General features: G+C 41.6%; 3 protein-coding genes across 11 annotated transcripts in view; all 3 read left to right on the top strand.

Moving 5' to 3' along the window:
- LOC111247217 (uncharacterized) overlaps window positions 1–2,335 on the top strand; it is a 5,589-nt gene extending 3,254 nt beyond the window's left edge. Inside the window, exons 3-4 of the mRNA XM_022797880.2 lie at window positions 412–505; window positions 1,713–2,335. Coding sequence (XP_022653615.1) covers window positions 412–505; window positions 1,713–1,825 — 207 coding nt within the window. The 3' untranslated portion in view covers window positions 1,826–2,335. The remainder of the gene's footprint in view (window positions 1–411; window positions 506–1,712) is intronic.
- Window positions 2,336–24,369: 22,034 nt separating this feature from the next.
- Window positions 24,370–32,160, top strand: up (Troponin T, skeletal muscle). Of its 5 annotated transcripts, none has more exons than XM_086983434.1 (8): window positions 24,370–24,455; window positions 26,715–26,768; window positions 29,621–29,684; window positions 29,983–30,181; window positions 30,510–30,922; window positions 31,110–31,202; window positions 31,344–31,697; window positions 31,837–32,160. In XM_086983434.1, exons 2-8 carry the CDS (start codon window positions 26,752–26,754, stop codon window positions 31,888–31,890), a joined length of 1,194 nt encoding a protein of 397 aa, XP_086839560.1. In that variant the 5' UTR covers window positions 24,370–24,455; window positions 26,715–26,751; the 3' UTR covers window positions 31,891–32,160. The 5 variants fall into 5 exon arrangements, with proteins under 5 accessions (XP_086839560.1, XP_086839562.1, XP_086839561.1 ...); XM_022798641.2 differs by having other exon boundaries at window positions 24,422–24,529; XM_086983437.1 differs by lacking the exon at window positions 24,370–24,455 and adding an exon at window positions 25,966–25,984.
- Window positions 32,161–62,266: 30,106 nt separating this feature from the next.
- Window positions 62,267–72,089, top strand: part of LOC111247569 (uncharacterized) — a 65,004-nt gene continuing 55,181 nt past the window's right edge. For 3 of the 5 annotated variants that reach the window (XM_086983405.1, XM_086983402.1, XM_086983403.1), the window contains exon 1: window positions 62,267–62,982. Coding sequence is in view for 2 of the 5 variants with exons in the window: in XM_086983406.1 (XP_086839532.1) it covers window positions 65,991–66,165 (175 nt within the window). In the remaining 3 variants the exon portion in view is untranslated. Of the gene's footprint in view, window positions 62,983–64,094; window positions 66,166–72,089 lie in introns of those variants that run through there. The other 2 variants (XM_086983406.1, XM_086983401.1) reach the window with 2 other exon arrangements.

The following is a 72,089-nucleotide window of genomic DNA, read 5'->3' as shown; positions in this document are numbered from 1 at the left end:
CGGCTTGGAGTCGCAACACAGGTATAAAATGCTCAGAGAAGCAATAAAAGTTCGGAATAATCGATGGTTTGTCTCGCCAACACTGGTAATGCCTAGAATCACCAGGATGCACAAGCTCGAATGAGTTTGTTCCGATTCAGATTTGTACTTGCTTATAACATGCTAATACTCTCATTAGCCCTGCATTATATCTTTCAACCAATTTGGTTCAATAGGCAATTCTAAAAGAAATGCATTTGTGAGTATCATTTGTTGTTATTTTATGAGACGTTTTTCACTGGTTGAGATTTTTAACCAGATGAAATAGCTCCATACCTTTTCGGCTGCCATTAGTTACGTCGAGCTCGTCGGTTCCTGAGTGGCCTTTGTCGTTTATCTTATCTAAATTTATTTGTGTATAATTCCTATAAGGTGTGTAACGTGGATGAATTCTATGATGCTATGACAATTGCCTGTTCGTTCCCACCCATCCAAGCGCACAAAAGGGCCGATTATGATGACTCTGGTGAGTATTTTCACAGCTGCTGTTGTACTTAGTTGTGCTGATACTTCTGCTAAATCACCATCAAAGTCCTTTCTCTATAAACTTGCAGGGTATGAAAGATGTAATGGCATCTTGTAAAGGTACTATACTCTTTTTTCTTCATCATGGATGCAATTGCAGAATTAAATTGATACCGCTCTTCTGGAAAAGAATGGTATATTCATAAAGTGTATCAGTTCTAAAATCTGAAAATCTTGTTAACCGGATAATATAACGGTTAATTATCAGGCGCATCTCACTCTGCAGATTTTCCAAAAACATAAAAAAAATGAAGCTGTAATATAATTAATGCAACTAAACTTACTTACATAAATTATACCATAACTGTCAAAAAATGACTATTCGGTTAAAGAAAAATGCTTGCGAAGCCTACAGATGCCATTTTCACACTGTTATTTGCTTCCGTGTATAGTGTAAATTAATTCTTTTTGATAATGTGTACCATATAAAACCCAGTAGGGACGCAAGAGTGTTCATGTCCTAACATTGCCCCTGCGGTCTCATAAATTACTGTCCTATCAGTTTATATATTTAAATAGTGACTCTAGAGCTATCTTTGCCTTATAACGTATCAAAAGAAGTTTCTTATGTTCAAAGTAAGGGATTTTAAAATATCTGCACGGATTCGTTGTTATTTCGGTTAGGAGATCTTTCGACCTCAGGCAGTGGGCGTGGAAGCGAAGTGTTGAATTTAATTTTTCAAACCAACTTTTAACATCACCCTCGGCATTTTTTTGCCCATTCTCTGATTTCTTGCTTCTTCTCAACTAATAAGAGCGTAAAAACAATAGCAACAAACGTTAAAATAGAAGAAAAGCGAGGTCTTCGTTGCTGCCGCCGCCAAAGCTTACACCATCAACATAAATAACCGCATACATTTTTTTATGCATTATTAGTACTATTAGTTGAGGATGTTTTGCCTGCCACCTGGAGGCCAGCCAGCTCCGCACTCGACTTTGTCGTCCCATTTAGAATAGATAAAAGGCATATTCGACTGAAAGGGTTTGTTTTTGACTTGATAGATGATGATATTGTGTACTGTATCATACTATAATCAAAGAGCAAATAAACATATTCGACCATGACTAATCATCAATTTCCCGATATTGATAGTGCTTGTTATTTGCAATACCGTAACTATGCCATTTTTGTATTGATCGCTTTCTAGTGGAGAGGAACAACATGGATCTGGAGTCGTTTTCCGAGCAATGTTGCCAAAAACAGTGCTCCATCGGCGTTTTTATGCACCTCTGCAATAAACACGACCTCCGTCGAAAATAACTGAATTCCGACGTTCAAACAACGAACTACACCCATAAAATCATCGAATTTCGGAATGCTCCGTACTTCCGAAGAGTAGTCTTTAAAATTAGATAGCTTGCATGTTAGGGTTATTTTTTATATGCCTAGTCATGATAGATAAATTTTCGCACGGGAGCTATATAAAACAATTTTTCATGAAAAGTCACCCCAACGTTCATGGCTGTGAGATCGTAGTGCTATGAGCATTTTTATCACCAAAATGACTAATTTGGTTGTGATCTTGATCAATTGTAATTCTGTTTGTTAGAGGTTACAGTATGGCTTAAGTTGGATTCCTCTGTCGTCGTATGGGATCACCGATTTCGTTTTTCCACGGAGCAGCATCTATAACATAGCATTATTTATCTAAGCGATTGTTTACAAAAGATGCCGGAATTGTCCATGTTCGTCTTGATAATTACGGAAGGCCTCCATAGGTACGGTCATTAATGATTTCAATAAAGCAATTTATCTTACACTTGTTCAGAATGACTGCGCCTTGTTATTTAGGTTCATTTTACTGACTGAATTAATTTCATCGTTGACGATATGATTCCCATTTTAGCTAGGATTAGGACGTGTGTAAAGTGCGTTTATACAGCCGTCGCCGTAATCAATTGGAAGAGAAGTAGGTGATTTTAGGTTAGCGAAGGAAAAGTATAGCAACTATCAATATTTAGTTATTATAATATGGGCGATTATAATTTCCAAGGATAACCGCAGCAAATAATTTGCACTAGGTCGTATTTAATGTTTTTTTTCTCAAAGTGGTACTTCGCAGTCCTTTGTCATGTTCTGAGTTAGAAAGCACAGCGGTCAAAATAAGCATTCCAAAAACATGGCGTTTGTTAAAATTGATAGAGCGAAGCCAATATGCTGATGTAATAAATAAGTAACGCTGCTCATGAACAAGCATTCACGCCCTGCGTATTGACCTGTACACATAACGCACATGTTCACGTGTTGACTACATGCATAGAGAGTCAATTGAGAACCGAGAAAAGCTGCTGTAACACCTATTGTAGAAGTCACTATGCTTGCGACCATTTTCTTTTCAAATTTTCTATGAATATAGTTTTGCTTTATCAGATGCAAACGGTTCGTCGTGAGGTCATCATTTTTAGCACGACAATGAATGACCAGAAAATGCTTACGTGTTCATAGATGTTCGTCGCCAGCAGACCACACAAACTTTTGGGTCGTCAGCGAGTGGCAGAGTATTCAATAATGCGAACGGGTCAAAGAAGCGGAAAAGAAAAACGAAAAAAGAGGGAAATGCATAAATGCTGTTAATGCAAAGGGTGAAAACGAGAATAATGGATAGCTACCCCTAAGCTTTGCTCGGGTCGAAAGGATGAGAGAAGCGCCTGCAAGATCAGGAAGCAGCCATATAAGACCGCAAACAGTAATAGTAGTAGAAAGATTGGGTATGGAACGCAATAAACGGGGAAAATCCTCGGTTTAAAACCCGTCGACCGTCCTAAGAAGCTATAGCCTGCATTGAAAGAAGCCGACCGAGCCATTGTGGCTCTCCTGAGATCTAAGAAGCATATCGCCAAAAAAGAGACAAAGTGCAATGGCGAACAGAAGGAGAAGACAGAAACGGAGCGATAAAAACGCCCTGCGGCCCCTTAGATCATACTATTCTCCTTTCAGACTTTGGGACTCTGGCGAAGCCACTCTGAATCGTCCATGTGACGTGACGTATGAATGTTACCTTTCCTCTAGACAGAATCTAAGTAGGCGACGCAGCCGAACGTCAAAGTGTTACTTTGATGTTGCTAGGTCTACGCGCACTGAGAACGGCGGTCGCAATAATTTGCACTGCGGCCGTAAAGATAGCTTGAGTTGTTTTATTCCTCAAACCATAGACATATTGCTAAGGGAAAAAGAACGTCTGCCTGCTTTGGTTATGCGGATCCTTCAAATTAACCTACTCTCCTTCATCACTACTTGGTTACTTTCTTAAAAAGCCTCTTTCTTTTTTTTTTCGAGCCTTTCCTCCCAAGCTCCAGAAGGTCTATGGCTGCTACTGGAGGCCCACACATACGCTTTCCTAAGTTTGTCTCTGGTTGGTTGCCTACTCTAAAGACCACAATCTCGCGGCATTATCTGGGGCCAGACATCCTGGTTCATAGACATTCTTCATATACGCACACACTGACATGCGTCGATTCTGACGCCTACATCACGTTCGTTAGCGGATATTTTTCCACAGTGTCCTACAGTTTCATTCGTTCCCTGGCATTTCCTTCGTGCAACGTCCTCCCAAATTTTTGCTTTTTTCTCTCGTGTAAGTCTATGTGTGCTTCCTTTTTATTCCTATTTATTAATCACACTTTCCACCTCATTAAGCTATGTCCTCTACGGATAGTGCGGCGGATCTTTACAGTCGATGCAAATAAAGGTTTTAGCTCACTCCACGTACGTTCGCGTATACGAAGCTAAAATAAATGTCTGTCTCAAACTGTAGAAATATGTACATAAGTAACAACTACCATAAGATAAGCTTTACCAGTCCCTTTGAAGTTGCACCTGCTAAAAACAGTGTTGAAAACCTTGTTAATTTACATCGCATGCGCATGCATGGTTATTGCAAATATGATTTTTCCATAATAATTCCACTTCATAACTGCACATGCTTATCAACCTCATCAGTGTTAATATACCTCATCGTTTTTACTGTACGTTGGTATGACGTTCGAAGTTAAACTAGATCGCTGCGTCCTCTTCTAAAAAGGCCACTAGTGAGCATGAATATGGCACCGATATATCTTCGCTTTGCTGATGGCGCTTACGTAGCCCCTTGCCTGTGTGTTGGCACGGGGTAAAAGGAGGCCGTCAGACAGAAGCCCCATCTGTTCGTCTAGCATCCGCCTTACTGGTAGGTAGTGTGTCTCGTGACAAAAATGCTCTTCCCTCTTTTCAACCGTAGAAACAGCCACCGCCGTTTCGACCATTCCGATATTCAGCTTATTCAGCTTTGCTCGCATTTTCGTCTGCGGTGCGGCCGTTGAACGGTAAAGTTCCTCAATCTCCTTTTTTTTGGAAGGGTTACTCCGAGCAAAGTGAGCGACTAAAAAAAACCAGAGACGCCAAAGAGGGAGAGGAACTCCTTTTCTTAGTAGTCGGACACTCGCAGATCTTATTCGCAGGAATCCAACGATTGCCATTTTTCATCCACAGGAGACTTCATGCCTTTTCTCTCCTGTCCGTTTCGTTCTCCACCATCCGTAACGTAGATCGGCGACGACGCCTGCTACATCTGCTTAACGCGACGTAACCCTTTCAGTTTCAGCATTCGCCAGCTGCAATAGCAGCGCATGTTCCTTCGCGTGCTAAATAACTCTTTGCCAAATACCTACATATTTTCATCTCTAAACCTGTCAAGCGTTACTAAGAAACTTTTTCCCGACATTGTGCGGCCGATGTGTTCAATACAGTCATCTTGAATAGACCTCCTTATGGTAGCTTTTGATATATGATGACTATAGAATAAATAGCGCATTTTAGTTGCCATTAAAGGTTGCGCCTTGAAACAGGACGTAATTGTGCCGCCGCAATGAAGAGGAGTCCTCTAATTCCTGTTGATATCAAACTAAGAGTGGCTTAAGTTGCTTTTATGAATTTTCCATAAGTATTGGTTCTCCTTCTGTCATTATCAGCTATCGTATTATGTATCATTAAGTAACGTCAGTATCAAATAATTTTGCCTCACGAAAGGGATCCACAAAAAGTTAATAATAACGTTTCACCTTTTGAAATACATCGAGTTCTTTTTATTGACATAAAATAATGCAATAGATAAAAATATAGTATAATTTGTTTATTTACTCCGTTTATTATCATTAAACTAGATATTTCAATTGAAGCTAACATTTAAGGCGGCCAGTGTAACGAGTTCCGTAACGTTCGCCGTGTTAAATATGTGTGTGTGGTCCAAGTGTTTTGAAGTGACCTTGTTAAATGCACAAAGCTGAAACTAGTCCAAGGTTATGTATTGCGACTATCACATACGTTACCGTTCATATATTTTACATGATATCGTTGCGTACACTTATAAAATATTGACATGTAATTCTCATTGAGGTCGTAGTGTCCCTGCGTTTTATAAATGTAGCAGTCGAAGTCGTGCGCTGGGAACCTTCGTATGACATAAAAATCTACTTTCTTCATATAGACCGAGTTACACAGCGTAGTAGGTGTCGTTGGCGGGCCTTATTATTATTTGACAGAACTTAACCTATTCAGTTTGAAAATTGCGCGCGCTATCACATATGAAATCCTAATTTTTTAGAAAAACCAAACGCGATCGCTTAGTAAATCTGTTGACTGATACACCAACGTTTGTCGAGATATCCGAAAAGCGTTCAGCCTTCCGGAAACCGAAGCAAATGGGACATTCAGACAGACAGAAAAGCACATGTGACGATAGCAGATCCTTTGTTCTTCTCGATCCCAGCTAAGAACCGATGGTAAATGGAATCAAACAGGAAAAAATAATCGTCCTATATATGTTCTTATGATTAGTGAGGTCTCGCTCACTGCTACTAAATATAATGATGTTCTTTTAATCACAGAGCCTCGTCTCAGTATATCGGAAAACGTGAACATTTATACATTAACTGCTCACTCATTTAATTCACGTTCCCTTGTCTAACCATCTGTTTACCGCCTACATGGCTCACGCAGCAGAGTGAGTTATCTCACATCTTTGGGACCCGATTGTGAGATAGCCAGGGGAGCACTAAAACAGTGTTTTTCGTTTACATGTAGTTAGCTTTTAGAAGTAGCGTTGGGAATAAACAGCTTTTCTCGCAATTTCTTAAAGTGCGGTCTGTTCGGTCAGTCACGCATCACCTCATCGACGAGGTTAAGGACAGAGTTTCGACAACAGAAGCGTAATGTATTCGAGGTTCGCTCCGAAGAGGCAGTGCGCGCGACCTAGCCTTGCGCCGAGTGATCTGCGAAACCGTTCAACGGAAAAGGTGAACGCTTTGCCTGACGTTTCCCTCAAACGCATCACCTGTCTGTACAGGCTGAGACAACTTGTAAATCTACCAGCCGCTCTCTGTCGGAGGAAAATTTCTCTTGTAGCTGCTGTTTTTCCTGTTGCTATTTGCCATTATTGATCACGGATGAAATGGTGAAATGGATTTGGAAAGTCGAAGGCAGTCTCGAAGCAGGCGAAGCTGAAGCGTTTATGAGGAGCTAGTACACAAACACATACATAACCGAGATCCCATAGATATGGTTCTTAGATGTGTACGGACGATCCATCGTGTTCAACGTAGACAGAACGTGGAATCGTTTTTCCTGCAACGTAGCACCCCATTTGTCAAGTGCTACCTGTAGGTTGGTCTAGAATATTACAGGCAACGTAGTATACTTCAAGCTGCGACAGCAGAAAGTGCACTATTTTAGCGGGAAGGACACATCCATAGTATTTTTTACACCATCTGGCCTTTGGTTCTTGATATGTCGGAACTCGTTCGAGCTTGCTTTTTGTCATGCAGCCTCTGTCAAGACGTAGCGTTCCTCTTCGACTTCTAGCCCCATCTGGTTTTAGTACTATGCCGGTTTGTTTGTGGAAATGGCTTATGTGTTCGCTTGTATGATTCTAAGTGCGCCTTACACGAAGTAATGCTCAAGAGCCCTGTGGCGGTCTTCAGTTGGTATTCGCCGGCCTTCTTCGGTGTGTGACGTTTGTGCTTGATGTCAGTGGTCTTAAGTATGCAATCTCTTTTTCTCTTTCTCAGAGTTGTCTCTTTTCGACTTCACTATATCGCTCTTCTCTTTTTCTCTCCCGGTCTCTTCCACTAGCTGCGAAAGGTCCAAAGGCGCGCACCTTATCGGCTCCAGAGCTCCTTCGTTGTGCAGGTAATAACGAAACTGTTGCTTCGCTCTTCTGCCAACGATAGTAGCGCCTCCATCGTTTCTACTGCCTTTGTTTGATCCGCTTCAGTCGTTATTGGCTAAAGGAGAGAAGCCCCTGTTCTCTTTCTTACTCGCTGCTTCTCATTCTTTTTCACTGAACCTACTGCTTTTTCCGTCGCTTTTCTTTTTTTCCTGTCCTCTACCCATTTGACGGCATCGTTCCTGCATTTCACTTCTGTTTCCTCCTCGCCGCCTGTTGGTCCTCTTGGCCGACCCCAACAGCGGCCCATCGGAAAGGTAATGGCATCTCTTCGCGCAGCTACCGTGTTCGTTCTGCGGCCTACCTACCTACACATCAACCCCGCTGGCCTGTCCCCCACTCATTCTCTTTCTCTACCGTCCCTTTCTTCCCTTATATTTTTCTTTCGTCCTCGGACTACTACTCACTCTGGCCAACCACGAAGCTAGTACGCGTTCTTTTTTGCCGGTTTCTTTTGTGGGCCTGCTGCTGGCGTCTGACTGTCCAGCTTTAGTCGAGACTTGCCGACCTAAGCCGACTCTACCGCCGCTAAGTGTTAGGCCAACTTTCTACTCCACGGCGATTTGCTGCCGTCACTGTTCCATATCTACTCGGTGTGCGGCGTCGTTAGTGCACGGTGGTGGTGGTGTTAGTTCTGCTTTACCCATCGTCCTTCGGTCGCTACCTCCGGCTTACTTGCCACTGGCAGACCTTCACTACCGCCGACGGCCGCAGCTACTACCACCGTCGCCGCTGCCGTCAATTGGTTGCCTCTTTTCGTTCGAACGAACGAACGAACAGGCAAGGACGAACGTATGCAAAGAATCGAAAGCGATTTGTTGGTCGGGCGGCTGTTTGCTCGACTGTTCGTCTCCACTGAACGCAAGCAGCCTAGAGAGAAGTGCTGTAAGAAGGCCGCAGACGCCTAAAGGCTATGGGGGTAACAGGACGCACGGATAAGAATCGCAGAGCTTTTTAATGGCGCCTCCTGTTAAATCGGCTGGAATGTATCCTCAGTTTAAGTTTGAACGTTCTGTCTTTTCCCCGTTTTGTTCGCTGACGGTCTCGTTCAAGCTTTGATTCTCTATCATCGTCCCGCTCGCACGGCAAAACCTCCCCTTCCGTATCGCATAGTATGGCCGCCATTACATCGTTCTACCCCTCCGTTTTAAATGTTAGAGTACAAGATCCACCGAAAAAGCATAACCCAAATTTTCACTGCAGAGACAACTATCAAAAACTCTGCATAGGCGCAGATCTGATATTTCCCCTTATCGACCCCTTACAAAACTATTAATAAATACACATCTGCAGTGGATAACACTGCTACAAATATATTCGATCTTGCGACAGACTTTCTCATAAGCATCTCAGATCACTCAATAATTGAAACGGTTCTCTAATTCGTAATGTATGAAGAAGTCATTGGCAGCTCTTAGCAAATCGAAGTGAAAAAGATAATTTTGCTGGGTGTAATTTTTTCTCACAATAATCAATGGCCTATCTGTACTTGTCTGCATAAGTGAGAAACTTCAAGGAGCTTGGAAGCGAGAAGGAACTGCATATACTAACAGGTATCATATTATATTTATACACTCCGTTTTACTCGTAAAGATAGCCTACAGTGTAAAGAATATGATTCTGAGTTTGAAATACGTTTGAAAGAATTTTCGCACTTCATACTATATTAACTTGTATGTAACTGCGACAGCTTATATTGTATTTAGATTTTCTTCAATAATGTTTTTTGTACTGGAAAAAAATTAAAAATCGTAAGCTTATTTTCACATGACGTTGAGCATAGAATTGCTAGAAATGACGCAGCGAAATTATCTTTATTTTTCAATATGATTCATTTGTATGTCAATCCTGAGAGCAATGATATGGAGCGTTACGGTAACCTGGCTGTTTTGTTTTTCTTTTTTCTTAATATTTTCCCTATTACTACTAAGTTTGACCTTGTCGCCCTTTTGGCTGGGTATTTAGTAACAAATGCCTTTTATTGGAAGTAAATTTTTTCTTGATCTCGGGATAATATGTTACAGGTTGGTTGATATGTGCATACGCCACATGATTAGATGAGTTAGATTTGAGGTTCTTTTCCTTGATTCAGTTTGTCTAGTCTGCGCCCATATTAAGCCGTTCTGGTTAAGTCAGTGAAACTTCGTGTGCTCGGTAATGTTTTTACACTGCTTGGGAAAGCGTCACTTTTTTTTTATCTAGCAAATTTTCTACATAGCTATGACGGCTATCCAGCAGAGTGAGCGATTCAGCGCTGTATTGACACTTACGACCTTGGAAAGCTGCACCGCTGTTAGGCTGGAAGCATCTTTTTCTGCTTTTCTACTGAAGGTTACAAGCGACTGCCGTTACTACTCCGACTGGTACCGCGGCTTTAGATGTATGTACGGAGTCACACGTAGACGTTGCACTAGCGTAAAAATTGCGCAGGAAGGATCAAAGCGCAACACAGGATACAAAAGAGCCCTATCCGCGTTCTCTTGGACACATAGAACTACATATAGGAGCGACAGAGAAGGGAAGACCGGCAGTGAGCCGAGGCAACGAGGAACCGACTATGAGTGCGTTCTGTAAGCCTGTGCACAAAAATTGGTCAGCTTTTTACTTTTCTTCTTCTTCGTTCTCATCGGTGTTGGCCTGGCATCGGTGTAAGCCTAAGTTTAGCCAAGTTTAGCCAAGGCCGAGAGGGAAAAAAGAACGGGGCCGCTGCTGGAGGCATCAACAGCCGAAAGGAGGCAATAAAGGATCCTGGGGAAAAGGCTAGAGGAAGGTCAGGTCTACGAAGGTCTGAGATGTCGATTGCCGACAAAGACACTGAGGGAGTTCTTACGACCAGCACTAGCAGAAGAAGAAGCTCGAAAAGAACACTAGGAACATGGATAGAAACGCCTAAAAGCTAAAAACTGCTTTCTTCGTCTTTGTGCCGTTCTCGAAATCCAGACAGGTCGGTTGACCGTTTGATTGGACGGGACGAGTAAGGCGACAGACCCAACACTGCTTGGTCCGACAAGCCTGAAACATAGGTGAAAGTTGCTGAGGTGGCTGTAGAAAATAAAGAGCGTTTGGAAGGAAACAGAACAAGAGAGGACCAAACGTGTCAGTACCATCTTCGACGAATGGCTCGGCGAAGGAAACGCAGAAAATGTTGGATGGAAACGAAGCGACTTGAAGTGCTTAACGCTGGAAATCGCGTAAGTATGAGACTGTCCTGTATGGTGGTGTTTAGCAGTAACGGAGGCGAAATCACTTTGCATTTACTATCAGTGAACGAGAGAAGAGCCACAAGCGTAGACGACCTGATCGCGCCACCGAAGTATCATGAAATCTTACCACTGTCGTTACTACCGGGAAAACCAGACTTGTGCTCTTACTTCAGCCGCCGAGTGGCATGCTATACAAAGATTTCAACAATCTTTTGTCTTTGGCCGCTTTGCTAGGATACTTGTTGCTACAGAAACCAGTTAAGAATAAGCAACTATTTCGGTGACATATCTAAAAACTGGTAATGCCGTTCGCTTTGCCATCAATGGTTTCTCCATCGTCGTCTTGCTTTTTTAGTCATCCGAAAATTACAATCAGTCGTATCTGGAACGGATGCGGAGACGCATATATGTATATACAAGTGTTCCATATGTAGTTTTAGTAGCAGTCTGCACTTTTTAGCAGACGTTTAAAAAACTTGCTGCTTTTTATTTAGTGCGACAAAACTATTTAGCTGTTTAACTAATTGAAATGCATATTTGTGTTATTCAATTATTCTTATATGTATTTATTAAATCAATCTAGCATACAAAGACGCAATACAGCTAACTGATTGTACAACTGGTCTTTCAACTTACGGCAAGCACGAACGATAACCTGATCTAGACGTCATCTGCCTTGTTCACCTGGCTTAAATGTACACTATGTCCAGCTGAGTTGGCAGTAGTTACTTCTGCCAGCTGAACTAACTTAAATTACAATAGGTGATGTAAAAACGTGTAATTGAAAGGAACGCAGCAGAGTCCGTCGTCTGCGCAGCGGAATGATATATCAATACGATTATGTCCAAGTATAATTGATCTCTATATATTAGGCCTTTAGCACCCGTCTTGATTTTATTTAGCCCTAGTAGAAAAAGTTATATTGATTTTTGACAGAGGCAGCTAATTGGACAGTACTGCCGACTATAAGCCTTGAGATGATCGGGTGGCTAAAATCGCATAGGCAGAGAACGTTAGTTTTTATGTCGACAACGATACGGCACTTCCTCCTCCAATGCAAACAGTGATACAACACAGATTTTGTATCCATTCCACGGCATCGCTATGAGCTACGACCAGGGTACTTTGATTGACGCTGTGTGAGGAAATTTTCACGGTAGGACAAATACATTTGTTCCTATCACTATAGAATTCACCTTAGCATACTTTGTGGCAGTTGCCAAACGACGCTGACAGGCCTGTTAGTTAAATTCGTTTAGGAAAAGTCGGCGTCCAACCACATGCTAAGCTCCTTACTCGTTCCAGCTTTGATGAAAAAAAAAAACATATAAATAAAATCTCTATACAATCGGTGGTGTGGAACTATCTAGATTTACTAACAATAAGACGTACTTTGTCTTTGTTACGAAATTATACAACCTGTTGGTTCAGCCTATATAAATGCATATTCGATACTCGTCAACGAGCTAGTAAAATGGCACAAAAAAAATATATGATTATTGACGAGCGCGGATAAAGCATCTACCATGGGTCAAAACAGAATAAAAATCAATGTTTATAATTGTCGACTGTCCGTGAACTACCTGACCTTATTCATAACCAAGTAAAGGCTAGGTTTGTCGGCGTAATTTATTCAATCATCTATTCAGCTTATATATATGCGTGTATAGGTACATAATTTTCCATTGGTAAATTACCAAGTCGAGTTCTATGCCCAATGCGTATCTCGATTAAAATCTGCCTTAATTGTCTTCTACTACTGATATTGATGAAGCGTGAGCTACGCTGTTTATACCCCTCCTATTGAGGGGCTCCTAGAGAAAAACAGATAATTTTTACGAGTAATTTTTGCAGTGTTCTTAGACAACAACGTCCGACGAAATCTTTTTAGCAGGAAATGATGCTTCACGGAATTGTAATACTTTGTCTTGTCTAGTATTCGTACCATATGTCCATAGACGTACTATTAAACTATAACAGAAATCACTCCGAGTACCTGCGAAAAATGTTATACTCACTATTCGATGTATAGCTACACATTCTCTGTGAGTTTTTTTTTCAAACTATACTCCTAAATTTTTTTAAAATATATTTAATATTTGTTTTGGTGATTCTCTCGATCTTCATTTTGGTGCTTCACCGTATGATTTCGACCTTAACTGGTCCTAATCTAGTTTTACCTGTTTAAATTACTCTGTAGAGCACATCGTTCGTGTGTTCACTTTTAGCTTATAAATTGAGCGGTCTGACTACAATCGCTGCTCAATCCTGGACAGTTTAGTAAAATTATTAGCACTTCGATCAGCTTTATCTATTCGTTCGCATTTTGTTAGACATCACTGTTGACTTGCGCGAAACTACTAGCCTCAGCCATTTGTCAAATAAAGCTTATTTCGGAGTGGGACCAATTCGTTAACACTGATCCGATTGTCTGTCGGGTAGACGTGTGCACAGAGTTGCATAAAATAGTATTGGCTGAAATAAAGCGAAAGCGCTACACGACGGAAGTCTTCTGCTCGGAAAAGGTTGCCGGACAGCAGTAGGAGCTTGATGCATCTTAAAGCGACGGGTTGGTTTAAGGTTAAAGGTCAAGTTATAATGAAACGTATAATCGACTTAGCTTTCATAATCGGTTATAAAATGGTTATTTTATCGTTGACAACTTTTATAAATCTATTGCTGCAAAGACCCGTTCGAGTATATACTGGATCGGCTGCTGTTCTCGTAGTAAAAGCATTATACATTAAGCAAGATTTTCTGAGGTACTTTATGTGTGTCACACCGTATTCAGCGATATATACCACATTTTGTGACAATCCAATATATACCACTAGGCTTATTAACACGGTTCAGTGGCCAGCACTCTCTCTCCTACGACTATCTATCAGAAGGACCATATAATATTAGTCTCATAAACAATAATATTATAATTCTGTGTATAGTTGTTCCCATAGTCTTTCTTATTTATGCGGCGAAAACGTGTACGTATTTTGATTGAAATGAGGACTTACGATCCGAATTTGCTCTGTTTACTCAAAGCCACGGCTTTCTCTGCTTTAACATAGGTGTCCCTGCTTGTTTTGGTTGGCCTGAGCCTATGAAGATCTTATTGTACCTTTAAAGATGAACGCGCATCATTTGTCTCACGTATGGTTCGAGTTTGCTTACTTCGAAAGCGCGAACATATACATCAAGTACATACTACGTTTTATCTACGCCAGTGATACCGGCTTACAGATACTGTAGAGGTTCAAGCATTTCGATAATTTCCGTTTGTTTTCGCTTAATGCATTTTTACCTTTTTTTTTCTTGCGCATTTTACTGGCTGAAGTCTCGCGTTTAAGCTCATTGTTAATTACGGATTGTTGAAAATGACCTCGATACCGCTGTGATCATCAGCGACGAATGATTTATCAGTGTAGCTCAAGGCAGGAATTTGCTTTATTTTCATCTTAAATTATATCAAAGAGAAGCTTCTTTTGATATAAACAAAGTAATAAATTACGAATCATCTACTATGAAACAGTTTTTGCAAGATTTCTATGTTTGTGTACGTCCAAGTGAAATTATTTTCCATGCGACCTCCTTTGATCCGCCATCACATCATCTAGCTTAGTGGAGCATGTTTCTTGATAAGTAAGAGACGTTTCGCTGAAACCGGCAAAAATACTTGCAGATTCGGCTACGGTTGCGGGCAAACCAACAATGGCCATCGCTGCGGCTGCATTCGGTGGGCATGCCAGAACACACCAATAGTCAATTATGCATACTGATAAACGTTCAGATATGCGCGCTTCAGTCAAACAACGCCTGATTGCCTACTGATTTTCGACAGGTTATTAGGTACATAGCTTTACTGTAACTTCTAATTCACCTCAGAGATAGTGTTAGAGGGGTTCTGTTATTTTGTAGCTCAAAAACCCCAGGTCTGAGGAGGGCGGTTCGAATATGCCTCTAATAAACATTGTACATACATCGGTTCAAATCGGAATATATGCTACGCTGGTAACTGGAACGAAATCAACTTTTAGAAACAACTAGGGTAGAATCAGTTCTAACATGGGTCTAGAATTTCAAGATTGCCCAATTAAGGTTTTCTTAGGCCAATGCGCGGCTTGATAAACTTGTTTCCTACTTACTTATAACATACTTTGCCATTGAGCAGTCATATTTATAAAGATTTATTCTTATAAACATCGATATTTTTAGCCTTACTGCACCCTTTAATAAAAGTGAAACCGCTATACCCTCTCTTATGCTAAGGGTAAAAAAACTATTGAGAAATAACTTAAACTAGCTATTTACAATAATGCCAAATGCATATAGGTGGCCAGTTACTACTGCACTTGAAATTTTTGTATAAATATTATAAAACGTCAAATAATGATTTCTACAATTGAGCAAGCCACCGAGTGCGAGTGGTTGATTTAACATAGTCAGCCTTGTCAAGACGTACAATTAACCTAGGCCATTTTCGAGCACAGGTTAGTATTAAGTGTATTCGCCAAGAATTAACTTCAGAGTTAGGTAGACTCGTGATAACGGAAATACGTCGCCTTGGTCAATTGTAATTTATGTCAAGTGTTAGTTTTTTTCTTGTCAAATTATAATATGGCGTCCGCGGGGTTAAAAATGAGATCATCGGTTGTTTACGGCAGCCGTTTGAACCACTGCGCTGCTATTTATTATCATCAATCTGCATTACTTCCAACAAGGTTAAGTATTCCTTTTCAGATAAAGGGTATATCGGCCTTTGACAACCGAGATTTCCTCAAAGCATCAGGGTACCTAAGTTACTTAAAACTCGTGAATTCGGTCCAGCTTTCTGACTATACAATATATATCTCGTATTTGTTAGGATTACGGAGTAGGCGGTACCGCTAGGGACTTCGAATCAGAAGATCTTTGGTCGTTATATGGTTGGACGCATAGAAAGTGATACAGTTTTGTATTTGTAAATTTGTTAACAAAGTAAATTGATAATCTTCCTCCAGCTTGGTCAGTACCGCGAACTGCCGAATATACGTGTATTTTCTTCTCTTAAGCCGATAATAAACTTTACTTTTTTTCAGGAAGAAGTTGTAGGACATTGCAGCCATAGTTACATACGAACTTGAAATATACGCCTCTCACCGGTCAGAACAAGGAGGCATTGGAAGGTTCACAAACTTGGGTACCCATGGTTAAAAAGAAAGTCTAATCCAAGAAAAACAATGGCAAAACTGAAAAGCAATACGTCTAAGGGGTTACATCATATTTGTCCAAAATGTTGCGGGTGCCTTTGTGGCAAGATGTGAAAAATACACGAACTACCGTCTGACCAACAGACCAAAAATAAGCTCGTAGTACTAAACGTTACAAATGGAGTCCCTATTTTTAGCAGCTCTTATGGTATATTCTATGAATAGTAGAAATAACATTATTATCTGTGCTATTTTCACATGACTACTTTCGCGTCTGGCGAAACTCGTGCCTTTAGCGTTTAGTAGAATTTTTGGGTTGTAAACCTTAAGTGAGACGTTTCCCATTTTTACGGTTTAGTCTTCTTCATTATTATTAGAGACATTACTATCAATGTCTTTTTTTTTGTGAAATTAAAGAGAACTCGTGAAGTTGAGCGATTGCAACTTTCTCACAAGCGAAGCAAAAATGTTTTATCGAAAAGCTCAACGTTACATATTGGGACAATATTTTAGTAGGTGCTTTAACACACCCAGAAAACGGTATCGTCATTTATGCTGATAATACAGTTGACACATTTATGTCTTTTTTACTTTACAGTCATTAATATAATTCTATAACTACTCGATGTAGATGCTGCTGAAGAATATTGTTCGTTTTATGCTGTTAACTGTCTTCCTAGGGTGTGAAGTTAAGGGTGTGAAATTGTCAAGTGTATATAAAATAGGAATGATGAGTTCGTTATATCATCAAATATCTAGTCCAAGCACCACAGGTGGTTAAAATAATCATTTAAAAAACCGGAACCTCATGGCATAATCGTAGACGAATGTAACTTTTTGAGTTTATTAAAAATGTGTCGCTGTAGATCTACTGCATGTAGATCTGGATAGATTTTCAAAATCACCTATTATATGGCAATAAATGCTATGTTCCAACCTTATTCACGTGCAGCTCAACTTGCCGCCATGACGATTAGTCACAATCAGGAACTAGACCGTAGTACTATAAATACCCGAATATACTGCTTCGCATTTTTGTCAGTACTTAAAATGCATGGCCGCTATATCTTTAGAAGCCCTTAGATACAATAATGTCTGAGACTGGAACTACTACGCAAATCCCTAATTCGTTTTTCTCAAGCTTGGACTCTAACCCAAGTAATCAAGGCTACAGTTTGTTAGATAAAGCTTATAACAGAATTTATGACTTCTGGCAACTTATTTACGATCTTATTTCATCTGCTATAACTATACGATGATCGGTATGATACCAGTTGAATATCCAACTATTTACCGATTCCACATTATGGATCCGTAATAAGAAGCGTAAGCGGCAATGAGTTGAGTTCGATAGGACGTTAGTATGGAGGTTAGACGGGTTCGAAAATGATTCTCTTACTTCAAAGTGCGAAATAATAATAAGTGGTCTCTTCATACTTAGCTATCGCCGCATCGCTGGTGGTAATTGAGTAGGTTCTTCCCCTTCACGACAAGGATGACAGTAGGTGTGCAGTGGTTTCTTCAAGGGAACGTGGAATCGAGCTTTTTCTTTTCTTAAGCCATTGTCGGTCCCTAATCATAGATATACGGTATTTTCGGTCAATTTACCTACGTGTGTTCGCCTTGCATAGTCCACCACATAGTGTCAAGCTCATTTACGTGTATATATATTATTTATATTTATATGCCTCACTTGAAAGATTAATAAATAAATATTTTTTTCATATCGCTTCGGCCGTGTTTATCAGACAAGGGTTTCCTCATTATGCAACCAAAGTTCCCTCTATCCCGCAACGGACGAGTTACGCACCCTCATTCATTGCGATACTGAGAGTTCCCGTGTCCATCTTGCGCCTCAGTCGGCCCTGAAAGAGAGCATATTTTGATCATAAATGGTACAGCGCTTCTTCTCTAAGTAGACCGCAGAACTATCAGCTGCGGCTAGCGGTAGCTTGCTATTTCATGTGTCTTGATCGGCTTATTGAAGAGTAACATCCTTGTTTTAGCGAAGACGACGCTAGGGTATTGGACCATCAGGCAGGGGACCTTGGCTAGACACAGAGATTATACTTTTGCACCCCATCCTGCAGCCATGGAACGCTCTCTTTCGGTGTATCCTGGGCCTTCCATCCTAATCAGGCCTCAGACTCCTTCAGTGTATAATTTGAAGCACAGCTACGCTCCGCGCAAGATAATGATAAAGTATCTGAAAAAGGCAAACTTATCCGTTCTCTTGACATATACCAGGAAGACACTTGACTTGATTCTCAGGCTCAGGTCCGTAGCGCCAGCTTTGCCTCCTGATCGCTTTTTGCGGCGGTAAAAGCATCGTGATGAACCGACTTTTAGAAAGCCCCTCGAGAAGCTTTGTCTTCAAAACCTATCAAACGGCGACTCCTTTGACCTCCAAGTCGAATGATACGCAGTCTTCTAGTTCGATGCACCATCTGGTCTTTCGTCGGTTTTTGTTTTGCTTCGAAAGGCTCAACTTTTCCAGCCATCCTTTTGGCCTGGTCTCATTGAATGCTGACCTTAGCAATCTAGTCGCTCCTTCACGTGTTCAGATATCGCCTTTGTCAATGAACTTTTATCGCAGAAATTCGCTACCGTTTTAGTGCTGATGTTTAGTTGAAGCGACTGCGTTGATTTTGTTTTCGGCTATCGGTGGCGAGCGCTTTGCGGTCTTTAGCCTCAGCCTTAAGCATACAAGCACAGACCAGTTTGATTTTAAAGAAATATAATATATTCAAATTTAGTTTATATCAATACTCAGTTTCGGTTTGTTGTTTTAGTACAGTAGAAATATAAAAATTCTGAGTTATAATAATCTTGACGACAGCACTTTATGTAGGTGCCGGTTTTATATAAGAAGTTTATCCTTTAAGTTCTATATTTTAAAACTATAACGACAATTGTTATTATATTTTTCGCTTTAGCGTCAAGTTGCTGCCAATACTTTGTTTGTGTTTCCAAAGTATATCCTCTTAGCGCTGAGAAGTATACTTCGTTTGAAAATCAACTATCGGCTAAATTGGGTTGACATTTTTTTAAGAAAACGAACCGTTCCGGAAATAGCTAGATAAACATTTCTGTAGTAGATTAACCGAAACATCATTATTATATAATAGGTCCATTTCCCGAGTTAATTTCAAGAAGCATTTAGTAGTCTAATGAATGGTACAGAGAATTACTTGACGCACTCTAGGTTGTGACCGCAGACATGGATATACTCTACGTGCGGATATACTTTTCTTTCTTCTTGTATTAGTATTTTTCAGATAAAAGGTGCACAAGTCTGTGTATCTAGAGAAATAAAATCTAATTTGGTAAAATGGAAATAAATCCTAATTTTTATTCCTTCCTGGTGCGACGGAGCCTAAGCTCACCTAAAGTTTGTGTATGCGCTCATATTTGTCAATATATTATAGCTTTTTTTGGTCTAAAGGCTATACATACATAAAGGCGCCTGAATACGGTATGCATAACACCACCTACAATTCTGGTACACTTCTAAGGTACTCATTTCAATGCGAAGTAACCATCGCATCCTCAGTACAGTGGACCAGTATACCCGTTTCATGTAAATGGCGCCGACAACGAGGGCAACTAAAAGATGACATTTGCCTTGTCGCAGGCCTGTCAGTGGGCATTTTCAAAGTCGGTGCCTACTTACAACCTGCCTATTCATCCACACACCTCAACAGCGCTTAGCGCAGTAACGACTGACCCACTGAATGAAGGCACAATCGAGCTTTTTCCCTTCTGCATATATTTCCTTCATAGTTCCGCCTCTATCAGGGAGTTGCAAAGCATAAGAAGTGAGAGCACAGACCGTGCTTTAGTTTCGAACACGATCACTGAAGGAGAATGTCTAAAGAGGCTGTTTCAGGATTGGGCCTGATTGCCTGGTGTCGCTTGCCGGCGTTCGAAGCGGCTCAAAATGAAGGGCGCGTACTGGGTGTGGTCAGACTAACGGAGCTGTGGAAACCGATGGGCTTTCTATTCAGCTGTCTACAGCACATTCAAAAGATGCGTCGGTCCTAAGCTTCGTTTAGCTCTTTGCTTACCCGAACGCTGTGAGCGCTAGTGTCTCATAGCTGAGTTTTCTCTGCTTGTCTATGATTATTCTCATTAGCTACCAGCAAATCAGAGGGAACCTAATGCGGTGTTTCAATGATGTTGAGCAGCTTTTCGATCTATCTTACTATTCGTCGCCTGGTCACAGCCCTGCGCAATGCTCTCAATTTAAGTACATAAACATAATGTGAACATGGTTCGCGACTAGCTTGCTAGAACGAGTCGCGCAACAGCCGACAAAGCGAGAGCGGCTAGACCTCAAGAGGTGCCTACACCAACGAACGTTGTAGCAGTCTAAGTGAAGGGCCTAATTGAGCTTCAAAGGACAACAAACGAAAAAATCCTTAAGCGATATTGATGGACAGGGCTCTTTGGCGCTTTTGTAGAAAGTATATGTAGACATTTGTAACTACCTCCAAGTTCCTTGAACAGCATACACTGCTTGTTTTGTGTGAATAAAGTGAGGAAATTATATTAATGCAATATGTGTATGTGTTGCGTCACGGTAGTTTCGAGACTGTGTGAAATTATCAAACTTCCGAAGTCTCAAATTCAATCCTGTCATAAGCATCTATGCAACATGTATCCATAAGGGAAGGTTTTCTTAATATATGCATACATATATGAGTATACTATAATGCTTCCAACGAAAGCTTCGAATGTAATCGTCTGAAAGATAGCTAGAGCTTGTAGAACCATATGTACGAATTGACCCCACATGGAGCGCCACTTGTCGTTTTGAGGGCTGTCAACATTTTGCTGAAATAGTACCGTGTACATATATTTTAGAGGAAATTTATTGTTTATTGTTTCTGTGTTAATTTCATTAAAGACACCTATTCTTTTATGGCTTGCGTGCACCAAATACTATACGCATGTCCGAGGTACCTCATATACGCTGTTTGTTTTTTAATTTGTTTCATTGCTTGGAAATACGTATCATATTTATCAGAAGCTTCACCTTGTATGGTAACGTGCTATTTAATTGTAAGTCAAAATCCCACCTGATTACTTAGCGTCTTCAATGGCATTTCTATCTTATTCTCACTTGGGTCAGAGATAAGTTATTTATTCTACCATCTGAATCACACATCATCAAGTCATATTGCTCATCTTACTTTATTTATTTAATCACACGAGTTACGTATCCGTAATTGCAGAACTTGCTCTAAAAATTAACCCTGTTGTCTATTACGAACTGTATTTTCACAACCTGTGTACATTCGATCATAGATCGGCCATTTCGTTTAGAAAGAACGTCTCCCAATTCAAACGTTCATTTCCAGCGTTGCACAAAGTTTTCCAAGAGCAATTCGTTCTGTAGTTTGTAAATGTATTTTTCTCGTTCCGTGTTTAGGCATCGAACCGCGAAAAAAGACGTTTGATACATCAGTTCTATTGAAATCGGTGAATGTGTTTCTTCTGATACGACTAGTAGAGAAACTACATTGGGTCGAGCGATTTGTCGCATTGGGCCTTCTCTTCTCAGCTGACCCATCGAGTACACTTCAACTGTGATCAGCAGCGAATAGAATCGGCCAAGGCTATCCAAGTACCGTTTGTCACAGAATGTTTCTACCGCTATCAAAAACTTAGTCGATTTAATCTGCAGCCACCGTAGCAGCGTCTGAGATAATAGTGTGTTTCTAAACTGGGTAGGGTTCTATTATTCGTTAGACTTAATGTAGGGCTAGTTTGTTGGCACTGGTCAAGGATGGTATTTGTCTTCGTACACAGGAATAATGAACTATTATAAAATTCGACTCGTTCGGTTTAATTAGCTTCAAGGTTTTTCCTCAAGATACTCAAATGGACGGACACTCAGTCTCGCTGACCTTTCTTACCTAAGTATTTTGTATTTGAATACAGCATTTATACGGTATCTAACTCATCGCGAACGAATTGCTCGTAATCCGTTTGTGATGAGTGAGAAAGTTTATGGGTAGTCACAGCTCCTTACCATCTGGCATTAACGAAATATGCGGCGGAAGCCAATTCTGTAGATAATAATCCTAAAAAACAAACGAATAAGCAATAGCTTTTCAGTCAATATAGTAGTAATCACTCAGTCAACTGGTCAAGCTACACTAGCTCTTTAATCATTTCCTTGCTTCGCTGTCTTCTAACGACTTCGTAAAAATCCCCCCGCGTATTCTATAAAAATAGACTATCAGAAGGGCCGTGAAGCTATCTTGCTGAGGTTCATGTTTTAGTATAGCGCGGAAACGCTGTTATAACAATTGCTTTCACTGAAGCCGTGCTCGCGCGAGTCACCCATCTAAGCCACTCTATGTGTTTGTTTTTCGGGTCTACGCGCCCTTGAACATGAGTCCAATACTTGATGTGGTATAAAGCTATTATGCCTTGAGACGCAGAAGCAGCTCCCGTCGATTATTTGAAGCTGTTGATCTGCTACGGAAACACTTACAGCGTGGACGTGTACTTGAAACATTGAAACACCGTCTACAACGTACGCTCGTACGTTAATGAACAGTAGCAGCCTCAATGTCTAGGTACCGAAAGCGAAAAAAAAAAGGTTCTTTTTTGCCAGTGGCAGCTTTAAATGTCAATAGTTTGGTAAGCAGATTAGGTCTATTTATTTAAGAATGTTTGATCGTATCCGCATAGCGTTGCCTGTTTCGTGGAAATTACAAACAGGCACACTTTCATTGAATGTTTTTTAGATGTACTTCACCTTGTTAACTTTGTTTAGTATATATTTTCATACTATGGATTTAATAAAAATGATCAAAAAACTGTAATGCAACGAAACATAATGGTGTCCTTTTTCAAATACTTTTCCTTCTTTAAAAATGCACCCTGCCCCGGTTACCCATAATGGGCAAACAACTCATTAGCTGATATAATGGGCCGCGATTACTTGACTATAGTCAAGGTTGTTGAGACTATGAGATCTGAACGATAGTTAGGTGTTTGGATGTTACATAGCCCAAGCAAAAAGCGCTAGAAAACACGGGATTTCATTGTCTCTCAACATCTTGTCATGCAACGCGCAACTCACAGGCACGATGACAAATCCTATGCAGAATTGTTATAGGTGACAAGAAATTATTCCTGTATCAATATAAGGTAGAGTACGGAACGGAAAGTTTGTTAAGTAAGTACGGAAAGTTAAGCTATGAATTAAGTTAAATCTTCATTGTGATTTATGTTCAGTGCAGCTAGAAAAGTCTAACGTGCTGGAAAATTCTTGAAAAAACCAAGATGGTCAACAAACTTCTTACATGGCCCGATTGCATTAAGTAAACAAAAAGGAGCCCAAACCATTTTTATGAAAATGCATGGCGTAGTAAACGTCGTCACTCTTCGTCAGCTTCGGGAAAAGTTTTTTTGCTATGATCCTATCCTCAAGTGGAATTTGTGCTGTTATTCGAAAATGAAAAGTATCTTGAACACTGACCGAACGAGTTGTTCAACTTCTGACCTAAAGATGTGTGCCGAAACAGAAGCAATAAATTGGATCGGGAAAGGTCGTAAAAAGTCGCAGCGAACAAATAATGAAGAAATTTGTTGCTAGAAATATAGTGAAGGGCTGCGCTTTCCTTACTGAAAAGACTAGTATTATTTTCTGTGCGGCCTACTGTAGCAGGGCAAACATTGTGATACATGCGTAAAGTATTCATATGTATATATCACAATTTGTAAAACGATGGTGACAGCCAACATCACCAAGCAACATAATCTTAGATCTATGCGCCCGGTCCGATACAACTTACGAGGGTCTCTTCGTCAATGGCATAAAGACAACAAGCAGAAGCCGCCATTATTTTCGTTGTCACCTACTTTTGAAACATACCCAAATCCCCTGCCGTGGCCTGAGCTGCCCCGCCGAGGCAAAATTTCTTTTTTCCTCTACTTTTCGGCTCTTTGATTAGGCAGCCAGCTAGAGCCATTGCATTACCAAGAGTCCCCATTTCATAAAGGCACGTTTCTCAGCAACCTGCTGCGGGCTCACAGCATTCAACTGGTAGGGTCCTCAGCGTCGGCGGCGGTAGCGGCAGCATCCCTGTCGTTTTTGTCACCGTGGACACCGTTCGCTGGTCTACCCTTCCTTCCTTACTCTTTGTCGTCACCAGCGCTTGCCAAAGTAGCTTTTCGCCGTCTTTTCCGACTCTCGCGTCTGAGTAGTACCACTCACTCTTTCACCCTATAAATGGTACACGCCAAAAGCTAACTGCAGCTCGAGGCATTAGCTGCTTGTTCTATCGGTACGTTGACAATACTACAGGTCACATAGCCTGTGCGAAAGAAATACTGGCTACTCAAGAACTGGTGCATTTGCGTACGTTTTTGCCAGCACTTATTGCTATATAGCGTAGTCGTATTATGAAAGATTTGCAGCTTTATCAATTTACGTGTGTTCTACAGTAGTAGTCGATAGATTCAATAGACCCGCGTGCCTTTTCGACAAAAAGCTATAGGTGCTAGGATTCATCTACAGGATTCGATCCGTCGTTGAAGCTGGATTCGTTTCAAGCGCAGAGTCGTCTATTATGAAGTGAAAGAAAGCAGAAACGAGTCTTCCTAGCGCGCACATAATTAATCCGCTAATAATTAATTGCTTGGCGCCTACCTTTAGATTAAACGTGGAGTGGATCAAGTTCTACAATAGAGAAAAAATAGTGATTTGTGCTATTTTAGTGTGAATGTGTTTCTCATTACGTATCATCAGTTTCGTACTCGTTGAGCTTTGTCGACCGCACTTTAATTGTTATTCTAATTCGCAAGACGTGCTACAATGCGTGACGGACTAGGGGGAGAACCAGCAGTGTTTTCCTGTTCATTATTCTACTTCCTATTTCGTATAGCTCCCCTAGCTCATCCTGCTCACTGAAATTCTACAGAAGTGTTTTGCTTTCATGCACAATTTGCATTTGATATTTAGGCACTGTTTCCTTCTTTCATTGCGTCGTATCCTATATGTTCTCGTAGTATCCCCCGTTATTTTTGATGTCGTCGGCTACTGCTCTTCACCCTCGTTTTTTCAAAAACTATCTTCTTTTTGTTATTACCTTACATATGATATTTATATGTATGTTTAGTATACACAGATATATGTGGATATTTTCTCTGTGTTCTCTGACGATCTTTTTCAAAAAATTTTTTTGCGTCTCCTCATGCCCTCCCTTTGATTTATCAGTTTTCTCGTGTGCTTCCTTTTCCGAAATTCCTAGGCAACTGCCCCTTTCTCCTGATAGATTCTTTCTCTACTCGCTCTTTAAACGGAACCAACATGACCACTAAACCCACAGTTGTGATCTTCTTCACGCCATACCTTTTTTGCCGTCTCTCCGCCGTCTACTAGAGTCAGATGAAAGCGCAGGAAGGCGATATCGGCGTCAAACGTCGCTGTTTCTCTGCTCTTCCCGAATGCTCTCTTGTCCTTGTCAGCGTTCCCCGTCCAGACCTCGCCTGGTAGCCCCTTCACGACCTCTTCATCTCGTTTTTCGCCCTTTGTTGTAGTTCGAGATGAGCTCACATGCGAGAGAGTTTTTAGCCCTCTGGCTAACGTAGCATTTACGTATGGTATTCGTAGTAGTAGTAACAGTAGCAGCAGCAGCACTAGTAGAAAGGGCAGAGTTAGCAGGCGCTGAACAGCTGCGTTCTCAAGAAAGCTAGAGGAAAAAGGAGACCAAAAAGGCGGCTGCAGCGGCAGCGGCTGGAGAATCAGTTGTGAAGTGCAAGAAGTTTTTGTGAGTCGTGAAAAAGGTCGTGCGGAACCTGTGAGGGCAGAAAGGTATTTTTCTGTGAAATGACCACTCATGTCGACGCTTATGCCCTGCCTCCATTTTCACACCTAGCTCAACTTCTGCCGTCGTTATTATTATTGTTGCTGCTACTACCGACGCTGATGCCGCTACCGCTGCGGAAGCTTCTGTTTTTAGGCAATCAGCTACCGAGGGCACATCATCACCTTCAACGCGTTCACGCGGATACACACACAGCGCTTACCCGTTTTCGACCTGCTGGATTCCTTATCCTAACGACTTCCCCCATGAACCCCGCCCTTTACGCTTTTAGCTTTTTTTTTCGTCTTCCTTCGTGCACCCCTATATTCTTTTTGTTCCCTCTCTATATATGTGTCGAGACCGGCCGTCTGACCGTCCCTTCCCTAGAAGCTTAGATTTTCCGCCGGTTATTGCGGCTATCGCCGATTAATTGCCAAACCCGGCTTTTCCCTTTCTTTCTCTCTCTCCATCTCTCTCCTAAGTTATCCACGTTAATTACTATTTCATTCGCTGAAAAATCATGTCATCATACTTAGAGTGTAGATACCTATTGGAGCATTGCACTGGTTGGACAACAGCAAAGGCTACTGGCCTGCCGTTAAACCCCTTTGCCTCTTCGGGCTTCCCTCCTATATGCCTCCGCCTACAATCTCCGTCCCGCCCTGTGATTTAAAGAGTTTGCTACTATTGTTGTACTGCCTCGTCATTCTAAAGTTGTCCTGCTGCTTTCGTTGGCAGTGCCGGTTGTCGTGGGTGTTACAACGAAACGCTCGCTATGTCGGATTACGACAGGTACGACGATCACTGCTTCATTTCTTCTTCTTCCTCTTTCATTAAATTCTTCGTTTCTTCTGTTTTGGTTTTGGCTTTTTAGTTTTCTTTCAACCCCCCGTTCCGTCCTATCGGAACTTGCCCGCTTTGTGACCTTTTGCGTTGTTGCCCTTTCGATTCGATTGTGACCTTTCTGCCTGGTCTGGTATCAACTCGGGGTGCGAATACCATCTCGGAAGTAGTGAGCACATATGTAGGGGCAAAGCAAAGGGATCTCTTGAAAAGGATAAAGGCTATTGGTTTCAATTGTACAGTGATGTGTCTTAAGTTAATTGTACAGTCTGATTTTAGAAACCGGTTTCGTAACTTTTCCTAATGATTGTATCAAAGGGCCTAGTAACTCTTTAATATCCGGAAACATTTCGAATATCCTGAAATGGCGGCGGTGCCATTCTGTCGATCTGAACGCACGTACTTCCGAGAAGGTGACCGACCTAATGTCGCTGCTAGAGGCACACAGCGCCATCTAATAGCGACCAAAAGCGACGTAAACTCTAAGCGAATGACAACATTGGTGGCAGCCTAAAATGTTTGCTGTTTAAACACTTCACGAAGGCCAGTTTTGCCTTCGGTAACGACCCGCTTGATTTAACCTTTTTTCAACAACCTTGGAGAACATATATGTTATCGCAATGTAACATTTTATACGGAAGGCACAACGAAGAACTACTGTCTTATTCGATCATTCTCCGTCGGGGGGATTGCAAAGCTATAATAGATCGGCATTATGCTTGTCGAACAAGATGTACGTAGCAGTCTGATTTTGGCAATCCATGTTTCGATTAGGGCTTGTCCGTAGCGTCTCACACGAAACAGTGTAGCCCGCTTGATTCCTTGCATCTGCCGAAGCCCACATTTATACTGCATTAAATCTCCATGTTCATGAGCCTCTTGTCAACTGTTTGAAGATAAAAATAAGGTTTGATAGTGACAATAACTTCCGTGCGCTCACCCCGGTCGCTCAAGGCATGTTGTGCTGTCGGATAAACATTCGCCAAGTTTGCATGCGGAGGTCAATCCAACTAATATACTACTTGTAATTATTCTTCAGTTAGTCAGGTTAACCTATTAGCGCTAGTTTATAAAGACATTAACAGCCCGTCGATGTTTGTATGCACGTGTTGCATATTGTTTAGAAGTAGGATAATTTTATTTTCCTAAACGAGAGCTGATTTTTCCGAGTTTAGGGAAAGTTATATCTGAACAGAGAAACAGTTGTATATTACACTCATGTTCACTTTTGACTAGAACTAACAAACTAACGAACACGCAATTAAGGGCGTTGTGCGTGCCGTTCACCTTCGAGTAGAACACCATCAACAAATATCACCACATTTTTCTGGCAGTAAGCCTAATTTTTAAGATACTAGGCTGTGCCACTGAGCAGAATGTTATAGAATGGATTGTGCGTGAATGATTGCTCTACCAAAATAGTCCGCTCTCTCTAGTCAGCAAAAGGGTCAAAGAAGGGCGTCCCGGACATTTTCGCAGTGTAAATGTATCTGAGCATCTGAGAAACTTTGTGCACAGGTCGAAAACGACCGTTTTTACAAACTGAGAGCTAAGAATCAACATATACTAGCTCTATTAACAAACGCCAACGAAACGACAACGACAGGCCCCGAAAGTTGATCATCGTCAAGCCTTACTTATAGCACGTTTCCAAGGCCTAAGAACATACATAGAGATACCCAGCGATACTTGTTCATAGTGGTCTTTCTTCTTTGCAACAGTTTTCACCCGGTGATATGTATATATATATATATATGTCACCGGAGGACAACGTACGTTTCGTTTAGCGTTAATAGGTACAGAAGACAGTAACGAAACTGGACGAAGATTGCAAGCATTGCGTCCTTCTCTCCCATTGCGCGCCAGGACTAGGGATACCTGGTTGTGGTCTGAAAGCTAGTTCCTTGATCACTTTTGCTAGTTGAAAGGAGAACCCCACAGTCCCTTTTCACATTCAGTACGGCTTACAAGTAAAAACTTGTAAACGGCACTTACGAACAACTATGCAAGTTCCGAGCTTACCTGCACAGCCGCCGACAGGGACCAAATAACACTGGGAGTTTATTAGTTCTTATTGTATAGACTACTTCTGTTCCTTATTCCTTTGGGGTTTCGTGCAATTTCATACATATACAACTGATGCAAACGATTAAAGAGTCCTGCCTCATGTATTTGGAACTGATGGAAGTTCCCTTGATGTCAGTCATGGTGCTCCTATAATTTAAGGTTTATCCTATCCAAAATATTAACAATAATTTGAATTCAGTAGATTAGCATGATCACGCCTTAGTGTTATACTGTCCTCGGAAAATATCTACGGCCGCGACTTCAAATTGAATTGGAGCTCTCATGATACGTTTCTATTTCACATAGTAGATCGAATGAAACAATGACACGTGGCGCAAACATCTAAAGATTAGGCTAAACTTGCAGCATTGACCACATTTTGCATTACTATCGCCAAGCAACAGCAAGAGCGAATTTGAAATGCAAATAAATGCGAGCTTGTCTAATGATAAAATCCTTTACTTAGTTCATGAACAGAATAATACGCCCATGAGATGAGGATGAACGGTGTGGCATGGCGCATGGCCGAATATGTGCAACAGACCATTTGATCTTTTTATCTATTATTATCTACGTAATTATTGGAAGGTCGCAGCGACCAGTGTTAAGGCTCTAGTATACAGTTAGGCTGTTGTGCATTTTTAGATACATTTTTGAAAAATATAAATAATTTTAATAGAAATCAATATGATGATCCATTCAGTAATTTTGATATCTGTTTGCTTATGCTGTAGTGCTCGTCGTGCGTCGTGCCGTCCAGAATCTAAAACCATGTCGGAAGCCGAAATGATCATGGAGGTTAGTATCGCTTCTCACTACGTTTTTTGGAATGTTCTAGGCAGTCTACTCGATCGAAATGTCACCTTACTTTTATGGGTAGCGTCTAGACTGGAACAGTGCAACACTGGAAACAAAAAGAGAAACACTTCATAGAATGCGCCATCGTCACGAGATATATAAATTGCATTATTTATTCGGATCAAATGAGCGCCGGCAGTGTTTACGGGTTAGATTACTGCATGTGCATTTATTATGGCAGCTCGGCATAGCTCTTTTATTAACCAGCGGCTTTGAAACGCCTTTCGGGCAACCACAGGAGAAGCTGAGAAAAAAGAAGGAAGAGGAGGAGGAGATGTGGCGCGAGTACATCGAACAGCGTAAGGCCCAACGTGCGAAGGAGGATGAGGAATTGCGCAGGCTAAAAGAACGCCAAGCCAAACGTCGGGCGGCACGTGAGCAACAGGAGGCCGCCATGATGGAGTATAAGAGGCGCAGCGAGGAGCAACGTGCCCGAGGTACAAGATCCATGGATATGTGTCTCGCCCAAATCTTTAGCATAATCAATTGTTCGATTTCTCGCGAAGCACGGATTACTCAATGCATAGAGGAACAGACATATATATATATATATATTAGTTGTATAGTAATTTTCTATGCCACGCACGCATCATTATAAGATATTTGAATAGATCACTTCTAGCTAAGAATAGTTCCATTTTTGCTCTTAAAAATGCTTAAAAACCATGTAGAAACGTATAAACGTCTTGACCGATATAGAAATGCTAATGTCCGGCATCCAGCTTTGGCAAACAACTGTCTCAATAAGTTGTTATTATATTACAGAGGTTGAGGAAAAAAAGATCAAGGAGGCTGAGGCTAAGCGCAAACGTTTGGAAGAGGCTGAGAAAAAAAGGCAAGCTATGCAAGCTGCCAAAGAGAAGAAGGAGATGGAGCCTGTCAGGCCTAACTTTAGCATCAACAAGAAGGAGGCGATTGATATGGGCAACGCCCTAGGCACTTCCAACTTGGACAAATTCGCTAACATCATGCACGCGCGCGGTGAAATGGGCAAGACCAAGGAACAGCTTGAAGAAGACAAAACCACTATCCTAGCGATGCGCGTACCGCCTCTCCAGATTGAGGGTCTGTCCGCCGATGAACTCAAGAAGCGCGCCAAGGAACTTTGGGAGCGTATCGTCTCGCTGGAGTCCGATAAGTATGATCTGGAAGACCGTCAAAAACGTCAGGATTACGATGTAAGTTTCATCTCGTCACAAAAAATAAACATATGACACAAATTGTATTTGTGCTGTTTCAATCAACGTTCATACATTACTATTTCTTCTGATCAGTAAGTTATTGCTTCGAACTGAGTTCAAATGTCTGTTGTGAAGTTAATATTTTCGTGTCGTTGTTTTTGTCTTTGCCTATTGCTAATAACAGCTGAAGGAGTTGGCCGAGCGTCAGAGGCAGATCAACAGGAATAAGGCATTGAAGAAAGGTCTTGACCCTGAGGCTTTATCTGGAAAATATCCTGTAGGTATTCGTAAAGTGCACTGCCTAAGCTATGCATTCAATCAAAGCTCGTGTATCTTAGTAAAAGTGAAAAACATACGACCGGTATAATACATTTGTTCCCAAGCTGACTGCGCTTCTCTGGTATTATCTCATTTATAGCCCAAGATTCAAGTTGCGTCGAAGTACGAACGCAGGACAGACCGTAGAACATATGAGGATAAAAAGGAATTGTTCTCGGGAGGCTTCGAAGCGGCCTATGATGCCGACCTCGAAAAGATCTGGGAGGAGAAGATGATGGCATTTAAGGAGCGCGAAGGCCCTAAGGAACTGCCCAAATGGGACCCTGAGAATCCGAAAAACAAACAAGTGTACGATCGTACCCGTGCTGACTACGATGACGACGACGAGGACGATATTCCCGTGCCGGTGTTCAAGCCGCCTGAGGATTTTATGATGACACCAGCACCGCCCGCCCGCGAGCCTGAGCCCGAGCCCGAAGCTGAGGAGGAAGAGGTAGGCCTACGACTGTCATTTACGCGTTCATGCCCTGCTATAATTATAACAATCATCATATTATTAAATAAGAAGGGTAGGCGCGCCAGTGATACGGACAGATAACAAACACCGTTTCTAATTAGTATATTCGTTTCAGGCTGAGGAGGAAGAAGCGGAAGAAGAAGAAGAAGAAGAAGAAGAAGAAGAGTAAATTTAAAACACTTCTAAGATTTGATAGTGGTCTACCGCCCCCCACTCGTAGTCTTCCTGAGCACATCTAGACCAAAGGCAAAAAGGTGCCGCTGTTCTACACGAATATTAAACTACCAGCGATGGCGGGAGTTGTGCAGCTAACGAATAGACCTCTGTAGTCTCCTAACCTAGCAAAAGTGATAAAAATACAGCAAGCTAATAAAGGCGCTAAGTGAATAAAAAACAACCTAATTGACAAACGACTTGTCGCTGGCGCTACCGCTTGTCACATACGTATGTGCTTCTTCCTAAAATGTAGGACTCGTTTTTTAAACATGTGTTTCTTTTGTAAACATAGGAAATAGCGTTAATAGGTAATTATTACAGATCTTTCGCTTTAGGCAAAAAACGGGAAGTAATTGTGCGTTCATTTGAATATTATAGTCGAAAAATGACGAATAAGGGTGATACAATAAGGGTGATTTATATTCTAGCTTTATAGGCCTACGAGACTATACGACTGAATTATATTCAGTCGTATGAGAAAACAGTGCACAAGTGTCAACTTATTACCATATTTGCCGCGTTCAGCTTTTTGTTTTCCTAAATGCTGTGCTCAAGATCGACGGTACATCAATTTGAGTAAATTATCTCTAGACTCACCTGGGCAATTTAGCCTACCGTGTATTTACTTAACGTTGATACTATTACATTACGTGTACTGAAAAAAGGCCGTACGACAGGAAGAAAACTTTGTAGAAATATACTTAGCAGGTAGTTATCGGATAGCTGAGATGCTAAACTAGCTTGAACGGAATTACTAGGTATAATCAAAACGCAAAAGAACTTGAGCATTTATATGTGCGTTCCTTTAACCTATGGTATGCTCTAACGAGATTTACAGTGGCATTTAGCTTACTATGAAATTGAGTACCGACAACTAATGTTGTGATATCACAATGCTTCCGTTCACTGCAGCCTAGCTCCTTCATCATAATAGAAAAGCTTGATTATTTTCCTGATTTTTGGTAAAGCTTCAAATGATATGAAGAACTTCTATCTCAAATAATAACGCAGCTTGTATACGAACGTATATATATATATATATACGCTCGTATATATATAATATATACGAACGTATATATATAATATATACGAGCGTATATATATATATATACCTATATATATATAATTAGCACGCGAATGTCTTAGAAATAAATAAATGTTGGACGAGAGACTGCTGCACAGGCGATTATTACAGACGAGTGGTTCAAAAATGGAATGAGAACCTTTTTGCCTTAAGACTAATCTTAGGGTGTGCGATTCCACGGCAAGCATAAAATGACAGTTTACATACAACCTAGTACGACGTAGTACTGTATTCCTATTGCACAAATGCATAGCAGAGTATTCTGGTGGTAATATTAACAACTTCATCACTGCATATCTGTTGCAGTTGCGACACCAGCAGTAGCAAATTTCAGAGAAGCGCGTCGGGACGCTGTTTCAGTTGCTGGCCGTTAGCGCATAATTCCGTCGCCCCTTCTATCTTTTCTCTATTCGTCAATCGGGCTCAACCGTGCAGTACGTTTTCCCTCATTGCCTATTTATGTTTTTTCGTCTGTCCTAACCCATCGCTGTCTCATCGAAATCTATTACGTTGTTTACTACTGTAAGTATCCAGACGTTGAAAGCAGTCTTTTCTCAGCTATGCTCACTACGTTCCTGGCCTCCAAGTACAAGCGAAAATACGGAGGTGGTGGCTGAAAATGACGATGGTCGGGATTGGCTTGGGGTGCTGCTTACTAGTCCTGCGTCACCGTCTCTAATAGTTACTCTCTTGCTGTCGCACGCTTTTGACCGTCGGGCTACTAAAATGTTGTTTTGGTTGCAGGGCACATTTGGCCAGTTGCTCGCGCGTTTGTCGGTCCTTCCTTGCGCTCGATGTTTCATAGCATCGTCTTTACCGTACACGATGGTATCGTAACGGTAGAGTGTGCCTTTTGCTTAAATCCCTTCGTGTCTGTGAACTATGTTCAGGCTGCGTCTGCTGCTATGCTCGTTTCGTAATACAACCATCTCCATCACCATCTTACTTCTGTGTGCTTCCCTTTACGTTTTATCGTGCTTTCCTTTGAACCTACCGACTATGCCATGCTGTACGGTATACTGTCCTATCGCCCTAAATCCTCTGATCCTATTTCTCTCAGCGTTGACCACAAAACTCTCGTGGTATCCTGGTTGCTTCTCCCGCCCTCTGTCCATCTCAGGCTTTCTCTGTCTTTGCGTTCACTTCGCCACATTCTAGCTGGCCACAGTCATTTTGTTTCGACTAGCCTCGATACTTGCACACCCACGTACACAAGCTGTATCTATTTCTCTCCCTATCTCTCGAGCTTTCTCTGTGTCTCTGGCACTGGGCGTTTCTTCTTCGCTTAGCTACTAGCTCCAGACTCGTGGCGTCCCTTCGCCTTTCACACAACTCGTTCGCCCGCTCACCCACACGTTCGATCTTGCATGTCTCTTTAAAATAACAACGAATGTCCAAAGAACGAGCCCGTAAGCGGCTACACGGCGGCGAACCTCTCAAAGCAGAGCAGCGGGTAATGGTATTGCTAATTAAAAAGGCCATGTTAATGACTTTCCTCGTCGTTGGCAGCAATGACTGCAGGCTGAATTAGGCTCGTAGCAGGCGAAGAGGGAGACGGGTTTTTCAACGCTGGCTCACTGCTTTCCTGACTGAACGTTCACCGGGCCGCTGACCGCCTGAACCCTATGGCTCCGAGCTGTAGAGTCAACGGCACGCTAACGTACGTGTGGCAATCTCAGAGCCCTGCCTCTTTCTCTCTCCCTCTGCTTCGCTGCCTTCGCTACAAAGAAATTCTTGACGAACACCCGCTGGCGTCGGTCTTCGCTTCGTTTCCGCTATGGTAGAATCATGTCAGGCTATGGCCATTCGTTTCACCTCATGACGCCCATCCTATAACGTATCCGGCTGTTGGTGCTGCTTCCCGAAATGCCCTTTTGTCTTCCACTAGCGGCAGCACTGGCGTAGAGGACCACGACAGCAGCGATGCTGGTCGAGGCATCGAGGTCGACCAGCTTGGCGGCAGGTAGCAGCCATCGTTGAGTCGTCTAGCGGCCGTTGTGTACGCGCATTTACAGCGTTGATGCCTCCTTACTCCATACCTAGTTATTCCATCCCATCGTACCGTTAGCTAGCTCATTTCGTTGCTCGTGTTCGTTGTAGAGAAAGAAAAGACAGTTGTCTTCGTCGTTCCCATCCTCGTTCACGTGGCTGGATAGGCGCCTTCGCCAGCCGAGGTTGTCTATATTGTTCTGCTTGGCAGATGCTTCGGTAGCGGTTTTTCCCAAAACCTTAGCTTGGCCAGGCCTTTGCTAGTCTGTTAACAGGCGCACTCGGCCAGGAACGCAGGCGACAACGAGGATGCCCCACAGCGAAATATTTAGGCGACTGCCCCTGGTACCGCCTCCGAGAACGGAAAAAGCCAGTCACAAGCCGACCTTCACGGCCTAACGTTTTAGGACCGAAATAGAGCAGGCAGCGGCAGCAGCAGTAATGTTAGGAATTCCTGTTTTAGGAAAACAACAGAAACGACAACGTGAACAACAGCAGCAGCGGCAGTAGCCTTCGTGCGAAAATATGGACAACGACGCGAGTCGGAAATTGCTTCTATGTCTGTCAACATATCCACCTGCATCGAGAGTAACACCAGCACTGCCAGATGCGTGTACGGCTTCATACGGCTGTACAACGCCGACTAAAGCCCAACCTTCAACCGACTCCTAAACGGTGCCTTTGTTATTGCTGTTCTATACTATTTATGCGTTGGCGTGTCGCTGGCGGTAGCTCGTATACGTGAAGATACGAATCCCTGTAGCTATTGAGGTGCAGCTACATAAACGACGGCAATGATGTAAACGGCGCGCTGAAATGAAAAAGAAAGATATTTTTATTTCCGTCGCCGGAAAAGTCCGATGGTGAATAAAAGAATGCCAGGGCCACTACGATCCGTCGTGCCGGATCACGCTGTTAGTGTTCGTTGAATTAAGTGCTAGTTGAGAACCTGTTAAGCTACTGTATATGATCTATGACGTTACACATTGTGATTGTGCCGTTGCTTTTCGATTGTGTATGGGTTTATGTTCGCATGCTCGCGAGTGGAAAAACAATACTTCTGGAATAATATTACGTAGGTGTTAACGCAGACTTAGATCAAGCCGTTCAAATACATGTGTAAATTTCGTGTATTCCTTTTTTAAAAGCTGATATTTTTCAACGCCAATACCTTCACTGTGGGTGTAGTAATAATGTCTGTCGAACGACGAAAGCCAAGTTAAAATATATTGTGGGTAGGAAATGTGATGATATTGAAGCTTAGCTACGCGATAAGCTGAATTTAAAAACTCATCAAAAACATCATTAAAAAATTTCAAAAACCACAGAGTTTTCACTAGAAAATAAACACATGTCTTCATGGCTATCCCCGTTCGAGCTCGGTGCCCTCACCTATGCTCGGGTGGACCGTCCATCTATATCTGACGTTTCTTTATCTCACAACAAATATATACGATAAAGTCAAGGTATACGATAAGAACGTATTCATATTGGACAAAACCGCGAGTATCTAGCTCAAGTTAGATTTACGACACTACAACTAGCCCGTCGGTTCTGTTTCTCTGCGAAGTCTGCGCCTGCTTTTGCAATATAAGGCTTTTCTGTGAAGTCGTATATTCTGAACGGTTGAAGGGTGCGCGCCGTGGAGACGGCTTGTCGCCAAAACTGTGTTTAAAATGCACCTGCCAACCAAATAGGCGTAACTAATTCTTGTTAAGTCAATATGCGGTGAATCGAAAATGGCCGTGGCTTACATGGCGCCATTTTATTGTGACCAGCATATCATCAGTCTATCAAGTCGTCCGTCTCAGATACGAAACATTTAGAACTTGTTTAAAGCGTGGTTCTCTGTGCCGTATCATTATATAGAGCTGTCAGAGATGGCAAAAAGCTTTTAACAAACTACACGTGTAACGAGTGAACCATGTTTACATTTTTACTGAAACGTGATACAGGTTATCGTAGAACGTAATGTTACTTCTTAAATTAACATTTATCTCCTCAGACTCATTAGTAAAGGGCAAAAAAATATACATTTTGATATTATATTTCATTTAAATATAGGCTGTGACAGGGCATACGTATTGGCTAGACTTCATTTATCAATACGACGTGCTTCCAGTGATAAACGAGGCTTGCGTCTGGAACGGGCTAGTCTGTTTGACCAAGTTAAGCAAACTTAGCGACTGGCGAAAATACGAAAAGTAAACATGGATGTGTTCATCAAGTATGTGTGTTTCTACGTAAGGCGAAGGCGGGAATATACTTTTGGGGGAGGACCGACGAACACGAGGCCAAACAGGAAAAGCCTGATCCGAGTTATGTACTAGAATGTGGGCCATCGGCTAGTAACAAATAGTTTTGCCATTTTAATGTTTCCTCTGCGACCGATGATACACTTCGTCCGCCTGCCTACAACACCATAACAGAGTTTCAAAAAAAAGAACTGAGCAATTCTAAGGCATTTAAGAGAATTTCGATTTACGGCTGCAGCTAGATTTCACTCATTTCACCCAAAATATTGCACCTTTTGATGCATCGAGTGATTTTTGATAACGTATTGATAAGTAATGGTGGAGTATCTTTTTTGGGACGCCTCGCGGGAAAGCGTCCGAATTTGTTTAGTTTCTTATTAAGAGAAAATATAGATATGCCATGGGGGTATTTTATTGTACTTTTGATGCAGATATCAAGTGCGCCAGCTAAATCGAGAAGATTTGCAGCTTTTTCAATTTGCTAATAAACAATGGAGAAGTAACACTTTTGCCTGTCAGTCGGGCATTTTGAGCTCAAATCCATAGGAAGCCAAATATCTCTAGATATCTATCTAGATAGAGTTATCTAAATATGAAGGCAAACCTCCTTTGTAACCAGAAATCGACGATCTACGTTGTTGCCAGTCGCAGTGGTACTTCGAAACAGGTTTATGTCGCAAAGTGGAATATTTATAAAAAAAATAAGTCAGCAACTTCAGTCAGAAATCACAAACACGCTTATTTAATGATACTGATCTTCCCGTTTGGAATTGTGAGATTCTTTTTATGAAAAGACTCGAGTTACACAGCCGACGAAGACCTCAGACTTATTACTTTTCTATTATAAATATCAGAACTGCTCAGTGAAGAAGCTTTAACACAGAGGCTTTTTGCATCCTCCTTTTTTTATTTACTATTGAACACGAAGCACTAGGTCGTCCCCTACCGCCCACTGCCCCTTTACCGTTGATGAAAAGGTCAATTGAAGAAACGTTCACTGGCCTTTTATTTCAAGGATGTCTTCGTTGTTATTCGAACACGCATTATCTATCCGCGGCAAAATAGGCGTCTTCCGTTAAGACCGAAAGCATATTTCAAACAGTTTTTTCTTTTAAGAAATTTTCACATGTAGTGAGCTTCACGTCTAAGTATTTGTCTTAGTGATATGAGACACCCGACGGTGCTTCACTCACCGGCAACCCCATCTTACGTCTAAAAGTGTTCAGTAACTCTTGAGTGCTTATTTGTTTCAGACACATTCGTTGGCAGCCGGTCCAGCGTTAGTTTTCCCAAATAAATGTACACGACACACGTAATAACGAACATATATGTAAAACGTAATATCCGAGAAATTGAAAATCGGTCGTTTTAAGATGTGCAACTGTCGGACAGAGGCAGAAGAGGCTTCGCTCTTTAATGAACCTGTACCCTATAGTATTTCTTTGGCTAACATTTCCAGTCTTCAGATTGCGGTCTCTAAAAATTACGTCGGAACACTATATATCTTTGAACCCTAATCAGAGCCCAGCAATGGGAAAAAGGTGTCATATGCACCTTTACCTAAGCGCGTGTCATTGGCCAGTGTAGGTGGACAACTTAAAATTATCTATGTCATTTCAAGTTTATCAAAAGGATCCGTATCAACAAAAACTTAAGATAAGTTTTTGTGTTTGTCCGAGACAGTTAGCATTCATCGCGATTTAGGTCGACTTTAATTCGAAACTTAAACTATTAACAAGCCATTTTCAAAAATATTCATTCTTTAATACGCAAATAATATTTTAATCGTGATGGTTCGTCGAATGATTTTAGTAAATGCTCAAGTGTAGTTCAGGAACGTCACATAGAAAGAATTTCAGCGAAATCAATCTTGGGCTCATAGCAGGCTAGAAAATCAAAAAAAGTAAACGACCAAAACATTTAAACAAAAAAAAAGGGAAAAGTTTCAAACATTGCTTGGATGGGCAAATCGTTGAAGCTTATCCAATCGACAAATTGGCAATTGATATTCCTCTTCTTTTTTAATCGACCCATTCAACTTAGCAGGATTTTACTCCACCCACTGTTTTGCGTAGAAGAGAACGGGCCGTGGCTGCCCCAATAAGCGAATCTCAATGTATTACAATCATATAGGTGAAAACATTATCCCGCGTTATGCAGAGAATAACATCATGGTTTTGTGCGACATTGGAATACGGCTTGTGGTGGCATAAATCTGACCAAGAGACCAGCAGTACATTCTGACTCTCGGAGAGAAGTTTTTCGACGCTCTATAGGCCATGGCGAGCCTTGCTTCCAACGCTTTCATCATCGGTGCAAAAGTCTCCACTGCGCCGCAGAGCTGACGCTGTGCTTAACAGCTTTGTTCAATGAACGTTTTCGTTCCGAACTGTTTCCCTATTATTGGCAGGATGCAACGCTTCGTGTTATTCCAAAAAGCCAAGACGACCCGAGTCGAGAAATTACGAAGAAAAGCTGCTGCTATCGACTTCTCTCGTATCTGCTGACAGGGAAACTAAACGTCTTTCTGGAGAATGTGAGTGCGATACCCAACAACACGGGCTCAGGAGGGAAATGGCATACAAGACCCTGCTTGCCGATATCAAGCGAACCTTAAGCTGCCCTAGGCAGAATACCTACAGAGCTTGTGTAGATTCCAAAGCTGCCCTCGGCTGTACCCTTTTATTTGTGCAGTCTTAATTTAGTCTTATTTATTAGAAGCTGCCAGCGTTCTGTCTTACGGAGCGAGCGCTAACATATGTGAATCGACTTGCTTGCCTAGGGTTGCTAACCTCGAATAGAACCAAAATTTCTCCCAACATACTATAGAAAAGTAATAGAAAGGTCTTAATAGTTTCGTGTTCAACACTTAGCCTCTACCGATGTTTCCCGCAGCCGCTTTGTGACTTCAGAGTTGCGCCAATATCCACCTATTGTATGAGCTGAATGTAGGATGATCTCACAGTAAAAATGATGAGCATTTGAAGCGAATAACGGCGTCGTTCTTCAAAAGAGCCTTGATCTTACACTGGACAAGCCGTCACAGGTTTATCGACACGGCTTTTCGTTGTTGTCACAATGTGTCGTCATATCAACTGGTCCAGGAAAACCTAGTTGGATCAAAAGTTCGTAGAGATGAATTCCAAATCCTGTCAAACTGGAACCATAGCATTCAGAACCTCAAACAAATTTGACAGGTATAGTAACGCGCTGGGAGGTTCATGGAAGGAGTTTCATCAATCTGATGAATATTATACTTATGCCAGGTGTAAGCAACCTTGTGACCGGTGTCATACTTCTCGCCGCCCACAAGTTTAACAGCTGGATAGTCTTGCTTAGTGACTAAACGAAGGATGGCGGTATCATAGTGTATCATGTATAATGCAAGCATTGGTAGGTCCTAAATAAGTAACCTCGTGAATTCTGGATCTTCTATTTTAGGGACCGCCTTATGACGTTAGTTTTAGCCAGGCTCGTGCAGTTGTCATGTGTATGGCGTAAGGTAGCATATAGAGCTCAATATGCTAAGTATGTCTATAAACATATTTCATGTTATCTGGAGGAATAGGAATGTTACCTGACAAAGGTAGATAAATGAGTTTAACTCATTCATTCATTGACATTCTTCTCCTCAAAACGACTGCTACTTCGTTAACCACATAAAAATTTCTGTAGTGTTTTCTTAAGGCGCATGAAAGCTGATAATTCCATAGATCTTCGATTTCGGACAAAAAAAGGTTTTCAATTTTGGCGGGCATGTGCCTAGCATACAAGCTTTCCAAAAATGAAGCCATGTTCTTTGCTATGATGCACCTGCTGTTTTGCCTCAGATAGAGTTAGCTTTCTTCAAGTAGCCAGAACGGTGGATGAACACATATTTGCTACGACAAACAGCCCGCCAACGTTCGTTCGAATTTGGGTATCCAGTTCTATATAGAAGTACTGAATAGAGATGGCTCTATTAATTTGATCAACCGAAATTGGGTAGGAATTATTTGGCTTTACATAATATGAAAACTGTTTCTTATTGCTATTGCTAATAATAGCAACAGTCGAACTGGAAGATGGCCATGGGTACGGAGAAGGACTCCGCGTTTTGGACAGGCAGTGTCTCATATAAGAGGGCGACTACAGGTGAAATACGTGTTTTTTTTTAACTACGAGAACCGCGTATTTAAAGGAATGCACAGGCCTTTAGTGTCCACGGCTGTCATCCAAAGGATTTTAGCACGCCCATAGCAAGTACGAAATATGATGCGATATTTGAATAGTCCCTTGGGGTTTTTAATGGTAACGTCAGTTAAATGTTACATACCGTAACGTAACTACAAGTAAGTAACTCAAACACACCAGACAACAAGCAATAATATAGATGACCATCAGAATAGACTCGATCTAGAGCGTTTCGTCGATTTCATATTGCAAGTGATGAAGTAAACAGCCTATACGCCAGAGATTACTGTGGTTACCTAAATTCACAAATGGCAGACAGAGGAACGAGTAGAAGTTATATGTCCTACTTCGATAATACACCGGTAATGAATATAAAAATTGCATCTCATAGTACGTATTAGAGACAGAACTTTCACCGAAAAAAAAATACTGCAATCGCCAGAACAGCGCTGGCGGACGTCCACGGATGCTGTCAGTTACCGTATTCATGAAGCTGTGTATGGACTACAGAAGATTATGGTCGCTACACGATTCGATGCTGGCCTGCATAACGCTCACGTGCTTCAACGTAGATCCCAGCAAGAAGATTAATTTTTGTAATTACTCAATTTAAGATTATCATCAACAAACTTCGATGAAAGTTAGCGCATATCTTGTACTTAGGCTGGACCCATCTTGAGTTCAGAGTTATTCGTTGATCTCTAAAAAAACTAACATAACAGATTCCTAAACGGCTACATGCAAGTAATGTTTAAGCTCATAAATGTTCAATTTTTTTCCATAAAGCTACTGGAACTTTTTCGAACGCGCGTGTCTCCTGGTTCTGTTCCTACTACCTCGAATAATGTACAATATCTATAATATCTCTACAATAATGTACAATATCTGTGCTGTAGCAACTGGCTCTGAAGTGAGCGGTTTAAGGCCGATCTGAACAAGAAATCTGAACAAATGCATCGAGTCTGTAGTAAGTGTTTGTCTCAACCTAAACGCTGCTATCTTAAAGGCTAGAATAATTCCAAGCTGCCCACCGAATGTTTGTGCATATAAAGGTAGCGTCTTAGAAAAAAGGAAACAAATTCGCTGTAAAAAAACATATTCTCTGGTTAGCTCAAGCAACCTGAAATGTACCCTATGGAGAAACTGGAAGGTTCCATTATCCAGAGCTACGCGTTTTCTACCGTTTGACAATACATTAAGTCACAGATATTTTACCTAAAAACGAATACATGCTAGCTGACTGCAGGCAGAATAACTCCTCTTAACTGACTGTATTTAGGTATTGAGCCTTATTTTTCTTGCTGGAAAATAACTTGAGTTCATGAGACATATATCTGTAAAATTGGTCTGATCATTATTCTGTTACCACGATAATTACATAAACTAAAAACTAACTGAGCTAAACTATTATAAATCCATAAATAATTAGCCTTTTTTGATACAATAAGGGTGATTATGTTGAAGAGACATCTAATTCTAAATCTAATGAAGATTCGATTGCGCAGTCTTCTTAAATTCACCTTGTACTGTTAGATGTATGAATCTACTGCAAACAGGGATCGTACCGTACGATCTACTTTAACATTGTTCCAAACAGTGTTCCAGGTAAATAGGTTTCTAGTGAAGAAATGTTAATAGACCTTAGCGTAAACCTCTCGTGAAGAGGGGAAACGTATGTGAAGAAAACACTTGCTTTCAAACTTACTTAGCGGCAATGAAGCCTTTGACGTTTAAGCGAAGCTAGGCTGACGTTAACAATACAATGTTCCACTACAAAAGCCCCAGAACAAAAATTGATCTCTTCAATTAAGCAAATCGGTTTTTGTAGTTTATTATCTAAATTTTATATGGCTTCCTCTGGCGAGTGGTTAAATAGTAAATATATATATATAGAAGGGAAACACTATGGTATTGGAATGTAAGTAAAACTGTACACCAGTTATAGCCTTTGACCGCTCTGAACTGTAGATTCGAGGTTTTTTTCATTGGCTTTCCAAATGCCACGCGGATCCCAAAGTAACTACATCAGCCGAACAAGTTTCCTATAGAGCTGTAATATTTATGTATATTGAGGGATTACAAACATCAGCTGATATTTTCAATCGCTGATGGAACTAAGCCCAAAATTTGGTATCCTCATAGAAACGTGCTTCTACATTTCTCCCCCTACCTTTTTTTATTACTATCTGAATATGCGTCTAAATAAAAACTAGTTGTCTAAATAAAAAAAAAATAGTCTAAATAAAACCAAACTATCTCATAGAGATGGGTAGGTTTTTGGGTGTTTCCGATCTTATGTTAAACAGTTTGTGCCATATTCATTCATCGTAGTATTAAACGAAGCTAAAATAAGATCCGTATACTCTACTGACAACTTGTGTCTACGCGAATACATTCAATGGATTCAATTGGCCTACTTCATATCCACTGATTTCATCTGTATTTACTTCCAGTTATTAAAAAAACCTGACCTCAACGCAATACTGAGTGTTTCGAACAGTGGCATTAGACCGAACGAACCGTACGAAAATTCGCAGCTGATATTTTTTGGTTCGCCAGATGCTGTCACTGCACTACAGACCTGGAAACTTGTGTATAAAATATGCTATTGTAAATGGCCGCCGTGCCTCTTCGAGGCTCAGCGGTATTAACAGATACGCGTAAATATGGGTCACACGCATCACTGAAGTTCAATAAACCTAATATAATGTATGTTTATTAGTACCAAGAAATGCTTGCGAAATCCATAATCTGCTAAAGTTGCTATCAATTATGAGCTCTGGCCATTGAGTGATGTTCAAAAAACTTCTGAATCAGTTACTAACATAACAGCCTATTAAGACTATAACATTTAACCGTAAAGTAGTATAATTTTTCGCTATGGTTCTCTAAATTTTTTTTTGTTCAAAATAAACTTTAATAAAGCTATATAGACATGCTGTACGCAAATCAAGCGGACCGCAGAAATAACGAAGATGTTTTTAGTTTTACATAAGACTACTGAAGGCTATCTCTTAGTAATAGTTCTAGTCGATCACGTTGGGGCGGTACGAAGGAAAAACTTATATCATCTGGACAAGCCAGATGGTCCGAACTGGAGGCATTTCCAGCCTTGAGCGTATAGCAAGGCCGGCAGGAACAGGAGACTCACTACACACAGTGTACCATGACTTGACGCAGAGGGCACCTGGAGATGATTCAAAGAAGGCCTCAGAAAGCCGCTAAAGTAGACGCAGACACGCATAGATCGGGCTAAGAGGCTGCATAGACATAGTAGGACACTCCAGGACCGAAGGAACAACGCTAGCAGCACGCTTACCGGGCATAAACGTATAGTAGAGGAATCGGCGAATGCACCCGTTTCACTGAGCAAGGCTAGGCTATAGAGCGAGGAAATTAACGAGCATTCCTAGTGGGGCAGAGGATAGAGCGGAGGTGATCTTTCAGGCGGGTTCGATGGCGTTATGTTGATATTGGCGGGCATGCTCCCTCATTACTCTTTAACAGCCTAACGCCGTCACAAGCGTTGGGCGGATAAAGACTAACAGTGCTAACGGATCGGCAGTGACGCTGTCAACAGCTCTCGAAGCCCTAACACCAGCAGCTCGAAGGTCGTATAACAGGGCCAACTAAAATGTCGTTAGTTCTCGTGTTGGCAGACCCGTTAAACTTATGCTTTGTACTGGAGCCCACGTCATCGTGACCTCGTCATTATCGTGTTTTGCTTCTGACATTAAGCGGCCTCAGTGTTTCGTCGTTATTGCGTTTGGCCGATAATTTTGAGACGTTTTGTGATTTTTTTATCATTTAGCAAAACACCTTCAACATATCCTTGGCTCTTCGTATTGCCTTAATGTGGATATATATTGAAGTCATCTGGAATATGAAGGCAATAGAGGGCTGTACTTCTGCGAATTTTTTTTTGTTTAAAATAAACTTTAATGAAGCTGTATAGACATGCTGTAGGCAAATCAAGCAGACCGGAAAAAGAACAAAAATGTTTTTAGTACAGGTGCGACAGCGCCTTTGTGGAAGATGTGCCGTTGCGGCAGGATAGGTTGCAGGAGCTTGACAATGCAAACAGAGTGGTGAGTGACGTAGGACGCGAATGAGAGCAATGGACAGAGAGCGGCTCCTGACGTCTCTCCTGACGATATGAAGGGAATACGGCGCGCGACTACAGGCTTCTCGTCAAACAGAATAATAGCAGATACCTTTGATACCTGCAACAACTTTTGTTTTATCATGCCTTCGCTCCTTTGTGTTGTTATAACTGAACTGATTACTTTCGCATCTCGCTTGTAATAGCAACTGTGTGACGATGTTCACAATACAAATACCGCCACGTTTAGCTGCTCGTACTTAGACGCAGCGTTGACAAAGGTACATTCGGTGCAGGCCATCCTACAGAGGCTCTCAGTTTATATATACATCGTACATAGACGCTGAACCGTAGAGGTAATTCGAATGCACCTTTTCAGTGAACCGTGTTTTTATCTCTTAGAGACAAACGCTTATATACACAACAATACATTAATCAATCCGCTGTCAACAGAGTTAGTAGATGGTTGCTATTGGTTTTTATTGACTAATTAATGGTTGAAAGTTTAAACGTAGGTAAAATATTGAGAAAGGCTAATACGTACACCGAGAAATTGCATCTTGCTTCGGATTTGAAGTCTGCGTATATCTGAGTAGGCACCATTGACAATCTACCATTCCCTCATAGTGCTATTTGTATAATACGATCGTCAGGTTATCGTTCTATGATTTATACAACACTTGCGTAAATTTATAGTTTCACAAGGTTTGTTCGAGCCATTGTTGTTGAATCGTGGTGCCACATGACGTATAGTCATCTTCAGTACTTCAATACATTTATTATTAGAAATGAGCAAGAAAATATAAACGATAATCCTCAAGTCGTAGGAGCTAAGTAGCCGATCATGGGCGAATGTGCTCGTCCCACGCAGTGTTTAGACAGTTGCGCACACAAATGTCGAAACATTTATTAAGTGATTGCATCAAGTGCTGCTACAGCATGGTTTCGATTAGTCTGCTTCCCTATAAACCGTTGCGCTAAAAGCGCAGAGTTTTCGGACTACGCCTACGCCCACCACTAAATAATTTCACAGGAAATCAAGCCTACTGAATGGCGTGTGTAAAAACGAATACAAGGTATTGTATCTAAATAGTAAACAAATGTTGACTTCCGGTAGATGTTTTTTTCTTCCGCTGTACCCGCTGCTGTAGAGAACTTGTAGTTTCCCGATAACGTAAAGAACGCTGTTTCTTTAATAGCATTATTAAAGGCTATTACTTAAGAAACATAGACTACTCATTTTGTAACTTCCAATGACTACTTTCTACAGCGCAGTAAGGTGCTACCTTCAGAACCACAAAACTTTCCTTAAGACTCTGCGGCTTACATGAACGTGGTTCAAGAACGAAGGACGCTCTCATACCTACGTCTTCGTATCACACAACCTATCGTCTTGTTGACATACTACAGTTCTATCACAACGCTTTAGAACCTATAGGGGTAGGTATTGTAAATCGTATGTAAATATGTTGCATTTTGCACCAAGGCCAACTTACAACACACACACACACGCACGGATATTAGTGAGCCCTGTTCAAAAGAAAAATCATTTCATACGGTCGAGTCCATAAATATTAGGTTGCGAAAACGAAACTTGCGTACACGGTACGTTGACAGGTAAACTTGTGTCAACATAATTTAAATATAATATTATCGACGCAGATTTAGGAACATTTTTCTGGTGGAACTAAGCATGCCTTTTTTCATGTTTTGAACAGGAATACTGTATTTTGAGAATAAAGTTTCTGGTTTTCCCCGGGGCTATTTACCAAGAGCTTAAAAAGAAATAATCAAAAACCCCGAAATTCAATAACTCGGCAATTCTTAAAATTCTTATCTGTTTACGGCGAGATCGTTGATTTGATTTAGGCGTCGGTGCGCATGCAATGATAAATAATTGAAAGTTAGGAATCAGATGATCTGCCAGAGGGCACGAAAAAAGTTCTACAACTTTTTACAGTTTCCCGTAACGTGTAGTTCTACCACACTTTCAACAAAGCATAGCCACTTAGCCCTGATGTGTCAAATGATGACAAGGGTATTATGATTATATTTCGCGCGTATTTTCTGCACATGTTAATGGCAGCAGTCCGCCAATGGCTTCTTGCGTTACTCAGAAAGCCTCGTGATTAAACCTTGTTTTCTCGTAAGGCGATGCTACGTTGGTTGGTTGTAGGAGTTGGTACGTAGCACGATTGCACACTGTTCCCTATAAAATGAATTAGTCTTAGCTCGTAAGTGCATAGTCACTGGGTAGATTTTTATAAGTACGCCAGTTAATAGCGCCATACAAATAGGCTGGGAATAAGGCAATGTTTGTAAGGACCGGTGCTAATCTGCCTTTAACACCGACACGTTGCGACGATTTGGTGTGGGTCGATCAGATGACCCTTGTCACTTGCTTGCAAATCACAGAGTAGGTATTACATGGACATTTTCTGCTACCTGGTTCTATCTCTATAACGCTAGTCTATTGTTGCATGCGTACTTTTTTACATACATAACATAACGTACATACACAACATTCACTTTGGTAGTATTGCAGTCTATACCATGGCCCAGACGATTTAGCCTTCCCTCTGTATTTTCAACAATGGTTTTAAGAGTACTGCATGGTCGACTTATGCTGAATTGTAGTAAACTTGATTTAAATAAGAGATCCAGAGGTGACCGGATTTTTTCCGATAATTCGTGCAGGTTTTCTTACGAACATTACGTAAGTACCTTGTAGTAATTACCCGATATGTGGCATTGTTATAAAAGTCCGTGCTGCGAGGATAATTGTATTAAAAGTTAATGGGTATTTATAATTCAGTTACGAGACGACTTGAGACAAAAACGTTCTGACCACTTGAAGCTGAGGTTGACCATGTTGATGATTAACAGTGATTGGCACCCTCTAAAGACTTATTGACTTAAGGCAACTGAGCTCTGAAAAAATCTCGAGTAGTAACAATAGTCCAAGAAAAGCTAGAGCCACGATATTACGCAATATAAAAACATATAATGTGCGGTGTGCAATTCATAACTCTGTAATCTGTAGGCTATTGCAAACAATTTTAAACCAGCCTTTCGATTCATCACATTTTATATGATGAGCGATCAATAAGCTATTCAGTTTGTCTTTTTAATGGAATGAAAGTGTTAGGATTTGGCCTGAGCCTAACTCCGAAACTGAGGAGGGTGTATTTGATGTCCACGAACTTCGCGATCCATTGACACATTTTTCATATGTTTCCTTCCTGTTCTCTACGTATTCGGGCAGTATGCCTTGTTTGCATTAGAAAAGGTACTTTCCTTCGTAAGAATCTTATCAGCGTACTACGAAACTCGAGATTCAGTCATATTTGCATAGAACTTGAAACTCGAATGAATGAGAAAGCATGTTTCCCTACTTTGTATCTCTGCGACAATATCTAGGTTTTCCATTGTGAGAGCGTCGACTGAGTAGATGACTTTCATTAAGGGAATTAGGCCAATTCTAACCTCTCTACCTGGTCGGCCATGCATAGCAGTGGGCACGAACAGGTAAGTTCGATGGAGAAAATGTATTTTAGCAACAGGGAACGACCGATTCTCCTACTTATATTCGCGATGGCTAAGTCTTCGTTTGTATAAGATTAATAAGTGCGACACAATTAAACATTAATTATTGTTCCTGTGGTAAGGGCGTGTCAATTTACCGTTGCCCAAATACCAAAGTGAAAGGGCCGTTATCGATCAAGTCCGCATCCGTTCAGACTATAATTTGTACGTACGTTATGCCGTTTCACGAAACCTGAGCCTCCGGACGTATCAAAAACTTATTGCATTAACATTTCAAGCGGAAATCGCTCCGGCGATTTGTTGAAAATAGGGCAATGAATGATGTACAAAAAAAAGTTTTCTTTTTACAGATACACAGTGTCTACTATGGCTGCAGAGAGATGAAATCAAAAACCGGCGAGCGTAGGAAAGATGATTGTATTTTTGGGTTTACCGATGACCGTTATTAGAAGTGAGTATTTCTTGCGTGGTCAGTTCATCCTTTACTGACTGAAATTTTTGCCTTTACGATAATGGCATGACTTGCACGGAGATCGAAGTTATGAGGTTCCATTTATGGTATTCCAACTGTACACACACGTTTCGTTATTCCTATATCGGACAGAACATTTTTTGCTACTGCTTCCCGCAGGTTTCCGCTGCTGACTGTCGTTATTTTATATAAGAGCGGCCCGTCTATTTGGTAACTTCGAATATAGGGTTTTCACATATTAGAATGAAATGTTGACTGGAATATCACAGAAAGAATAGCAAGGTGACTTCACAGAAGCGGTCATAACTTTTCACATTACCGTGAATATACCTTGGGCTAAGCCTTAAAAAGATCCATAATAAGCTCATGCGTGCTGCTTCTACCATCGTATACATAAAAATGATGCTTATGATGATCATTTTCCTATCAAACTTGGTCAGAGGAAGAAGCTATTTTCCTATGCATCCTTCTACGCGGCCTTCATCTACGTATTTTTGAAGACGGTAGTGTACGTATATTCTGTATGCGAATTACATATATATGCCACGAGGCTCTCATGAGGTCTATGGGCAGAGAGTTTTCGAAATCGCCTATCTAGCAATAGCATAGGCTAAAGTGACGGGCAGACTGGAAAAGCCTTATATGTCCACTGCATCGAGGTAAGGTGCAAAAGATGGTGGTAGAGTAAAGTAAAAGATTCGTCGTTTGTCGCCAGAAGGAAACAAAGAACTTCAATATTGTGGACCCCGGAGAATAATAATCCTGTAACTGCTGAGGGAGGAACTTTGAGTTGAGATCACCAAAGATGGCATCTGCCGCTGCTCCTGCTGTTTGTCGCTGGCGAAGCACATCGACTGCAACCGCCGTGGCAGTTCGTGCCGTCACTCTGGATGCACTGAACCAGAAAGGAGGCTGGCACGCAAGAGAACAGAGAGAATCGACGCTTCCACCCAGGGGTGTCCGCGTTATCTTATCTCGTTTAGCTATTTGCATTTTGTAGACTGCCAACCAAGCCACTGCTACTGCAAACCAGCAGCACCAACCCCGATGTACAGACTACCGCCATTGCCGGCAAAGGCAGTGGCGGCAGCAGCCAAAACAGAGAAACGGCGTCAGCTTAAGCCAGTCGTTATAGTCGTCGTCTAGGCGATATCTTTACATACAGTTCCTTCAGACGCGCGTAGCCCTTGTGGGCGTCAACGCGAGACTAACATGTGGCCAAGCGTCCAGCGACCAACGCTCTTCTCATCTTCGAGTGTGCGCTGAAGGAAGGGGGACAACCATGCGGATGTGTGAGATGTATGGAAGTGAAAGATTATTCTCTGTAATAGCTTCAAGCAGAATAAATAGGAAAACGTGAAGGGAATGAGTTTGACAGGGGTGGGACTGGCAACAAAAGGCGTAGACAAGCAGGCAAAATGGCCGAGTCAGTTAAGTCAAAGCGTTATTATGGCTTGAGCAGAAATGAAGTTACCGCTACGGCTAATTCAACGAAACGATCTACGGGGACAGGCCCAAAACCGCGTCGTGATTTCACTAAGGCGACCCTTAACGAACTTGAGATAAAAGCTGCGAGATCTAACGACGGAAAAGCACACGAAAAGGCACTTGTCTATTCTAAATAGCATAAAAAATTCGTTTACTTATGCTGTAATTTCAGTTAGAGTTATAGGGTTTTAAAATAACACATGGCCTGTAATGTTACCGGAAGTGCTGCCAGTGGATTTATATGATGTGTGTTGTACCTTGGTGAACCAAAAAAACATTTCTTATCTGGCGGTAAAAAAAAAAGCGTCGTCAATCGCTCCAAACGATTTTTTGCCTTGCCATGACAGGACTTTGCTAACATGAAGTTGGCCGCAAATCAGCTCCAACCATATACAAATATACTTACTTACCATAATTTTGTATTTTTAAAAACTTAACCTTTCATTGATCTGTCCCTGCACCTTGAAAACTTCGCTAACTGTCTTCCCTATCATAAACTGTTGTTCTAAAGTCTAATCAAGCGGAACAACGTCTATATTTGTCCATAGAATTTTCCAGGGGTAGATTGACAATGGTTGCCCTTGTTGTTGTTAAGGGAAAGTTGCGTACAGAGTTTAATCACTAAAGTATCTATTGATAATATGTACATGTATGGTAGTTTAAAGTAATGAAGCTTGTTAATACCCGGCTATTTTCACAGATAGCCCAATAGAACATGTAGTTTATAAGGCGAATCCAAGGTTGGTTATTTGCGTACTCTCTATTCCTGTATTGAATATACGTATCTACTACGCAGGCTTTAGCAACTGAGCCTAATAAGAGGCGCATTTTTTAGAAACAGACAAACTGTCAAACGGCCCTATAATAGTTATTTGACTCCCCTAACTATTTGCGTTGGAGTGGCCCTTCGCAGCCGATGCGTTAACCCGGAACAGAGACGATCACAAGCTGGCGCTACTTTCCCTCCTGGGCTGTCGCTAATGTGCGTGCGCCATGCCCCGCCGCCTATTGCAGTTAAGCAGTAGATTACGACCAAATATAAATTGCATACACTACAAAAAAATATGCGCCATAATTGACAGCGGGTGAAAAGGGCGCCTTTTTCAAAAGTCATGGGAATAGCAGTGTTATGCACTATAACGACCAAAGCGGTTTTACAATAGAACAATAAGTTGTTGGTCCATTATCATTTTGTTTATGCTTTTCTCCATGTGTTCAAATGAACGTTCTGCAATGGAAAATTCTTTCTTCCACGTAGTCTAAACAAGATGTATGATATGTAAAATATGAGCAAAAACTAAAGTTAAGTAATCGAAAGGATTAAAATTGTACAGAATAAGGTCGGTGACGTATATTGCGAAGGAGGTATGATAATTACATCACGTGTAATGAAGGCAAAATGTGTCAAGCGTAAGATACACAGAATCTCTCTAATAGAGGTCTTACTACCGCCTATCTCCAGAATAAAGATCTCCACAAAATAGAATAGGTTATACTAGCATGGAGACCAAATTACAGTCAAAAACAACCCACAAAACGGACGAAAAGCGTTGATTTCCTCTCGTAGGATTCTTAAATCGATCCTTACACTGCAGACTGTGAGCTGTAATTACAGGCAGTGTCCTCTCTCGCAAAACTTATTATGGTGAAAGCAGTTGTCATTGGTTTCGAAAACTGCGTTGAATTCTTTATTCTCTACCGCTTCCAGCGTACAGGGCACGTAACGGAACACGCCAAACATAATCTCTTACTCGACAATTGTCGGTTTAGTAACATTAAGGAAAAGGGTGACTAACATAATTAGGCACCTGTCCGCCATATCAAACGGATTGTATAAAATAAAGCCGTTTATTATCGATAGGGAAAACAAATATGCGTGGGGTCAACACAAAACTTGTCATGGCACAAGAACGTTAAAAAAGAAAGTTGTCCAGACGGATATAAAGGACACCAAACTTACTAAAGCGTAAAGACACTAACTACATCATAGCGGGACGCGTGAGGAGATGCACTAAAAACATAGGTTATTGAAGCTCAGCCGTACGAAATATTGATATCATATAATCGTGTAGTTCATCGAGCAACAGTACAGGACCACTGATATGTGTTTCGTCAGGTTTTTTGAGAAATACACTGATTTTATAGTCGAACCAAAGAATGAAATAGACGCGATGCATCGTAATTATGAGGCGCAGTGGGATTTAATTAAGCCTTTTATGCATGAGTTCTCTAATAAGTGATTAAGGTATACATGTCAGTAATTTGTTGATAATGACAGATGAGGTTTAGTGCATTGCAAGACTATGAAGACTTTTCTGTAGTGCGGCTACAATTTGGCAGTGGTCGTCGGTAACTTGTAGATTCAAAGTTTAGCGTTCAAAAAATATGGAAGTTCAAGAGCCATAAACAGGCCATCGAGGAAATCTTTCCGATCAAGCCTAATCTAAACTCTGCTTCTACAAGGTTTCTCATTAGTCGGAGTTAAAATAAAAGATTTATTGCTCCATAGCAGTTCGCTGGGCAAGTAATTAGCATACTCCGAGACCATGTGTGGCCAGTAATTAGCATATTTATGCTATGTCTAAGTGGAAATTCTATCTGGGCCGTCCCCTATATGTATTTGTTCTTGTCTGAATTTGCTCTTGTTGAGAAATTTCGAGACGACTTCAGAGCGTGACAAAATCACACGCGGTTTCGTGTTTGTTTTCGTTCTAGATAGCAAATGATCGAATTTTCAAGAGCAAATACCAAAGCAGATTCTTTTGAGCTAATGGTCGTTAGATCAGATAATGCCAACTAAAAATATGATCTTGTTTCGAGGACTTGTAACCTACTTTTACGTAGTTATACGAACTAAATGAAGGAAATCTAGCGTTGTTACCTTCAAACTGCTTCTATGAAAATAACTTTATTTCGATATTATATACGACCATTCGCGACCTATTCATCCAAGCCATTTAAAATTGGATAGGCATTACCGACAAGTCACTCTTCGATCGAACTCGACAAGCCCGTGTTCCCGGTGTCAACGCCGGGCATTACTACGCCTTATCCAAAAACAAACCTTCAAGGGAACTGGGGATTGAAGATACGCCGCATCTATGGCATAGTTTTTTTTTTTTTCGTACCTTTCATAACCGGTTCAGTGTATGGGAATCAGCAGCGCTTTCAAGGGACAGTAACATTCAATGAGGCGGTGTTCCGTTTCCCCCTACAGCGCAAGTGTTTCAATAATGACAATCCCGTTAACAGAACAAATTAAACAACTGCAACTACTAGCTTGCAGCAAGCTTGAAAAAAAGCTCTTATTTAATTTAACTCACTTTAGTTGAAGTAAGCTAGTATTAGCATTAGCATATCTCCACCATCCTATTTCAACAATTTCGGTAATGAAAACTCAGATATACTGGTTGCATATCTACTGTGAAAACGATACGTTAGTTGTGATTTATCTTACGGCAGCGAGTCCCTATATAGCTATACAAGAATTAATTGTTGGAGGCGAACTAATCTATAATACCATCTCTATTGTTCGTCTTGACGATCGGAAATAATTTCATGCAACCTCAATCTCTGAAGAACTCTTCATGAGTATGTGAGTGATTTTAATAAAAAAAAAAAAAGTAGCAAATGTTAAGGATAAGTAGGCGCTTTTCAGAACACCTTTTAGCGCCCATACAGAAGCCGTAACAGATATATCGAGTTCGAGGAGCCCGAAATTATACTAACGGGGAGTTAGTTATGTTTGTGGAGGACAATAAAAGGAACATAGCTTAGGAAGGTACGAAAGGAAAAGTGTGCACAGTAAACATGTGTTTTAGTTTATATTGGCTTATGCAGTTATAGTCCTCAAAAACATGTCAACCTTATCTCATAAATTCGACTAACCTAAACAAACTGATCGTGTGGTTTTTGAGGCCATTCATGACGTATTAATGTCAATAACCATACGTTATAAGTGTGTCAAAGAATGACGACGATAGCCACAATAACATCCGTCGTCAAAGTTCAAACAACGATAATCTTCATGGCACCCAGCATTACCCCTTTCCAGAACTATCTTTTCTTTTCAACGTCATTCTAAAGTATACTTACATCACGCTTGCCCGAATCATTCGTTCACTTAGTTCGTTCAAACACTTATAGTGGTTGTTGATGCGGCTAAAAAAACTGTCCCTCTATCCGTTACTATCGAGTGTCTAAACGTGCCTCTTCATCTCGGTTTCCTCTCGGTACCACCCTCTAATATGTATGAGGCTAAACGCCCATTTAACCACATTCAACTGTCGTTCTTACCGATGAATCGCAGTGACGCCACTTGTATTCATTGTCTGCGAGAATGGATAAGAAAGAAGCCAATGGTACGTACCCACGGCGGTGAGTAGCGGAGAGAGATACTTACAGTAAACAGCCTTTTGCTTCTTTTTCGGACAGAAAAACACGTTCCGCTTCCGCTGCGACGTCGCTGCGCGGACGACACCGTCCCAATGTTAGGCTGGCTAGCACGGAGTGATATGCTTTTATGTTTTGCGGCATCGTTTCTGTCGTAGCCGGCAACGTGTTTCTTCCTGCCCGCGTGCATCCTCAAGCTCAAAGACGCCGTTTGGCATATATTTCCCTCATCTTTTCCCTATCTTGCTTTCTGTCTTCCTTTTCAAGCCAGCAGCTACTGTCGCTTTATCTCCCTTCGCATCCGCTCTGTTTTTGGCGTTGCGCACGTATCTCTTTGCAAGCGGCAGGCTGCAGAACGCGGTCACTGCACGCCTATACGGCACAGTAGCGCTTGGCCGTGCGCTGCCGTTGTTTTGCCAGGCTTCGTTTGGCTCATCACTGCATACATTGGCATACATGATCTTCAAGAAAGCATACGCGGAAGCCGGCAAATACCCCTTTCGGTTTACATGCACACAGGCAAACGCATATACAGCGTGCTGCGCTCATGTATGCTTCCATAAGGGATGCGATGACAGTGACGATAAGTTTCGGAAAGGCCAGGTCGCGTATCGCGGCCGCTCGTCCGCCACTGTTTCTTGCACTACGTTGTCTTGTCGCACATCATCGGCAGCGTCTGTATACGTAACGTAGCACAGCGCGGCGTACTGTTGGAAAAATCTTGCCGAACTGGACAGCGGTACTCAATGCACGGGGACTAATACTATATACCCAGTTGTATTGTAGTAAGAACGAATAGTAAGAACTACTGACCATCGCTTAATAACTTTGCTGCTCCGCGGCGCCCAAAATCGATTTCGTTCCTAAACCCACCGGCATATCTTAGCCTATTCACCCACAAGCTCTGCTTCCAATAGGAACACAGCGGAGCGTACCGGTGACACACACCGGGTGACAGATAAAGACTGTTCGTGCGGATGTGAAGACCTTCCCGTGCTATATATTCCAAGTAGTGTCGATCTAGCGCTTGACGCAATGGCGGCTGGGCGCTGCAAGCAATAGCTTCTCCTGTCTCATTTTTCCCTGTAAAGCAATGGCTGTTCTTTCTACTTCTTGGATGCATGCGAACATCGGCAGCTAATCTGTCAATGCTAACGATCGAACCACCCCACCGGCGAACGGAGTGCAAGATCTAGCGATCTCGCTGTGCTAAGTTAGGATAAGCCTCACCCACTACCAGCCATAGACGGCGCCCATAGCATATCACTGTGCTACTTGCCACGCCTGTTACTATAATAACTGAGCGAGAGCCGTGGATACCGGGTATAACGAGCTTATCCCTTCTTATCGGTTTTAGTCAGATCAACCCGCATACGACTGGGTGGCCGCTGTCCAACACTGCATCAAATTCTATTGCCTGGCTTTCGAATCAGTAAGGAATAAGCAAGCCAAACGAAACACATGGCCGCACTCCATACAGTAAAAATACTCAACGCAGCTACGCTACCTTAGGCCCGCTTTGCAGGCCATCTTTGCGCCCTTCATCCCCTGCTACTCTTTCTTATATCTCCTCTTTCGACTCCAACTCGTAATTCATGTTCTGTTTGGCACTTAGAATCATGACTAGGTGCGGTAAGACCACCGGCCGCACATTTTGATACAGGCTCTGTATTTCCCCTCGACGCCGCTTTCTCGGCTTCCGGTTTGTCTCTTCATAGTTACGGTAGGCCGTAGGATCATAGAGCATCAGAAATTCCCAGCGGACCCATGCACTCGAGGACGACGACGCTAACAGCCATATTTAGGAACGTAGAAAATTATCACATGCATACACATACCTAGTCTATGCTATGCTGTATTCATATGCGAACTGCCTAGGCAATGTCTCGCATGTATTTGGTGTTTGTAAGCATATTTCGTCCCATTGAGAGTATTAAGCCAGTAGTGGTCTTTGGAGCAACAGCCATTTTAAACTTCACATAGTTCCTTAAGTCATCATTCAATGTAGCTCAAAAGCATACTACGCCCGATGTATGACCTTTACTTATTTTTGCGTGACTTCTACTGCTGTGACTTACTTATGAGAAGTGGTCTCAATGATCTACTTGAAAGTAGAGGCCAGTTCACTAATCCCAATTCCGGCACTTACTGGTCGGGTCCCCTAAGAAGAATAAAAACCTGTAATCTTGCGTGTATTGTATTTATGTGTGTGCCTCCCAGCACCTACTGTAACTAATACCCATGTAGAGGCTATAGAACAAGTGCAACAAAGGAATTCAAGCGTTCTCATTTCTTACCTCGATGCAATTGTGCGATAGACGCTCATTGCGAGCCAAAGAAAACCGTCTATCGCATTTGAACAACCAAGCCTCCAAGCCACCACGGTTTGGATTAGGATTCTGGTTGAATAAGCTGTCAGTCTAGTATATCTAGCGTCACTATGACGCAGCAGCTCTTGCAGAGATTGTCGTATAGGGGGATCCTAGCAGGAGATGGTGTATCTGCACGGATAGCTCACGCGAACCTGGCAATACGACCTATGGCTCCCTCGGTATCCCTCCAAGGGTCAAGGTGTATATGGAGACGTGTCCTTAGTTGCTTTATCGAAAGGCAACTTTATGTCCACTATTCGCCAACTAGTAAAACTAGGTATATTCAGGCGATACTTTATCCATACATAATTAATATATATATGTATATATATATTAATTTGTATCCTTCTGTGCGCATATCTGTTGCGGTGCATAGGCAGGAGGACTGTCTATCGCCATTCAACGGCTGGCCTGCTGTTACTATTTCTTCATTTCGCCAGTACCCTAGTGATAACTCCGCTGCGATTTTTGAGCCTCTAGCAAAGCTCATTCAATGGCCAACCGGATCCGTTGGACCTCACAAGCGAAGAAAACGGGTGGACCACTAGCAAAAGCTGAAAAGAGCAGCAGCAGCAGTAGTGAGCTGTTGTACGTGATCGTGACGTGGATGAGGTTAAGGGGTGTTAGTCGCGGCTGCAGTACAGATGGTGAGACGAGTGATCGATCCTGGCGCCCCATAGGACTACCGAGCTGCTACTGACAGAGCAGGCTGATGACCTTGACGCTCCGTCGACTCTTTTACGCGCCACCTTATCCACTGCTGCTGCTGCTGCTATCCTGATTGTTGATTATACTGCTGCAAACATTGGGCAAGCTACGACCGTTGACCAGGACAACGCTGTACGTCCAAGCCAAGAGCCGAATATGCAGATATAATGGAATATCGTTAAACGTTACTATATTTATTTACCTGGGCGCTTATTCGGATCAACAACCTACAGACTGTCACCTAAATAAATATTTAATCGATCATCTTTCGGTTGTATTTTTGTAAAAGGGTGCAAAAACATAATTCAGCATAAACCGACACTAACATAACCGCTCGAAAAATACGAAAGCGGTAGTGGTTCTAATTAAAGTCGATTTAAGGGTAGTTGAATTAAGGTCGCCTACCTTGAGCTGGGGCTTCAACAAAAGTCATTCCACTCGAAAATTAACCCACAATAGCCATAACGTTTTGGGCTTTCATGGCCCTCGACAGAATCTACAAGCGCGTTTTTGCTGGGGCTTGAAACGACCGTCCGATACGACAAAGCATGCTAAAAAAGACTTTTTTTTTAAGGATTATCATTATGCGTCATGCGTAGAATCGTGTTTGTACATTCCCAGCAGCGACACAGGCCATATTGAGTTACCTTTGATCACTAGGACGAGACGGGCCTTGGCTCGTCCATTCACTTAGGACAAGTACTTGTTCAGGGATTTTAGTTACTAATAAAAAAAAAGATAGACCATACTTAGATATTTGACAACTATATTTTACTAGGAATATAATATAATACTTATAGCTGGATGTGCGTTTCCTAAGAAGCGTTTTCGAGCCTCAAAATTCACCCTAGTCTAGGACCTTTTTAAAATTAAGCATATGACCTTTTATGTAAAGTACCCGCTATATTATCGACATGACTCTAATAGACTGATGTGGATTTGTCGTCTTTGTTGAAAGAGGTTCCTAGAAGCATTTTATCTATGTCTTTAGCAACGGATAAGACCATGCGTTCATATTTACTATTCAGCTTTAAGTAGCGAGTGAAATAAAATTTAGGGTGCCGGAAAATATCGAATCTGTTCGTCTGCAATCGATGTTTATACTTTCAATTGTGTTTATCTAACAGAACGAAGATGCGCACTGCAAAATACATTACGGTTCTTTCCCAAAAAAAAACCACATATGATAGATGTTCTATGTGTAACCCTAAAGAGAGTAACTGGTTACATAAATGATCTAGCCGTGTGTTTCTTGTAACGTAACGAAGCTCAAGATTATGAACGCGTTCAAGCCAACAATTCTGTGCCTACGTATAACTAGGCAAATATTTTTTCTGGAATCGATTACCTAAGACTTACAACTGGGAGATAAAAAGTTCTTGATTCTCTCCTAGCTGTCTTCGATCCTCTCTTTACACAGACAACGCCATGATATGACTTTTGTTTGCCAAAAGTGGTAAGTAACAGCCATATCATTCAGGAATCGAGGTTTAGGTAGGTCAATTAGCATCGCCTTCTATGCACATGGCGTTTTACGTCCAATCTCACAGACCCAGAACCAGTTGAAACTCGATAAGCAAAATACTTCGTGGGAGACCCATTCAGCTCTGCGCTATATATGGACGACAAGCTGTGCAAAAGAGTTTGTTCCAGATGTCGGAACTTCCTCTTTATAGGATAAATGTCGATTTTTCATAATCGGCATTATGATCAATTACAATCTTTTTTTACGGAACGAATATTGCGTTCTGAGTACCTATCGCGGAACTTATTTTACCATATATATTTTAACTTAGCGTTTAGAGTCCATACGAAGTTCCACGAGCTAGTTCAACAAGCGCATTAGTTGTGAATAGTACTTTAGTAGTAGTAATGTAATGCCTTGTAAAAAGTGATATTTGAATGAGAGAAAGTATCCTAAGGTCCCTATAACACGTACCTTTAACACAAAACCGTTGGGTACTATTTTGAATCGACATGAGACTTGCTTGGACTCACTAAAGTTGCTCCATACGTGCCAGTTAGAGTGGTAACATCAATGGCAACTATAGGGCTATATGGGCCAGCACTTTTCCGGGCTTACAACATATCACCGATTGCTAGTTATACGAGGAGATTATAACTACTAAGTTGCCTTTAAGTATACTTAAACGTCAATTTCAAATACACTTTTCATATACGCAAGTGTATGTGTCATAGACGTACGTTCCTACCGATGCACCACATTTCAGAGTATTTTCGAAAAAAATTGTCACGACCGTATGCTTATAGTGAGACTGACTATCACCAAAAAGGCATACTACACGCTTATATGGTAGTACCTTCCCAACTCCACAATTTTGCCTATTTGCATCCTCGTGTTAAACTCAAAGTACTAAACGTAGTGGATTTAAGCCCGCTTCGATGCATGAAGCACACGCGAAAACGTTTAGAAATGACAGATTGTTTGCGATAAGTGACGTTAAAAGCTCAAAAGGATTCAACAATGAAATTAGATGTGCTAAACAATAAAATAGGCCAAGTGTGGCGGTCAAAGCCCCTGTTTCCTGTTCGCGCTATTGAGACTAGTAAACGTAAAAGCGCGATTGTTAAGACCAGACATTTCCGGCACTACCTCGACGTTTACTGGTTACGCTTATAAGTGTATAGACGTTATTATGCATTTTTCAATTAGTACGATTCCCTTAGTGCGTGACGAGGTAATAATTGGCACTCAGTAAATTCTAAGGAAAATTGTGACAGATGATATAGGATGTTGTCCCGACATCTACCAATGACCTTTGGAAGTAGAATTTCATCTCAAACCCTAATTCCAAACTCATTCTGGAAAAGTATCTTCATTACGTATAGATATGTTTATCTATGCGTACTGAAAATGCGAGCTGAGAACTAAATTAATGCATAAATTATATCTGTTTAACACTGTATGACTGCGATTAAAATGCTTTATATTGATAAATTTATTTTCATAATAATATCTTTTATCTGATATATACAACAGAAACATGTTAGCTTTTTAGATTTAAAAGATGTCTACATGCTATGGCATGAGCGATCGATAACCTTCAATCGAGCTCGATCGTTCCCAAGTGACCATTCTCACCGGCCGGCGATTTACCTGCATATTCTTGTTCTGCTGCTACTACTACTACGAAACGATACCAAGAAACCGGTTACGTATCTGCAAACGTCATCTCATAGTTTTACGAGACTATGTATATATATCGTTGCAGATCTATATATTCGTAAGTTGCTTTTTCTTTACTGTCTCATATTTTTCATTTACTTTAGCCGGTGCAAGTGATAGGATGCTAGTCTGTATCTTTGATAGCGCAAACTTTGGTTCTAGCGGCACGACCTACAAATGCGAATTGGATTAATAGCATATTGAAAGGCGTTCGTGCCGTTATTGCGATCGAACTTAAAATTACTGCGATAACTACTGAGGGAAGCCACAATTTAAAAAATCCGAGGGTCGCCGTCTACGATACGTGCACCATTGACTATCTACGCAGTACCTGCGGATACTGCTGATATTAGTTTTTTTCGGTCAGTCCTTTTCCCGTTCGATGCAACATGGTCCCTGCACTGTGCGAAACTCTGCTCGTACAATTGCTAGATGTCGCCTGGATCACCCAGCCTGAGAGAGGGTGGCTGAATCCTACGGCGAGGGTAAACTCCTTCGAGGAGGAGGGCCGTACTGTACGACAGTGTGGCAAGGACAACAAGGCTTTAGCGGGCCAGGGAATCGCACACGAGGTTTGCACGCCGGCGAGTCAGGGTATGCACCTCGGAACAAATTACATCGCAGCAGAAACACCTAAACAACGAAAGTACTCCACTCATCCACAATGATCGTTGTATGAGGAGGAGTTCGATTCAATAGTCTACAATTGCCATTTTCGTATTTTAGCATCCCTCTCTTTCACTACGCTCGCTTCTTTCTATTTTCCCTTACTGCAGGAGAAGATAAACCTTCTCCAGTGCGTATTGCTCGACTCTACAGGACTACACTACTGGACGAATACATACATTCAAGGATCTTATGGTCGCAGCTCAAAAGTGAGTTTTGCTTTGGCCAAAGGATGAAGAGGATTGACAGTGATGGTCAGAAATAACCATAGCAACAGTTATACGTGCTACATTGGGCTTTTGTTGGCGACGAGTGCTGTGACTCTTCGCACATGTATAACCACAATCGTTTAGCGTCTAGTGCAGTCCAGTGGCAGAATTCACGGTGATTAAAGACCAACGAATTTATGCGTTCGTGACAATCAAGTGCAACAACGACAACAAGATCAATCACGACGCCTTGAAGCTAAGTATCCCAAACGTTATTTGTGCCCTTCTGTGTCGTTTTGTGTCACGTGTGCATTCGTTACTGAAAGATGACTTAAACGGTCGACGTGTTAATGGTTACCACCGCAGCGGTGAATTTGAGTCGTCAGTGAAAATTACTGCAAGGTAAGTTATCAAAAGTTAACTACGATGATGCGGGGTTTGGGACTGAGCGAGCGAGCGTTCGGATTCTGACAGGATAAGCAGAGGAAATTTTGATCTTCCTCTAGGCTTGAATAAACTCCGACGACCCTTTAACTGTGACTTGTGTGTTTGTTTGTGGACGAACTATTCGAAGAGAATATCAGATCTCAACTAAAAAAACAGGCTGGAAATCCTTATTCTAATTTTTAAGAATATAGTCATTTGACAAGCAATTTGCAAAAAAAGTATCGCCTATGCATTGTCGATATTTCCTACCATACCAGACGACAGGGACCGCGCGGTTAGTTAAACTGCTTATTTGACCATCGGCTTAGCAGATGCCCAATGATAAGTTGAATTTTCATCATCACATTTAGCAATGATATTAATTTTATTTCGAACTCGAAATGGAAGGATAACTTCTTCCCTAAAACTTTATCAATCTGTTTGGGTATATTGCTTGTCTATTTGAACAAAAACCCATCATGTGCACAAGGGCGAACATCCATTTTTATGCGTCTAGAATATTTACAAAATTGTCAACAAGTTCACGCTAGTTGAAGCACAGGCGATTGCCCTGAACTGTTGTGCGCTGAACCGTTGTGAAATCAATTTACGGGAACTACTAGTCCCCATGTATATAATCATATATCGTCAACACTGATAATACACAGGCTAGCGGCTAAGGTATTCACACCATAACAGCGTCCCAACTGATAGCTGTTTATGATGACTGTCCACGTAATATCTTATATATACGCATATATATGTACCCTCCCCAGCTCAGTATGGGGTTCCTAAAGCGATACGCCTTTAACCGGCCAGGTGGTTATGCATCGTCACCACAGTTCTTTAATGGATATTTGCATGCGTCGTCGTAATATGGCCTAGGCGACTTGTCAGCCCGAAGTCTTCAAGGTTCAGATTTAGTGACCTTGCATGCTTGCTGTATTGCTTCTCGCACGGTACTCGTTCAATTTTTCTTCTCGCAGACACCAGTTTTGCACGACCCATTAATAGCTTCACCCCCCCCCCCCCCTGGCGCCCACGATCTAATACTGCTACCAATAGCACTTACGGTTGCAACGCAATGGCCTGCCACTTCGTATCTGTCACCGGCTTGGACGATGTTTCCGGCCTTATGGCTTATCATCTGCAGACCATTTGTTCGGCAAAAACTGTAGCAAAATACGTGTATTGAATGTATAATAGTAACTACGTGGCGATTTGCTCTTGACATATTTTTCTATTCATTATAATTCGTTCCTTTCGTTTCCTAGAGCTGTGAAGCTGAGACAGCATTTTTGTCTTCGTAGGACTCGGTCGAGTTCATTTACCTTCGAGTCTTCGGTATTTCTTGAGTGTTTCCCTTTAAGCATATTTAAGCGATATCCCTAGTATGAAATCCTCAAACTTTAAATCTCCACTACTTCAGTGACTGCTGCAGCATTCCCTTTGTTGATATTTACGCCCGAAATGCCAATATAAGATCTATATACACGGCTGCGTAAGGGCTGTGTTGTCAAAAACAAAAGTCAAGATACTTCTTGTAATTTGCTTTAGTTCCATCCAACGATTGTCACAGCTATAAATGACTTTTATAGGGCCCGCAATAGCGTTGGTGCTTAACCGTATCATGCTCTTTCGTATCGCTTACCCGTATCATTCTATCGTTCAACTATTTAATTCAATAAAGGCGTCATTGTCCATTTGTGGCAGCGTCGGCAGGAGAGGACTTTGCTTTGGGTTCGTGTACCAAGCCATTTAACGGAACTATCAGCCATCGAGGAATGAACGACTGCTTGAATTCTGCGCTGGTTGCTGCCCTTTACGTTTAACGTCGCAATGAAACATCGTCCGCGTAACAAATCGTATAACTTTTTGTCGTCTCTACATGTCGTACACTTCCTACTAATAACACTAAACCTAATACTTAATTATTAGGGGCCATTGCAAAATTATACGACTTACAATTGCAGTGATACGATCAATAAGAGACATACGAGGTCTCACAGAGCAATCATGCCGCGACTGGTGGCGTAATTATTTATATTTTCTGTTTTGTCTTGTTTATTATTCTGCTGTTGTTGCTAATATATCAGTTGTACTGGCACTATAGTTTTTTTGTCCACCTGTTGCTATGTTTGTACGTACTAATACACCTACCAAAAAACAACTTGAAAACCAATACCGTACACCATGACCACTAAGCCAACCTAAATCGAAAAGCCGCAACCACAATTTGCTAGGTTGTGTTTCGTATAGTCTCATACATGGGCGGATGTTATCTAACCATTACTGTAATCGTTGTTTTGGGTCGGCTATTGGTAGTCCGCTGCCGTTGATGCCTTCGACTTCGCTACCGAGGAACTTATTCCCATTACCGGAGGGAAGGATAAAAGGAAAGGACCTGCGTGCTGCATCCTGTGGTTCTGCGTGTCCGCTACGATAGCTGCTTTTGGCTTTCAGTTGAGTAATAGCCTGACATAAATGACCATGTCTTGCCATATAACGCCGACGGTGAAAGCAAAAAGGAAAATCGCGTGTTTGGTAGCCACTGTGTCCGTACGGCACCGTGTCTACGTAGCTATAGGCTGAGTTCGGACCGGGCTAGAACAGCGCGGTCGGGCCGCGTTTGTGTATGACTGATGCTCTCTTCACTTAATCTTGCGTTAACTGGCAACGTGTCCTCTATGCGCGGCGCCTGTGTGTTGTGTATTCTTGTGCTATGTGTACATTATATATATACGTGTATATCTGTATTTTTGCGTTAGCTTTAACGTAGAGTGGCACGCATCTTTTTCCAATTACAATTTCTGCGTTCTACGGCGTTTTCCGCACCCGCGATACCTTAGTCTCTTTTCCGCAGCTCTAATCGCCGTTCGTTCCTTCCGTTCCGATCATTGCGGAAGTGGTACGAGGAAGGACGCTTTTCAAAATTAGGGAGAGATATCGAGAGAACTAGGAACGGCTTACCAGTTACAGGCTACATGCAGACGAGTATCGAGGTGGGGGAAATCTCACTAAGGCAAGAACAAACGACGGCGAAAAGCGGAAGACATAAAAGTAAGATGAAGAGAGCAGCGCAAAGAGGATATGAAGAACGAAAAATGCGAAGACGAAACGGCTCAAGGCAACCTGGTGGACTAATGGAAGGGGGAATATGTAAGTATGCATCCTCGCTGTTTTTCTCTCTCGAATTTCTGTTCCAGTTATACTGTCTCTTTCATCCCTCGATTTTGTGTGCGTACTTCTGTTCACGTTCGATCGTTCCCTCCTCGGTTACTTTAGGTCGTTTTGGCTTTGCGATTAGGCCGTCGAGAAGAATGGAGTAGCGGTGGAGACAAAGGAGGGTACGATCAAAGCGAGATGGGTGGAAGAGGTGCTGGAACACCGGCTTTTTCGCGATGTTGTTGCCACACCCAGCCAGATCCAAAAGACACCTAGCGCTCCATGCAATCATGTGGAGCCATTTAGTACTGCGGCGCGCAGTTCCATTCGGCGAGTTTCCTTGTCCTACACCGGCGCTTGTCAGTGGCCAGAGCAGCGGTGGTATGACACCAAGCTGGCCTGCGTACGTGACACCAAAACACTTTTTTGGGCGCATCATTCGGCCAATTTCTCTTCTAGTTCAGGATGCAAGGCTTCCACTCGGTTTTTTTACTTGGCAACCGTTTTTCCGGATCTTGGTGCCCTTGCGCTGCAGCGGTTTTCGTTTCTATTCACTCATAGTTTGTCATCGGACTGAGATTGTGGGGCGAGACGAAAGCCCATAGAGAGAGCGCGTGGAAATGCTAGCTTACTGGTTCGCCGACTTGCACACGCACTCGTGGTGGTTACGATCATCATCAAAATCACATTAGGACATGCCCGCTCGTCTGATAACCTCCTAAGGCCCATTTTGTAATCGATACTTTTTAAACCTTTCAAAGAAAGGACAAAGATGGCTTTTGTACACCCATCTCTGATTTGTGGTAATCGTTCGAGACCACAGAAATAGCTCAAGTATGCACACGCATTTTTCCTACGACGATCAGTATTATTTCTATTGCTGAAGCTCGCTTGTTTTACGGTCGTACTTCAAAATTTTTAAAAGCACACTTAAGGCTACTGCTGAGGATGCTGTTATTTATAGCAAACTGCTCTCAGCTTTTTAAAGGACTAGGCAATTAATCGCACAATATAGGCTACAATTAGAACATTTCTGTGTGCATCGTTTTACTCGATTTTTTGAATAGCTCGTTCACTAGCGTTCCACTCCACCCTGTGAACTACGGTGTGTCGTTGTTTGTCTACGACGAATAGTAACACAACCACTATCGTTGTAGAGGAGTCGCCGTCAATGATATTAACAGAGGTGTAAATAAAAATCGTACGATCGATTTTGTTCCTCATAATAGGGTTCAGACCGGTATACAGGGTGCTGAAATAGAAGGCTCGTCTCATGTGAACCACACGCGACTTTTCTACAGACTAATACGGATTTGCCCATTGTTTTCATGCATATTAACAGCTAACTAAATGTTGTATTTTTTTCATCTAATAGGCCATGTTGTGAGACTCTTGGTTCCTTCATCTTCAGATCACTGCTCAAAGATTATCATTAAAAAGCTTTTAGATTTATTTTTTCTTTAATAGAAATATTGAGGCCCCATACTAAACATAATTGTGTGATAGTAATGCATAATATATTATGGAAAATAATAAATGTCACAGCTATTGGCTATGTAGACTAGTTGAACGATAGATTAACATGATAGATTTGCGATTCCTTTTCGTCAAACTGTTTAAATAAGTGTCCTGTTTCGTGTTAGTCCTGTTTTATAGTCAACAAACTCAGTGCATCCGCAATAGGAACACACACATAGGTGACAGACGACCAATTTTTGTCTAAAACGATTCGGCTCGTAACTGGGTCAAAACACCATGAATAAAATTCGTGCAGCTTGCGTACAACCCAAGTCGTTGTAAGTCAAGTCACAGACAAGTAACTATGATCTAAATTAAAGTTATTATGTGTAGAGTGGGCTTCTTCCATTGATTTCGATCAAACGTCTCCAGCTATTTGAACTGAAAATTCTGCCCGACCATTGCGCTGTTGGCGTTTCACGATTGTTTACCCTATTAAGGTCCAAGAACTGACTTCGGTTAATCTTAGATTAGCTGGGACTCAGACGATTTTGTTCGCCTTCTTCGAACCCTTTGGATTTTGCTCTATTCGAACTATTCCGTTCCCGAGAAAAGCCTATCAATTTCATCTGTACATGCGCATGTACGAAAAAATTTTAACATAACAATGAGGAATCGTTGCGTTTACCTACGCATACGTACACTAAAAAAAAACTGCCTACGTTAATAAATAGGTACAATACTCTATTGTCGTCATTATGTAGAATGTGCATATATGACTCGTTGGTGACGTACACAGGACTGTGAATGGCCTGATTTTGAGTGCACATAGACGTACACACCCAATTTGTGTACATGTGCAGAAAAAGAAAATTATTTTATAGTGAGCGTATCTAAGTTAAAATAACTTGCTGGTTTCTCGAACAGTTGTACGGCAATTATGTCCTTATTCGGGACAAGTTTTCCCTAATTCATTTCGACAATTATGTCCTTTAGAGGCGTCTTCCTTATTAAAATAATGCCACTTCTAAGACAATTTTTGCAGTTTGTTACCATTTGACATCCGCAGCATTGAGCCCATGACCATATGACACATGAAGGAGGCACGTTATGCTGGGCTGTTTTCATATTTTGACTTCCAAGTGAATTTAACTAATGCAAAGAGTCCTCGACGCGATTTCAATGCATGGACAAATATGGGATGACTAGATTCGGATCAAACGATATTGTATAAGAGCCTACACTTTGCGTCAGCGAGAAAATAAGTAAACAGTTTTCAGTTACTATGTCTCGTATATACTATTTAATCATAACTGAAGGTCAAGGACTTTCATGTAATATGCGCCACATTGCTAACACTAAACAATTCATTACTTCTACCGCTAATTAGGACCCGTACTTGATTAGGCCGTTAAATTATTATGTATATGTTAAATGTGTAGGATGCGACCCATAAGTATGTTCGAAACGATATAGGACTTGTTGTTCTGTTTAACAAGAAAAACGTTCAACGATCGCGTTACGCCGAAATGTAGAACTGACCTGGTTATTCTTGTCCCTCAATCGTCAGATTACCCTTCAGAATCACGCATGTGCTCATGGCCTAGATATAACTCTGTCTTAGGTCTCTTAGGATATTTCAATTATAGTGTACCAGCGAAATATGAAGAACAACGCGTTGCCCAGCATGAACAGCTCTCCGCAGCAAAGCCAGATACCGGCTATTCCAGAGCTAGATAGCGTTCCGGTGACATCGAATGCTCCGCCATTATCACAGAATGCATAAGAACACGTCCACCCTTTGCTAGCTTGTTCAGAACCAGTATCCGTTAAGGCCGCCTGCCGATGATCGAAATCCTTGCAATTTGCTTGATATCCAGTGCAATATTTTTGCCTTCCTTGCCATATTACAGTACACCGGACAACAGTGCCGTCCACCGAGAGCGCAAAAACGACACTTATCTACAAAAAACTTTTGTTAAATGTATATATGCGCTGTATTTGCACTCGTTGCATACGAGAGTACTCGTCCTACAGTAGCGTTAGTAGCTATGCTTATGTACGCTATAAATTTGGTTCTCATTCAGATCCCTTTCTGACCCTAATATAATGCCAGCCGGTCGGCGGGTCCCTGCCAGTGGTATCGGCGCAAAGTTAGAGGTCGAGTCGTTATTGAAAGCCACAGTCGGCTAAAGGGGCTACAGTTGGTTAAATGGTGTGATATAAAGCTGCATCGAGACAGATCAAAACGAGAGTTTCAACTGGGGCAAACATTCTAAACGCGCTAACATCTTTTCGCTGGCATTATAGACGCATGCCGAAACACATTAACCATTCAAACATATATCGGTTCTCCAGAGGGCTTGCAACAATGCGCGAGATTGGTCGAAAATGCTGTCAAACTTTTTCTCAAAATTTTGAGAGTGGCGACCCATGCAAAGCCTGCATAGATGCTGTGCTACCGCTCTCTAAAATTATATTCAACAAGAACTTAAGGGACAGACGACACATCAGGCCCGACCCAGTCGACCGAACCCATTGGATCCGAATCAAATGTCGATTTACTGACAATTGCTATAGTATCTTTAGAATCTATTCTGACATAATAATCAGTTATTGTTATCGATGGACATTCGAGTAGCGCCAGTTTTCGAGTAGTTGAATTGTTGCACAACAATATTGCTATCTAACTGGTAATAGCCCAGGGTCAGCTAGTCCTGTTACGTCTAGTAGTTGTTGTCTTGTTATACATTTCTGAAGATGCACGACATCATTTTGAATATAGTAAGGGTGGCAAAAGCATTTCGAAATCTAATATTATATTAGGCTGCCGCCTCAGTTTACTACGGACTAGGATGTTCTCGTTATTAGTACGCTCATTTTATATGAAAAAGTTAGTTGCAGCTGAAGCTTAGCGCCATAGCATAATAGGAGCAACATGTGGGAGATATATGTGCGTGTCCCTAAGGTTTTTGTTCTACGAACGTTTGAGGCCATATGACTAAATAGTTATTGTGCATGCTGTTTGTTTGCAAGCAGCAAGATGGTGATCTGTTTCGCATCCCGTTGAAAGATTAAACAAAGAACTAATTGCAATTGTACGTAGAGCATGGAAGCGGATGCATCGATGTTCTGTGTGACTCCGGGATGGCTTCATGCGTCGCACTTCATCATCGCACTCATTTTCCCATTTGTCCTGCTTTGCGCGAGCCATCCAGATGAATGCGTTTTAAGAAAAAAAAAGAAAATATTTTGGCAACGTATCGGTTGTTTTGATGGCTTTTAGCTTAAAATTTTCGTCTCTGCTTCGCAGAAAAAACTTATAAGCATGACCCAGACCCGCTCTAATAATAATGTGCCGAATTAATAGGAACAGTATGAAGAGTACTGGCGGATGGAAACAGATAAAATTAACTTAAGATATAGCGTCTAAGATGAGCGTAGAACAAAAAAACGAATTTCGATACCATTCACTGGAATACGCATTCTGTAAGAAGGGCGTAATAAGTAACGCATTATTCTCTCTTTTCTGGTAATAATTAATTACTAATTTCAAATTAACTGCACAGGTTAGCCGTTGAACAAAGTTTAGTGCACTGCCACCTAATGACCCGTAAAATAAAACTTCAATAACATGTGCTCATCTGGCACTACACTGGTCACGCTATGAAACGTAGGGCACATATACCGTCTCAACACAATACAAACATCCTCAGATTTCTTGTTGCTTCTACCTACATAGAGATAAACATTCATATTCAATGAGCAGAAAGTGCGGAAGGCTTTCAATACGCGCCAGTGGTAATGAACGAAGCCTTTGGCTTCATAAAGACCAACGGCGGTACAGGCCGCTGGGCTACCTGAATCAAGTAGGGTTTCTACGTCGCCAAAGTCAATGTAAATCCGGTTGACGTCGAAAAGACAAGTGGTATGTTGAAAGAAGAATAAACCCGGACGAAATAGTTCAACAACAAAAAGTAAAGAGAGTGACTGCTTCACCGACGAGGTAGGTGAACGAGTCCCTAAGAAAAAGAAAAAGTCCTCTCCCAGGAAGAGGCAGAGCGGAGATATTTGTCGGTGATGCCAAGTACACCCATTCCGCTGATAGGTAGCGTTAGGACCTTTCACCAAAGGAGAAGGAGGCGGAATCTATAGGGCCGTTAAAGAGAACAGGAGCGTTAGACGACGCAGTTGCCTAAGGAATAAGCATGGGACTAAAGTGGAGCACAAAAAGTGAGGCGGCCTCGAAATCCACAACTGCCGAGTAGATTTGATGACCATAGACATCTTCTTTTAGATAGGCAAGCGAGCGGGTGGATAGGATAAGCCAAAGGGTATGTCTGTCCTAGGTAGCTGTAAAAAAAAACCTTGTTAAGGTTGAAGGAGTTACGAGAGAGTTATTCCGTAAGGTACGGGTGGTTGTGAGAGTTGTTCGAGGGAAACCTTCGAATCTAAAAGGT

This window comes from Varroa destructor, unplaced genomic scaffold (genome assembly GCF_002443255.2).
Source record: "Varroa destructor unplaced genomic scaffold, Vdes_3.0 BEIS01000003.1, whole genome shotgun sequence".
Lineage (NCBI taxonomy): Eukaryota > Metazoa > Arthropoda > Arachnida > Mesostigmata > Varroidae > Varroa > Varroa destructor.
The sequence above is the reverse complement of the archived record's forward strand: the minus strand, read 5'-3'. Positions and strand labels throughout refer to the sequence as shown.

Excerpts from the sequence above, each read along its gene's own strand:
- up (XM_086983434.1), top strand. Across the intron at positions 30,182-30,509 it reads CGAGGAGCAACGTGCCCGAG|AGGTTGAGGAAAAAAAGATC; the intron begins GTACAAGATCCA and ends ATTATATTACAG. Across the intron at positions 30,923-31,109 it reads AAAAACGTCAGGATTACGAT|CTGAAGGAGTTGGCCGAGCG; the intron begins GTAAGTTTCATC and ends TGCTAATAACAG.